We start from the raw sequence: 71,504 nt of genomic DNA, 5'->3' as shown, positions 1-71,504 counted from the left end.
TGCAGAGCTACATAGTGTGACAATGAGGTGCCTGGAGATGGTTGCCTGTCATAGTTTCATTTGTTTTATTTTTCTTTTAACAGTTAGAAGTTTTGTTTTCTACACCACAAAATCTTCTAAAACTTCAGAAATATAAGGAGGCTTAAGTAAGGTTCAGCTCCCTCCAACCCCAGCTAGATAGATGCTGGAATTAAGGGTGCTGCTATACCCCCTGGCTTGAAGTAGTTTCCATTATATACAGGGTTTATAGTTTGGTTCAATCGCTCTCAGCACCCCCACTATAAAAACTGTTCTATCACCCCTGACAGCCAGTGACTGAAAGCAGGGTGTTGAGGGACCACAGCTGGGAGGTAATGCCCCATACATTCCAGGAGGAGGAGGAGAGGTGGGGGGAAGAGTGTATGGAACACCCCCCGCTTCCCTTGACAGTGAAACTGAATGGTTCACATGGCATATAAAGTGATCTCTGAGCTGTTCTGAAATGGAAATGGCAATGAGAACAGACATTGAATCAACCCAAAGATGAATATATGCCCCCACCCTAAAATGAAGGACAAACCCTCACAGCAATCTCTCTCAAGAGAACATTAAAGAACTGAGCCTCAACTACGTTCCAGAGACCAGCACAGTAGCTGCAGTACTGCCTGAAGATCCAGATGGAAAAGTAGCCAGAGCAGAGCCTCAATTCTGCAAAGATATACATGTGCTTAACTTTATGCACTGTGAATAGGCTCTGTTTCATTGGGACTGCTTGTATGTAAAGTTAAGTGTGGGCAAGTCTTTGCAGGAATTGATCCTAGGATATGCATCGGCCTGCTATAGATTGGGGAGTAAATTTTATAACCTCCTTTGCAGTTTCCTCTCCTTGCATGTGGAAACTGTCTGTCCTGGTTCACAGTTAATGTAGCATTGCCATATGCAAGCATTGAAAGACATGAGACTAATACTTCTCAGTTCTTATTTTCTTACTGGCTTTTGAGTTGTCAGGTTCCAAAGTTTTTCTCTGAAGCCATGGGGGTTAGAAATTTTTTAAAAATTAAAGCTTTTAAAAAATTACTTAGTCACATGACTCCAAGAGCTAGCTCATCAAGACAAATATCACTAGGCTTGCAAAAAAATAAAAAAGAGCAAGCATGAGCAACACTTTTTTTTTATATGGCAGTAAGTGGTTATCATGCCCCAAACTACCTTCTACACATACTTCAGGATTTAGCTCTAGTTGCTTAAATAGCTGAACAAGTTGACCACAGTCTTCTAAGCCCTTAAGACAATGATAACTGCTCTTTCGGTGATAAATGTGCAAACTCAACATTTCATCCTGTTTTGTGGATGGAACTCCTGTTATCAGTTTAATTCTATATAGACGGGGGCAGGCATGTGGAATTGGAAGGCATAAGTGTTTCTTTTAGTTCTTGTTTGCAGGAAACTAAAATGGTAGTTTAAATGGTAAAATAAAAGTGGGAAACACATTGATACATGTCATGGGATGCTAAATAATCCATGTTCTCTCATGTTGTAGAAACAACTGTCTGTATATTGTGTGCATGAGAATGTAGAAAATATGCTTTTATTAAGTGTGCATTTTCTGAACTACTGTGGTAAGATTCATTGTAAGTCACAGAAAAGCTTAGGAACTGCGCTATACAGATCCAGAAGCTCTTAACTGCACTGCTGTGTGAGATCACAGTACAGACGCTATAGCTGCTTTTTCTTCTAACCACAACCTCTTAATTTAAATGGGAGACTACAGCTGCTTCTTTGCTACATTAACTTCTCAGAGAGAAGTGGGTAAGCCCTTTGAAATTCACACTTCTTAATATTTGATGCCTCTTGGATCATTTTCATGCTACATTGTTGATCCAGCCAGCTGTTCCAGGTAATGATTTCCTCAGTATAGTTCCTGTTTCTAATCAGAGCTTGAACACCAACACATCTTGTTTTCTTCTGAGTCTTAAGCTTTACTTGACCTTTTACTATTCCTGCTTGCTTCTGTCAAGCCATAGTGTGAGTAATATAGGTCAAAAAAGGTGGAGTATCATTGACCTGGCTTCAATCTCTCCTTTCAATCAGATTCCAAAGACTTAGGAAAAGTACCTACTGTTCTTCCTTGAGTACGATGTGTTGAATGTCACTGAGTACAAACCTTTCCCTTTTCTTTGTATTAACATCTACATGTTAGGTAAGTGTGAGATGCCACCAATATGCTGCTCTAATGTTCCAGTAGCACCAATGGGCTCCTGACACCTTATCTTAAATCTCCCTTTCATCAGCCATAGACAACGCTTTCACACAGGTCCTAGTGCCTGAAAAAATGCTCAGGACCTGAAAAACAACTGGTTCAAGTAAGCGTAGGAAATAGGGAAGTTTATGCTAATAGGATTAGGAAAACAATTGAGAGAAGCTAGATGAGACACTCTATTGAGAACATTAGTCATTAAGATAATGTGATGCCTTCGGCTACTTCTTGATAGGTAGGCACTTCAAATATCAAGAAATACCTTCTTTCATGTCTGATGTGCCAGGGAATTATATTGCTTAGTATTAAAGACCAAACTACTGTGATTGGTCACCTCAGCATGGGACTATAAGTCTTTACCAAAAGCTTGCGATTAAGGTCATAAAAACTCCAGATGGTGAAAAAGGCAGCAGGCTGTTTCCTAAGGCACTTACTGAAACTTCCTGGGTTTGTTTTTGGCCCTCATCCAATACCAAAAGAAAAGGGAAGGATGAATTGGAATCAGGATCCTGATACTTGCAGTCCCCAGGGACAATAGAGAAATGCCAAGGGTCAGGTCAGCCTGACTGGCTGGGTAGGCAGGCCAATGAGAGAGTGAGGAGCCTGGGGGCCTGCCCTTCATGGAGCCTGGAGCAGCCTGAGCCGCAGTAGGACGTAGCTAAGGAGAGAGCAGCAGCCTGAGCTGAGCTGGAGGCCACAAGCCATCTTGCCAGTGAGTGTCTAAACCAAAGAGGGCACTTTTCCATGTTATGCAAATGCTAGTGGCTCAGTATGGGCTGGTCAAGGAAGATGTATGATGCTTCTATCTGTAAGAACATAGGATTTTTTCCAAAGGCTGCTAGCAGGGATATTTTTCCCTGACTCCCACGTGCCCATAGTGATTCTGAGGGACTCCGTCTACTCCTTGCTCCTTTGTCTCTTGAAATTCTATGCTGACTCAAGGAAAGATTCAAATACCAGCTCAGCAGGTGCAGGATGACTGTTGAATGTGCTTTTGGTAGATTTAAAGCTCAGTGGTGATATTTAATGGCTAGATTTGATCTCACTGAGGCAAACATTCCTATCTTTATTGCTGCATGTTCTGTATTACATAGGATTTCTGAGGCAAAGGGGAAAAGGCTTCCAGGAGGGGAGAGGTGGACTGGCTCTTTGCTGAATTTGAACAGGCAAACAGGGCTATTAAAAGAGCCAATGATGGAGTTATATGGCTGAGGAGGCTATAAAGTGTCATTTTAAGAGTCAGCCATAGCAGTGTTGTGTAATACTTTTCTGAACTAATGTGCCTTTGTGCGCACAGACCTTGAATATGGTCATTGTACGGTCAAGGGTTATTGATGCCCCTTATTAATGTTGTGATGTGGCATTTATGCTTGGTACAAAAAATATACTTTGAATTTCAAAAACAACTTTAGTGAATATAAACAGCAAACAAAGCTCAAGTGCAAATACAGAAGCACTGTAAGAGGCTGACCCAAACATAAAAAAAGTAAACAATTAACATATTTGCATATTAAAAACATATTACAATGTTTCATTTGTGTTAAAAATAAGTAGTACACTGTAGTGTAAGTCATGGTTGTCCTTATTTTCCCTTAGCACAGAGGGGTTAGAGGAAAGGGTTCCTGTCATGCTGCAACCTGTGATGCTGGGGGTACAGGAAGCAGCAAATGGAGTTTTCCATGAATCGGAAAGGCTGCTATGTATGGAGTCTTGGGGGAGTTGACAAAATAATTTTCTGCAACATCTGTTTGTTGCTTGAGCAAAGAGATGTCCTGGTAAAATTACTGAAGTACCTCTCTGTCCCTTTATCATTCCTTCAGTAACCACTCTGTCCATTCCTGGTTCTTCCCCCTACTCTTGGCCCTTTGACTCCTCCAGTTCCTGAGCTCTTGATCAGCACCTGTACGGGACTGGAGGATCTCACAGAACATATCTTTCCTGATCCGCTTCTTTCTTTAGCTGATCAAGGTTAAATGTTCAGCAGGCGTAAAAGGGGCGTCTCTTAAGGCCACTATGCCAGAGGCTGCTGATTAAAACAAACAGATACAGAATTAGATTTACAGTCACAACAAAGTAAAATGTCTAAAAACTCCCTTACACTATTCCTAAAAAGACCTTCAATAAGCGATGCTATTTTTCATTTTAGCTTCAGAGCCCCTTGTTACATACATTTGCAGCTCAAGCAATGGTGAGAGTGGACTAGTGGGAGTGGTGGAGGACAGGTGCGTGAAAGGTTTAGACATTGGGTGCCACTCTGTGTCAGTAATGGGAAAATGGAGTGAATATGGAGAATACTTTCATAGGCAGTGGTGATTTTGATTGGTATCTCACTCCCAGAGGCCACAGCTGCCACAGACAGCGCGAAGCCGCCTGGGCCTGTATGCTGCTAGCCTGTTGAAATATTGTCTGCAAAATTCATCACAGAATGGTGTGGGAATGTCTCTGCCTTGTTTCTTTCCTTCTGATAGTCATCCTTCAGAATATTTGGGAGAGGGCTATAAAGTATCTCCATGAAAGTTTTGTCAAGTTTGTTCAAGAGGATGCAAGGAGCACCCCTGTTGAGATAAGCAAAATGCTTTGCATAGCCACGTGGCTAGCTTAACAAGAAGAAGCGGATGCCACCTCTACCCAACCCCAGGACAGTGATCTGATGCTGCAGACTGTGTAACTTGGACTGCCATATTATTTTAAAATTTTCTAACATTTTACAAGTTATCTATATTATGGGTGGGATGGGTACCATTTTAATAAAAAGAAGAGTAGGTGGGAGGGAAGGGAGATTTTGGGCAACAAAAAAGTTTTTAAAAAAATTGCTTATAAGGAATATTATATCTCTACACTTAACTGAGTTCCCTTCCCTGTCATCATCAAGCCCATTAGTGCTCACCCAACAAGACTGTCCTGATGCCAGTTGAGCGTCGAACAACACCTGGCCCGCTAAATGGTTTGTGTCCCTTTCTTTATCCTCCCCTATTCCCTCCTCAAGTCCTCATTGTGCACGTCAGAGGTTTCTGCACCTGGATCTCGCAAAGTGTCCAAAATCACATTCTGGGTGATGGTAGATCCTCACCAAGTATGGCATCTAGGAACAAAGAATACAGGTTGCATTTACAGGAGAGGGGGACTATCCTGGGAAGCAGACACACTGAAAAAGATGTGTGGGTCACAGTGGATAATCAGGTGAACATAAGCACCCACTGCAACGCTGTGGCTAAAGGCCTAGTGCAAGCCTGGGATGTATAAGCAGTGGAATTTCAAATAGGAAGGCTACGTTACTTCTGTGTTTGACAGGGTTGTGACTGCTAATGGCATACTGTGTTCAGTTCTGGTGTTAATTCAAGAAAACTGTTGATATCTCAGAGAGATTTCAGAGAAGAGCCAGGAGAATGGTTAAGGATTGGAAAGCAGGACTTATAGTGATTTAAGGAGCTCAATTTATTTAGCTTATCAAAGAGAAGACAAAGGTGTGATTTGATCAGTCTATAGTACCTACATGGGGAACAGAAATTTGACAATAGAGGGATCTGCAATCCAGTATACAAAGGTAACAAGATCCAATTGAGTTGAAGCTAGACAATTCATACCAAAATAACGTGCAATTTTTAAGGGAGTGTAATTAACCAGTAGAATAAAATAGCAAATGTTGTTGATACTCCATCACTGGAAACTTTAAAAGCAAGACTCAGGGTATGGCTACACTTGAAATTGCGGCAGCGCTTTGAAGTGTGAGTGTAGTCGGAGCGCCAGCACTGGGAGAGAGCTCGTAACCACATCCTCTACGGGTGTAGCTTGCAGCGCTGGGAGCTGTGCTCCCAGCGCTGCAGCACTGATTACACTGAGGCTTTACAGCGCTGTATCTTGCAGTGCTCAGGGGGGTGTTTTTTCACACCCCTGAGTGCGAAAGTTGCAGCGCTGTAAAGTGCCAGTGTAGCCATACCCTAAATGTTTCTTTAAAAGATGTGCTCTAGTTCAGTGGTGCCCAACCTCATTACATAGGAGGACCATATAAATCTAAGCACAGCCTTGTGTGAACCAAACAGATTCCACTAACTGTAGTAAGATTGTCACATATATTGATATAGGTATATAGATATATATTGCCACAGGATTCTCTGCTGCTTTTACAGATCCAGACTAAGACGGCTACCCCTCTGATACTTGACACCAGGCAAGGCACTGCATTTAGCCGTATGGAGTGGAAATCAAATTTCCACTACATGCATCTGACTAAGTGGGTATTCACCCACGAAAGCTCATGCTCCAAAACGTCTGTTAGTCTATAAGGTGCCACAGGATTCTCTGCTGCTTATATTGATTTATAGTTTAAGTTGAGTTTTTGTATTTATTTAGTTTCTATGTACAGTATTGTCTTTTTACATACCTCTGTAAACTAAAATGATGTAAATGTGACAACAAAGCCCTAATGGATCAGTTGTTAGTATATGGTGTTGAAGCAGGCTGCGGGCCTTAAGAAATGCTTTGGTGGGCTGTGTACAGCCTGCAGGTTCCAGGTTGGGCAGCCCTGCTCTAGTTCAACTGCAGCTATTGATCTTGAAGCAGGAATTAATTCAAGGAAGTATGTTCTTATGGTGTGTATTATTCAGGTCAGACTAGATGATCACAATGGTCTCTGCAGGCCTTAAAAATCCAAGAATTCATGACATGAGATTATTATACTTAACAAGGAAGATGAAACCACCAAGGTCCATAGTGAGATTTTCAGAAGCTGGAGTACTCTCAGCAATAAGTATTTGTACATGAGTAAGAGGGGCGGAGCCTCAGCCTGACCAACTTCCAATCTTACCACAGAACTCTTCTACAAAAACAAATCTTACAATATCAGAAACAAATGGATACTAAAAGGGAAAGGTGACTTAAAATCAAGTATAAGTGGATAAATCCAAGCCTAAATGGAGCAGGGTCCAGCAGGGATTTAACTCGATGCTAACTGATAATTCTTTTCCCCCCTAGACATTATAGTAGTGGCTATAATATAAATACTTTGCATGAATAGACAGGAACAGGTTCATCACCCTTTAAAGCAAGTTAGCGTGAATAGCAACACATTATTGTTCCTACAACAGCCAACTCTATTAATCAAGAATAGAATTTAAAATGATTATAAGCTGTTGGGGGCAGTCTCTGCATCTTTGCTATGTGTTTGGACAGCACTTAGCCTAAGGGCCTTGATCCATGACTGGCCATTAGGCACTGTGTGACAAACAATACTTGCCTAGCAGGGGCGACTCTAAACATTTTGCCACCCCAAGCACGGTGTCATGCTGCTGGGGTCGCTCTGCCGGTCACTGGTTCCCGTGGACCCCCCGCAGGCTTGCCTGCGGGAGGTCCACCGAAGCTGCGGGACCAGCGCACCCTCTGCAGGCATGCTGCTGAAGGCACCCTGCCTGCTGCCGTCCTGATGACTGGCAGAGCGCCCCCTGCAGCATGCCACCCCAAGCACGCACTTGGCGTGCTGGGGCCGGGAGCAGCCCCTGTTGCCTAGTGTTCTTTCATTTAAAGAATGTGTTACTTTACATTAGGGAGACTTTTTAATGGATTATTTTTTGCTATAATTACTACTATTAAATTGTTAAGAGCTGGACTTTAAGACTGCCATCTTGCAAAGGCCTACACATTTAAAGCTAAAGGAACCGGGCTGTATCTACCCTATGAGGATTGGTACAAAGGCTGAGAGTGGGGTACTTGCTGCTCTTGTACTGTGTGTGCAGGTCGGGGAGGTGTCCTCTTCCCTCTGCAGCCATCCCCAGCACCAAGCTGAAATACCGAGGCTGGACAAATGGGGCAGGATCTGGCCTTTTAAAATTGGGAAAAGTTGACCCCTTGTATTTAAAAGCTGTCAGTTGGACAGTGGCTCCTACCTCTGACTTTTCGCTAGCAAACAAAGTCAGTGTGACTGCCTGAGGTGTTTTTCAATCTTTTGTATCTTTCCATCCTTACTTTATGTTAAGGAGAAATCAACTGCTTGAGGCTAGGATGTACTAACAATCCTTTGAGAACCCCCTGAGTGACCACTCTAATCACAAATCACCCCAAACATTCACCTGCTCAGTTAAATTAGGTTATTCTCCTTTTAAAATCAGGCACTGAGGCTCTGGGCATTTCTCGATTTGAGCCCTCACTAACCCCTGACTTTACAGATTTTTGTCACATACTCAGCCCTGCCTGCACAGGCTCGAGCTTGGCTGCGGCCACCACTATCAACCCCAGTGCTGGGGCTGCCAACTAAACGTCCCCTCCAAGCCCGCAGTCCGGGGCGGAGAGGGGTTCAGGGGCGGGCAGGTGCGCACTCCGGGCTGTAATACAGGCAGTACAACTCCCGCCCGGGCTCAGCCTTTATTATGCCCTGGCAGCCCTGCGGTTCCGCTCAGCAGGCGGGCACCACAGCGCAGAGGGAGCCCGGCGGCCCTACCCAGCCCAAGGGTGCAGCGTCCTGCCCCTGCCCCGCGGTCTGGTCTGTCTCAGGCGGGAAACCTCGCCTGCCTGACCCCAGTGCAAAGCAGGGGCGGGGCGGCGCGGCCCGGTCTGGCGTCAGAGGTCACGCGATGCCCGTATGGAGCGCTCCTATATAAGCGGCGCGCGCCCCGCCCCCCGTCTCTGCTGTGAGTGACTTCGTCGCAGCTGCTGTTCTTGGCGCCGCTCCTGACTCACCGCTGTTCGCTGGGCCGCGCTGCCCCGCCCGGGAATAAGTCGGTCAGGAGGCCCCTGCAGCCATGGTGAGCGGGGGGAGGGGTTACTGGCGGTGCCAGCAGGGCCGGGGAAGAGCGCGTAGCGCTGCCGCGCGGCTGCTAATCCTCTGCCAGGCCGCGACCTGCCGCGTGCTCCCTGCCTGTCGGCCGAGCGCCGCTGGGCGGTGGCTCCCGGCCTCGTTGTCGTTTGTTACATGGGGGCCTTTCTCCTCTACCTGGTGCTGAGCTCGACAGAGGCGCTGGGCTGGGGAGAGCCAGCGGCAGCGATCGCCTGTGCTGACGGGGAAGCGGGGGGGCACTGGCTGGCGGCGACGGAGCGGCTGGGGCACTTTACAGTTGGGGGGTTCGGGGACAGTTCTAGGCCGCAACCCTCAAATGTCCTGCTCCTGCCGGCTTTGGCCAATAGCAGGATGGGCAGACAGCAAATGTGAAAAATCAGGACTGGGATAGGGGGGTAATAGGAGCCTATATAAGAAAAGGACAAAAGTCGGGCCATCTGGTCACCTTAGCCAATAGACACCCCCGCGCTGGGGAAACGGCCGCCTTCAAACAAGCTGTGTGTGTGCTGCACGCTGAGCTTCACCAGCTTAGCCCCTTGCTGCAAAACGCTGCCAGTTCCAAGTGTGCCTGTGCGTGAGCGGGGGGTTGGATTCTTGGAAAATCATGAAAACAGCTTTCTGTGGTTTGTATCTTCTGTTTCCCCTGTAGTTTTACCTGCTTTAGAAAGTCAGTGAATCAAACTGAAATGGCTCTTACAAATTAAATTGGTGGGTTCTTTGTGGTGTACCTCTGCTGTCTCTAGAAACCTCTTTCATTAGCTGTTAAGCTTTATCATCAATGGGATTGCAATACAGTGTTATTTGCAAAATAAATACAAGTACTTTTATTTATTAAAAAATCCTAGTATATATTACCATCAAAAGCTAGGGTGCCTGCTAGTTATATGAAAATACAGTAGCAGCAATAAAATACTTGTATATTGTTGACCTAAATCAGTCAATACAGGGATTGTCTTTCTGATCGCTCTGATAAGTAGCACATTGCAGAAGTTATACATTAGATTGTTCTTTCTTAAGTATTGTTACTTAATTATTCACTTTTTCCACCACAAGAAGTCAGAGCAGGTATACTAGTGTTGCTGTCATTTCCCAAATGAATTTAATGTTCAGTGTCTGGTAGATGCACAGCTATAATTTGTTGACCACGGATCTTTGTTCTTTTATCATCTGGCTGGATTATGCCAATGATACAGGCATTATTTTTTTTTTGAATATTTGCTCTGAAACAAACACTGGTTAAACTCTTACAGACTTGTATGTCACTCTGTGCTTAAAGAGACCAGGTGGGTGAGGTAATAGGGTGAGGTAATATGTTTATTGGACCAACTTCTGTTGGTGAGAGAGACAAGCCCTCATGCTGAAGAGCTCTTCAGGTCTGGGAAAGGTACTCAGAGCTATCTGTTTGATCTTGTATTTAGTTGGAACACTGAGTACCCTTCCCACACCCAAGGAAGAGCTCTGTATAACTCAAAACCTTGTCCGTCTTCCCCCAACCTTGTCCTTCTACTATCCTGGGAGTGACACCACTACAACAACACTACAAACTAAGGCAGGGATGGCAGCCTGAGAGAGAGTCAGAATTTACCAGTGTGTATTGCCAAAGAGCCACAGTAACATGTCAGCAACCCCTGATCAGCACCTAACCTTGCATCCCTGTGCCACCTGCCAGCCACAATCAGCTGTTTTGTGGTGTGCAGGAGGCTTGGGGGGAGGAGGAAGAGGAGGAGTAGCAAGGGCACAGCAGGGGAAGAGGTGTAGTGGGGCTAGGGCCTGGGGCAGAGTCAGGGGTTGAGCAGTGAGCATGCTGAAGCACATTGGAAAGTTGGCACTGGTAGCTCCAGCCTCGGAGTTGAGCGGCATGTGGCTCTGGAGCCACAGGTTGGCCACCCCTGTACTAAGGCCTGGTCTACATTACAGATTTAGGTCAACATAAAGTAGCTTACTCTGTGTCTACACTAAAATATAGCTAAATATAACTATATAATATAGTTATATTGATGTAACTCTGCCACTACTTCCACTTAATAACTCCACCTCTGTGAGAGGCATAGCCCTTAAGTTGTAGTTAGGTTGATAAAGCCTCAGTGTAGACGATGTGTTGCTTACATAGACCTGCTACCTTTCAGAAACCATCCCGCAATGTCCCACACTGCCAGTTAAATTGGTGCAAGTGCTTCTGGTGAGGACATGCACAGCTGACACAAGGAGCATAGTGTATACGTGTAGAACTGATTCAGTTTCAGGCAAGTCTCATCTTAAGCACATTTAACATGCATGAATTCAGCTTTGCGCAGTTGGCAGAAACAAAAAAAAGAGAAAAATAACAAATTAATATTGTACCTGTAGTGCGGGTGATTCCGCCTGCCATTACACTCAATGTAACTTTGACTTTACGTGCTGACAGTGGAACGTAACCCCGGGGTAAGATGAGGCTCGCCTGTACTGCAGTAGCTCTATGTCCAAATAACTTGCATTAACTTAATTTTGTAGTGTAGACTTGCCCAATATGGTTAAAGGGGCGCTTCTGATGTTTTCCAAGGTGGATAATTGTTGGAGTAACTGTACAAAATGCCATCTCTGAAACTAGATTCTTGTCCTTTCCTGTTCTTCCTCCTTTTTCCCCTCATTCAGAATCATACCTACATCTTTTTTATATGGACTCTAATAAAAGTTATAAAAACTTGCTATGTCTGTTTTCAATTTTAGTGAAGGTAGAATGCTTTAAGGAGCATATGTGCAATACTGACCAATTTAGCTATAATTTCTAATATTCATAATGTTAATGTTTCAGGCATTTAAAGATAGTGGCAAAGCACCTGTGGAACAGGAAGTAGCAATTCACCGAATTAGAATTACCTTGACAAGTCGCAATGTAAAGTCCCTTGAGAAGGGTAAGTAATACTTTTTTAGAGTTGCTTATGATCTGAAGTCTCAAATGTTGAAAAACATAACTTGTCAATTAGAGAAGTTGCCAGCTGAAGTTATTAGCTGGTAAGTTGTCAATTGTGTTTAAAATTCTTTACCACAGCCATTGACCTACTCTGCCAGTGACCTAAACCAAACCAAGGAATAAACTTGTTATGTTCACCTGCTTTAAACACTTACTTTATCCATACTAGCCAAACTGTTTAACTATTAACTCTCTTGAACAAAGTTTTATCTGTGTTGTGAACAGTTCTAAAATAGCTATGCCTGGTCCATGATCTCAAAGCTAAATGTGTTTAAACTATGTTAGTTTAACTAGCTCAAGAGTTAAGAGTTTAATCTAACACTCTAAATGCCATTGTGGACAGGCCTAAAAAGTAAAATTGCAAGTGAACTTGCTAATTCTGGGATGAGCAGTTGATTCCATATATAGTTGGCTATGAGGAGAAATTGTAAACTGAATTACTATGATTGTTACTTACGCTATTCTGAGCCAACATTTTATGTGAAGTGGAGTATCTAGTTCAATTAAAAAAAAAAACTTTTTTCTAAATAGTTGTGTATTCTTTTACAGTCTGTGCTGATTTGATCAGAGGTGCCAAGGAAAAGAATCTAAAAGTGAAGGGGCCTGTTCGCATGCCTACTAAGGTACTTACGGTTTAGGAGGCAGGAAAACCATGATTAATTCTGCATAATTTTATTTGTAAATTACAAATAGTAAAATTGAGAAGGACTGTGATCTGATTTAAACAGGATTTAAAACATTTAAATTCTAATCAGTTAATGGATTAGGAGCTGGCATAAGCATGACTAAATTGTTAAATACAGAAGAGGATTTTGACCTTCCTACTTGCATTTTGACTTAAGACTCCTTGGACAGCTATGAAAAGGGGGTGAGGGTGGCCATCAATATATAAGTAGAGTTAATTTTTGATTGTGTATGCGGTTTAAAAAAAAATACTGCAAGCAATATTTTAATTACATTAGAGCTATAGAAAGTTTTTTTTTGATTCTAATCAAAACCTCTGCATCAATCTGTCTTCCACTATTGGTTAGTGTTCCACTTTCTGTTAACAGACTCTGCGAATCACTACTAGGAAAACACCTTGTGGTGAAGGTTCTAAGACCTGGGATCGTTTCCAGATGCGTATCCACAAGCGTCTCATTGACTTACACAGTCCCTCTGAGATTGTTAAGCAGATCACTTCTATCAGTATTGAACCAGGTGTAGAAGTTGAAGTTACTATTGCTGATGCCTAAACGCCTGTCATCTACTTTAATAAAAGTTGATTTGTAATTTTTTTACTGTTGCTTTGTGTTTTGTGAAATAGAATCTTGATTAGAATCATGACTAGAAACTTTCATGAATAAAGAACCGAAACAAAATGGCATAACAGTCAAGACTCCAAGCCTGAGTAGAGGTGAAGGTTACATTATTTTCTTTTACCATTGATTTATAACTGCTTTAATGTATTTTGAAGAAGGGAGTGCAGTGTGATGTGATGTTTCAAACTAAAATAAGAATTTTTCCTAGCAAATTTTATTTGCCTGAAACAGTCTGGTTTAACAGTGGACTGCAAAGGCTCAAATCCCCTTTAGTTTGCTTCTTTATGATGTATAAAGGAAGGCTAAACTTTATTATTTTTTTAAATCATGCCTGTTAAGGAAGACCAAGAGGTCCTGGGAATACTTATTGTGAGACTTTATCTGAAGCAGTGAGTATATTGAATATCTAACAAACACCTTTAATCTCAAATGTGAATTCAGCATTGAAGTTAAATAGCCTGTTAAAAGCTTTTAAACAGCTGACTTAGGCCTTGGCTACACTCACACTTTACAGCACTGCAAGTCTCGCGCTCAGAGGTGTGAAAAAACACCCCCCTGAGTGCTGCAAGATACAGCGCTGTAAAGCGTCAGTGTAAACAAGGTGGCAGCGCTGGGAGCACGGCTCTCAGTGCTGCACGCTACACCCGTAAAGGATGTGGTTTACATGCAGCGCTGGGAGAACTCTCTTCCAGTGCTGCCGCTCTGACCACACTCACACTTCAAAGTGTAGCCATACCCTTAAACTCTTTCCCTCCCAAGTGTAACTTTCTCTTGTGATATTTCACCAGTCTTGGGGCTTGTCTTCACATACAGTGGTGCAACTGGACCAATGCAGCTGCACCGCTGTAGTGCTTTACTGAAGATGATACTATGCCGATGGGAGAGCTCCCATTTGCATAGTTAGCTGCTTCCTCTTGGGTAGGTGGGTTATGTCAAAGAGAGAGCTCTCCCATGGACATAGCACTGTCTGTACAGGGGTTAGGTTGGTGTAATTAGGTCACTTGTGATGTGTGGATTTTTGACACCTGTGAGCGACTTAGTTACACTGATAGAGGTCTGTAGCATAGACCTAGCCTAAGTCTTCCGCGTTAGATAGAACTTGAATTCCTAGTGTAGTTAAGGGGGAAAATTCAGGAACGGCCTCCCCCCCCCTTTTTGTATATAAAGCAATTAAAGGGCATGGGTCCAATTTTTGGTTTGTATATCCTTTAAGGGCCTTCAAAGATCTTCCAGTAATCTTCAAGAGAAGGAAGGACCTGATATTTCAAATGTTAGGTTCATGGTTATTACAACGAACTGTAAAAGGGTAAAAACAAAGCTTTAATTGCAAAACTGAAGTCAAGCTTGACAAATCTGTAATACTTGATTCAATCCCCTGTACAATTCAGTTAAGGACTGAAAGAAATGCTTGGCAATTTCACTTCTTGCAGATATGTTCATGTCACCACTCTAGTGTATTTTTGAGGGCCTGTTGCTCTGTGAAGTCAAAACAAATGCCTGTTCCTGCAGGATGCTTGGAGAATAGATGGGGCTTCACCTAGTATCTTCAAACTTCAATTCTTTTCTGATACACACTATTTCTATGTGAAATACTATATACTCAATCAGCCTAATGTTAGAAAAATATTTAGAAATGTTATCAAGGTAGAGGTGTACGTGAAAACTTACATTCCCTTCTGTTTCCTCTTCTCCAGACTAAACAAACCCAACTTTTTAAATCTTACCTCATAGATCATGTTTTCTAGACCTTTAATAATTTTTGTTTTTCTTCTCTGGACTTTCTCTAATTTGTCCACATCATTCCTGAAATGTGGCACCCAGAACTGGACACAATACTCCAGTTGAGGCCTAATCAGCACAGAGTAGAGCGGAAGAATTACTCTCATGTTTTGTTTACAATACTCCTGCTAATACATCCCAGACTGATGTTTGCTTTTTTGGCAACAGCATTACAGTGTTGGCTCATATTTAGTGTGTGATCCATTATGACCCCCAGATCCCTTTTGGCAGCCTCGTACTGAGCCCACTAACTACTACTGTAACTTCCAGAAAGGTATCCAGGCTTGATAGGAAGCCATCAAGAGATCTAGAAATCCACCACTTACCTTAATTGTTCAAATATTTTCTTTATCCTTAGAAATTAAGCACAAAATTTTAATCAGAATTTGTCTGGTTTCAGCTGCCTGTCACTGGTTCTTGTTATACTTTTCTCTGCTAGATTAAAGAGCCCTTTAGTGCCTGTTATTTTCTCCCCCTGAAAGTGCTTACATGCTACACTCAGGTCCTCTCTCAGGTATTTTTTTATAAGCTAAACAGGTTGAGCTTTTTAAATCTCACAATAAGGCACTCTTTCCTCAAATACTTTTTGTGCCTTTTATGCAGCTTCAGTGTGTGGTGTTTTTTGTTTGTTCATTTTTCAATGGAGGTGCTTTTCCACTGTGATTTTTAAATTCTTTTCAGAGTCACTGATTTCCAGGATACAATCCTCCATTCTGTAGATATGGCTTACATTCCTTGCAGATATATAACTGCATATGGCTGTGTTAAAACAGATTTTGTTTAAATAGGTCCAGCTTACCAAGCAATCCAGAATGACCTGTATGGTTACCTTATCACTTACCACTCTACCAATCTGTCATTTGCAAATTGTCAGCCATGATATATTTACTAGCAGACTACTGATGAAAGTTAACCTGCTTACTCTGAGGCTCTGCTTACTACTTAACAGTGTTTTCAGTGTAGATCAGGGCACATCTACATTACAAAATTAAATCAACTAAAGTTAGGTTGACCTACAGCCACTGCAGTAATTGAAGTGGCTCTGTGTCCACATTGTGCTCCTATCAGTAGTGCTTAGCCTCATCAGGAGCGCTTGCCCCAACTTAAGTGGGGCATTATGGGGCACTGGCTGGCAGGGCTCAGGCTGCCAAAGGCAGCAACAGGCAATGTAAGCAACATAATGTCTACACGGACACTGCACTGACCTAACTACACCTACTTAAGCCTCTCAGAGCGGTGGGTTGGCATAGCAGGGGGAGTTAAATTGGCAGGAAGAACACTAGCGTAGATGCTTAGGTCAATGTAAGCTGCCTTACATCAACCTGTAGCCCAGGCCCCGGAGTCAATGACAGACCCAGGAACAATCTGGGTATGTCTTTGTTACCTGCTGGAATGGTAGGCAGCAATCAATGCAGCGGAGGTCGATTTATTGCATCACCGGGATAAATCGACCCCCGTGCGTGATCCTGTCGACTCCTGTACTCTTTTGGTGAGAGGTGCAGGCAGAGTCAACAGGAGAGGGGCAGCAGTGGACTCACCACAGTAAGTTGATCTAAGTACCTCAACTTCAGCTACTGTTGTTCAAGTAGCTGAAGTTGTGTAACTTAGATCTACCTCCTCTCCCCAGTGTAGACCAGGCCAAAGAGTGGTAATCTCAATCTATAGTCCTGCATTTTAACAGTTACTCACCCTAATATTCCTGCAACCACAATATTGCCACTAGCTTTAGACCGTGATAAAAATGCAGGCTCAGCCAGACTTTGAAAAAAATGGCTGGGAAGCTCCACTGTTAGGGCTTCTCCACCTCACGTTTCCTTTACGAAGGGTTGGCTTGTGCGCCACTGCCCCCTGCTGGACATCCAGCCTGCTCGCCACGTGGGTCGGTGAGCGACAGGACTCCGGCCCGCTTCGGCATTGCCCAGCAGTCGCTTCGCAGGCGCCTTTGATGACCTCCCACGCGTGAGCTCTGTGTCGGGCTCAGGTCAAGTCACAGCTGCCGCTGGGCCCGTGCTGGTAGCCCCGCTAGCGAGGCCTGCCGAGGCGCGTGGAGACAAATATTCCAGGCCAGAAGCGGTCCCTGGCGGGGGTGACTCCATGGCTGGGGAAACGGCCGGGTGCTGCCGCCGCCCATGCGGTGCCCATGTGAACGCAGGGCTCAGCCCCCAGGGCTGGCCGAACAGCGGATCCATCGGTACCAGGCAGGCCCTGGAGGGACCTTAGCGACGGGTACCTAATGCCCTGCCCCCCAGACGTTCCCCCCGAGCTCAGGCCGGTACAATTGTCCCGTCAACCCTGGAAAGAGGAACCGGTAACTGGAAGCCCAGTGCGGGGGCGTCCAGGTGCTTAGAGCCATCCCCGTCCCCAACCGTCACAACGGGCTTCTCGCTGGCAGGTGTAAGACGAACCACCCCTCGGGCGGCAACATTGGCGGGACCCCCCCCGCACGCGCCTCCTATTGCGCGCCGGGCCGGGCCCGCGGCCAATCAGGGGAGACGCTGGCATCGCTGCCCTGCCCTGCCCCGCTGGGAGGCGGCACCAGCGCCTTGCCGGCCCGCGCGCGCTAAAAAAAGGCGGCGGGTGGGGGCAAGCAGAGAGTGCGGTGGTTAGAGCGCGTGAGGAGGTGGAGCGGGCGGGGCTGGAAAGCCCGCGAGCTGCGCGCGACGCCAGCCTTGCGTAATCTGCCTCTCCCTAGGTGGCGTGTGGGAGGGGTTGGAATCACCCCCCCCACACACACACACACACTCTGAGAGCGGGCGCACGTCCCCTCCCCCGCGCAGGGAACCGGGCTCGGGAGCTCCCTGGCTGCTGGTGCTTGCAGGTGTTCCGCATCTCTGAGTCCCCAGCTGGCAGCCCCGCTACTCTCCCGGGGCGGCTGAGGGAGAAGCTAGTAGCGCCTCACGCGTCTCCAGCCTATGATGAGGCAGACCCTGGCCGGGCGCCGCTCCCTCCGCTCACCTAGGCTCGGTGTCCAGCTGCTCTCCCTCTGTCACAGGCAGCTCTGGGTGCAGTTCCTGGCTCTGCCACTGAGTGACTGGACCCTTGGGGAGGGCATTGCCTCTGCTTCGCTTCTGTTAGTGGGGGCAGAGCGGGCTCTGAAGAGATTTATGACTCCGTTCATTAGGGCCAAACTCTGCCCCTTGCATCCTTGTGCCACGTGTTCTCCAGCTGCAGTCGGTGGGAGCCCTGCATAAGGGTAGGAGTGCGGGCAGAGTTGAGCTCACTGAGTTTGATCTTGTTAGGGTGCTGAGCACCCTCACTTTGTGAGTCACCAACATTTTGAGAGCTCCTCTTGACAGCTGCGAAGGAAAGAGAATGGTAGAAGTGCTAACTATCACCTTCAGATGTACCTATTTACAGGACTGCCCATGTTGCTGGTCTGGTACTGTAGATAGTAAATGGTTTGGATTTCCTGCAGACTCTTTATGCTATCTGCAGTTTTAAAAATGTGCTTCTTATGTTGCAGAGCATTTTTAAAGGGTGAATAACTACAAGTTTTCTGGGGGTCATGTCTTTAGATCTCCCTCCTTCCTCACCCTCTCCCCCTTCAGGAGGTGTGTGTGTACATATACATCTTTTTTAAATTTAAAAACCTTGCTTGTTTCTTGCATACTCTCCACTATTTGCATGTGAGAGCATGTGTGTTTTGTTTCTTATTCCTCTCAGTGTGAACAGGATAAGAGAATGGACTATGAGGAGGGAAGCTGTGCATCCTCAGCAGTATGTGATGTGTTGGGCTTCACCTGTTATGAGGACTTAATGGGTAAAACCTCACCCATGGAGTCGTCAGTGATACCTAATGCTGATGAACAGCAGCAGGAGGTGGGGGTGTGTTTGTAATCATTTTTTTTCTAATGATGCCTTTGCATTTAAGTAGCAACAACTCAATAACAAGTTTATCTCTGTATTTGAACTCCCTCCCTTTTTCCAAGTCTGTTTCCTTTTCCCTTTACTTAGAAACAGATCATGTCCTGCAGCAAATTAACATTTTAACTGGTACTTACAACATTTGTCTTAAGCATTTGAGGAACTAAAGGATTGCAGTATAGTGCAGAAGTACACATGCAAGTTTGCACAGCACCCATCTGGAGTATGCCCAGTTCAAACTATCTCACTCTTATCATGAGTCCCAAACGGTTATATGCTCTTGCACTTGGCCTGCAAGCCTTTTAACTTTGTAATATAACTATTGCATTATGCCGAGATCTGGCCTTGGAATTTGCTTCTACTGGTCATGCTATCCTACAGCAGCAGGTTTACTGCTTCGGTGCCTTTTGGTCAGCACTCTGTCGGTTCTGCCTTTTTGGCAGAGTGGTGATGAAAGGAGTAGTCTGAAGAGTTGTGGTAATGAAAGGTGCTAAATGGACAGGTTAGCAGATGGGGAAACTCTAGTGTACCTCTTCTGTTCACATAGCTGAGTGGGAAGGGAAGGCTCGTAGAGATCCCTCTGTCTAATACAGAACAGTGGGGAGACCCAGTTGGGTGGGGTTTTTTTTCCTTTTAGTATCTAGAAGGGGAGATCCTGGATTTTCCAGCAGCCAAGAAGGCTTCCTCCATGAACATTTCTGAAGGGATGATAAAGGGTTTGTGGCTTGGCGATAGGGGCAAGATGTTTTTTGTTTGTTGAGCCCCAGTAGTGTGCCTTGCACTGTATAAAACTAGACTACAAACTTTCCATTTATTATATGAGCAACACAACTTAGGTACAATGTGTGGAGTGACCAGAAGGTGGAAGCAGTGCAGTTTTTTGTGTAAAATAAATATATAATGTGCTGTTGATGGATGAACCTTGAGCTGGCTGCGTGAAATAAACTTTTAAAGAATTTGAATGAAAAGAGGTGGGTAGTTTTAGCGCAGTAGGCGTTCTAGGCATAAGGGACAGTTTGGAGAAGACCTGAAGATGAATGGAAGGATATTAGTACCAAAGTCACAGTAATGTGGCTGGCATGAGATGGAATGGTGAGGTGTGGGGAAAAACATTAGAGATGTTAAGCAGGTAAAAACAAAAACTCTGGAATCCTGAGTCTTTGGCCTATAGATGTAACTATATATATTTTTCAAATGAGCAGATATATCAACCTTTGAAAGTCTACTTGAGAGTCAGACCCTTCTCTAAAGGAGAGCTTGAAAGCAATGAATCTCAGGTTAGTTGTTGTCCATTAATGACTTATTATTTTTTTGTCCTCCGTGGAAAACACTTGTTTCATCTCAAGAATTCTAAAATAGAAAAAGCTTCTGTGAGTTTTCAGTTTCTAAATTCTGTAACCTAGATGTCACTTCTGAGGCATTCTAAACTTTAATGATGAGGAAAAGTGCTAATTCTATCTCGTAGAAATATGTGACTTATCAGCAGTCTTTACTGTCTCACTCATTCCCACAATACAGTTTTGGTAAATGTGGAATGCCAAACCAGAACAAGATCAGCATATTAAATTTTGTCCAATAAACTGTTCTGAATGTGGCTACTGTATGAAGTCTGACTCTTAATCTCAGAGATTTTTCAGTTAAAGTAAAATATGTGACAGGTAACTTAAAGTTGAACACAGAGAAAATAAATATCTGCTGTGCACTGGTAAAACTTGTCCAGGCAATAGGAAAACAATAGATGGTAATATTCCATGCGTTGTGTGTCGTGCAAGGTAATTAATTCTGCTACATCAGTCACAGTCATGTGCTCTTGCCACTAGAACTGGGTGAAATTCTCCATACAAATGTATTGTTTGCCAAAAAATGCAGTTTGGGGTTGACTGAAACTATTTTGACAAACTTGTCAAATAATTTTGGACCCCCAAAAAGATGTTCTGGTCTAGATGCATGTGGTTACTTAGGCCCTGCCACCCCTCCCTTTTTGTACCAGTGGTTAGGGCACTTTGCTGAGAGGTGGGAGATCCATGTTCAAGTTCCAGCTCCAATGAATATTGATTTATTTATACAAAGTGGAACAGCTTCAACAAGAGAGATTAAGAGCCAAAGCAAAATAGCCAGTAGCCTTCTGGTTAGGGCCCTCAGCGGGGAAATTGATTTCAAGTCCCTGCTCCAGATTAGAGATTTGAATTTGGTACTCCCACATCCTAGCTGCATGCTGTAACACCTAGGCTACTGGGTATATGAGCACTACCATTTCCACCTAATCTTTTAAAGTAAGTTAGGTTAGGTTAAACAAAACATTCATTCAACCTGAAATGAAATTTTTATTGACTTCCAATTTACCAAGAATTTAAAAAAAATTGCTTTCAATTTGAGTTGAACCTAGTCTTTCAGAGCTGCCAGTTAATAGAAAAATAATCTGCTCAGCTCTAACTACCACAGTTATCAAATGGATTATCTTATGGTCTGATAATACTGAAGAGGCAGAAGTTTAAATCATGTAAACTCTACAAGTTTCCTTTCCTAGGTTATAAATAACATCATTCAAACTGAAACTCTTCAAATCCAGTTTATGCTCTGTTTAGGCAGTTCATAGTTTACATTTTGTCCAGAAACAAAATATGGAGAAAACTAGTCAGTTTCTAATCCATCTTGTTTACAGGTTCTCTTGCATGAGTACAATACTGAAGAGCTTGGGTTGCAAACTCTACAGGTGTTTGGAGTGTGTGTTGTGAATAAACAGGAGCGGCTCGATGGTTTTTGCTGCCTTAGGCGGCAGTGCTCCTCCTCTGAGCTTAGGCAGCAGGGGTCCTTCTGCTCCGCATCTTCGGGGTACTTTGGCAGCAGGTCCTGGAGCGAGTGAAGGACCCGCTGCCGAAGACTCGGAGCAGAAGGACACCCCCCTTCCCCTCCCCGCTACCGAATTTCCGCTGAGGGTGGCAAAATGCTGCTCCCCAAATCCTGCCACCCTAGGCGACTTCCTAGGGTTGCCTAGTGGAAGCGCCAGCCCTGCAAATAGGAGTGGGTGGAGGGGATCCTGGCAACATTTTTAATGGTCTTGGGTATTGTAAAAGGTAAGCTTTTACAAAGCCCATGTTTTGGTTCAAATCTTATATTATTGTCCCTTTAAAGTTGTAATGTATCTCTTAAATATTTTAAAACCTATTTTTTACAATGTTAAGCTCTGGTAGACAAAGATGTGTAGTTCTGGAAAGCTATTTTAGAAAGAACAACTTCTATGTCTTTGCTTTAGGACTGTGTAATTATTGAAAATCCAGAAACAGTAACTCTACAGGCACCCAAAGAATCCTTTACCATGAAGAACAGAGAAAAGGGGATTGGACAGTCTGTACACCAGTTCACCTTCACTAAGGTAGGCTAACTTTCATGCTATGATCTTTAATAGGAAAGCAATTTTACTCTATAGGAAACCAAAGTTGTGGCTTGTTTTTCCAGTTTTAGTTCTAGTGAAAGTGTTTCGGTTTGTATAATTTGTTAACTATGACCTTTCACATTTGAATTACTTGTGGTATCTTCTCAGCTGCCTTTGAAACAAAACACAATGTATAGGATTCATATTCACTGTTAATTCATCAGGAAGGCTATATTTTCATGCAAATGCTTCTCTTGTCTAATTAAGAAATTGATGCAGTAATCGTATTGCTTTCTTTGATTAAATGGTGTTTACAAAAGCTGCTTACAGGCAATTTTATATGAAAAAACATAGCACAAGAAAATAGTGTGACCACATACATTTTTGTGGTTTCACTATCCTTCTAGATCGTAATTGGATGTATAGGTATTGTAAGAATGTGTTACTTAAAACTGGCATCTAGAAAGGTGTATTTCCATTTGAGAGTATGGAAGCTTTATGGCTTATCCCTTTCAAACCTTAAGCCTAGCTTTTCTTTACTTGACACATGAATGCAAAATCCAGTAAGGACTACAGGAGCTTCTGTTCTCCCAGTATCAAGAGAAAGTGGTTTGCATAACTTATTAAATAGCTTCATATTTAAGACTTGGTCTTTCTCTGAGTAAATTTTGACTTGTAGATTCACATTTCCATATGGCTCCCTCCTATTCCTCTATACTTGTATTGGCCTTCTTCCAGGATACTTGGCATGTGATGAGCTCAGGCTATTCTTAGTTCTTGCCAGGTGAATGGTGGTCAGAAATAAATGCAGGCTTGCATTTTTCTCAGTAGCTGGAATTAAACATGCATGACCTGGAGCTAAACAGAAACTTGTGATCAGTTATAGGGGATCCAGACAATGAAGCTGGTATTGTTAGTTCAACTTTCTCTGTACAACTAATTTACCTTATTACTCAACAGTGAATGGTAAAAACAAAAGTTCTTTAGACCATTTAGTAATCCATGTTTCAGCTGCTCCAGATATCATTTGAAAACTCTTGTGTTTTGTTTGTTTTTTTTTGGTTAGGTCTTTGGTCCAGAAACTACTCAAAGTGACTTTTTTGAAGGCACAATGAAAGAGATAGTAAAAGCTTACATTGATGGAGCAAATGGACTGGTGTTTACCTATGGGGTTACTAATGCAGGCAAAACATTCACTATTCAAGGTAACAAAAGCAAATGTTACAACTTTCATAAAATCCAATTAACACTTTTAGTGAGACTAGCTATGTATAATACACTTACTTTTCTTCACAGGTTCTCCAAAAGATGGTGGTATTTTGCCTCGTTCTCTTGATATGATCTTTCACCACATAAGAGGAAGACAGTATCTGAAGATGAACTTGAAACCATACTTAAGCAATGATGTAAAGAAGCTAGATGTGACACAGGTTAAACAAGAGGAAATTATAAAAGCTGCTGTTCTTGCTTCTCTGAAAGAGGTCAGTAACCAAATACTTCCTTGTTACCTAAGCTAACATCTAAATCTTCCCCTTAATTAAAAAGCTGCTTAATACTTTCTTACAAGGCTCTGCTGCTGTAGTGAATTCCATTTCCAGATTTGTGCAGGCTCCGTAGTGTCAATTAAGATAGGAAGACTTCAAAGAATAAGAGCAGCAGGTCATACATGCAGTATAGGTTAAACTTTTTAATGAGAACTTTATGGAAACTAAGTCCTCTACAGACAGGGGAAACAGAAGTGAAAAATATTCAAACATTAGTTTGAAACCTGCTAATGTTATACTGTTGAGGGTCATCTCCAGTTTATTGTGTAATGGTTCTCAAGATAACATCAATAGAACCTTGATCTCCTTCATCTTAGATGAGTGTCTAGCTGTAACATCCCTTGAATAAAAAGTAGTGTACAGATTTGGTTTCTGCTCTCAAAATGTATGTGAAGTTGAAATTAGGCTATCAAAATGATTCAGTTCCAGCATGACTAAGGTTTTATGTAAAGAATAGAAATGTTTTCTGGTTTTAAAAAATAAATAAAATCAAAAGTATCCTAATCCCAATGAAATTTCAGTGCAGAGTCGAAGCTCTCAAGTTGGTGCATTTCAGAGCTTTCACCCTAAGGTCCTCTTTGATATATGTTGATAATGCTATCAGTCTGAAACTCAAAATGTGTACTTGCTCTGACATTTTAAAAATTTATTATGCTCAGCCCAATGTCTCTTGTGCCAAAATATACCTGAATGACTGAGATTAGTGAGGTGGTTTAGTGGGTTATTTTTTCTCCCAACGGTCCTTTCCATTGTCTCCAATAGCCATGCCAGCTTTTGAAGCAGTCCAGTTATCTGTCAGACACTTACTCCTCAACAAATGAGAACAGAAATTATTTTAGCAGCTCATTCAAACCCTGCAAATCCAAGCTTGATGGCTCAATCTTTAATAAAATGTTAAATATGGATCAGAGAACATCAAATGAAAAAATGTGAAAGATGTAGGAGAAAAGGTCAGTGAGAAAAAGGTGTCAAAGTAGTACTAAATCATTAGTGGGAGTCTTGTACTACTAAAAATAGAGATAATCAAAACTTTTTCCAGGAAGGATTAGTAGACAAATTTTTATTCCTGAGAGCATTCTGGATTTAAAAAAATTCTGTGCACAATATTTTAACATTCCGCAAATTTTATTTGTCAAATAAATGTGGAGGCTCCAGCATGGCATTGGGGAGCGCAGGCTACCGGCTGAACAGGGGTGGGAGATCACTGTGCAGCTTTTCCCCCTTTCCCACCGGGACATGGACTCAGCGGTGAGGCTGCACCCAATTCTGTCACAGTGCAAGGACTAGGCCTGCCCTAGAAACACTCCAAGGCCCTCCCCCCTCCATGCCAGGTGCACCAGGTATGGGCGGGCGGGCAGGCTCAGCAAGGCAGGATCCAACTGTGGAGGGGCTTAGTGTGTGGGTGGTGGTGGTGCTGGGGAATCCAGGTGTGGGTTAAGAGTTCTGGCAGGGCAATCTGGATGTGGGAGACTCAGTGGGGGATCTGGGTGTGGAGGGGATCTGGATGCACCAGGGGCTTGTTGTGAGTTTTTGGGTGCAGTGGTAATGGGACTCTACAGGGGGGTCCAGGTGAAGGCAGTTAGGGCTCAGCAGAGGGGGGTTGTCCAGATGCTGGGGGAATGGGTCTCAATTGGGTAAGGATCTAGGTGCAACTGTTTGGGGCTCGGTGGGGTGGGGATCTGGGTGCGAATGGCTCGTCGAGGTGGTCCAGGTGGAGGAGGAAACATACTGTTAGGGAAGGTTGCATGACTGCTGTTGTGACTTCCCTTTGCTTCCCTGTCAGTCATTTTTCTGTGGGGGAACTTAAATTCTGCATGTGTGCAGTGGTGGAGAATTACACCAGGAGTAAAAAAATTAAGTACTTAACCATTCCTTTTCTAGAGAGTGTGATTTGAAAGGCTTTTGTTTGTTCCTTAAACTTGACCAGCCTCCTGTACCTTATTCTGAAGAGAGAGTCTGTACTGCCCAAACTTTCCGTCAGTTAAACTGTTGTCTGCTTCATTTATCTCTACTTGAATGGCTGTAGTGATTTGGATGCTATGGGATTATGAACATCAGTCCTCCTCTTTATGGAAAAGGAAGGGTAAGAGCTTAATCGTGTATTAGCAGATACGCTCAACTGTAGAACAGAACTAATGACCCAGATTCAACTACCATCTCTATGCTGACAGTTCACCGATCTTCTTCCACTCTGCACCAGACCAGTCCAAACTAAAATGTCAGCATATCCGTTATCTTCTGATGAACACCGAGCCGTCGGCTGAAGCACAGAAAAACTAAAACAGAGTTCTTAATCTTTTTCCCAAGTTTTCCCTCCCTCTCCCAGCTCTTTTTGTTAGTCACTATGGACAACACCCCCATCCTACCTGTCACTCAGTCTTGTAATCTGGTTATCTTCTATGATTCAGACCTCTTGAATATATCCTGGATGTGAGGACCTGAAGTCTTGCAGATTCTTTCTGTATAACAACATCTCTAAGATACAGCCTTTCTTTTACATCCACCCAGCTAAAACTGTTGTCCAGGCTGGCCTCTCACATCTTAATTACAGCAACATCCTTTCCTCTGGCCTTGAGTAGGGCAAAATTGCATTTGTCCTATTTGTTCAGAATGCTGCTGCAAAGATCATTATCCCAGTTTATTGCTTCGATTGTTTCCTCTCTGTATTGTCAAATGTAAGTTGCTGTCTTCACTTTCAAGGCCCTTCATGGACTATCCCCCACTGTGTCTATTAGTCATTCACTATCAAGATGTTGACCTGTGTCTCTGATTGCCCACCTGTTAGATTTTCAATCATGACTGGCATGGGCCAAAGAAGTACCTTTGTGTTTTCTCCAATGCTGATCCTCAAGATTGGGAGGAGCTCCTCATAAACATTTGCAAAACTACACTATCCTACAAACCCCTCTTTAAATCTCTTCTTTGCCATGATGCCAGCAAAAAATTAACTGCAGTTAGGCCACTGGTACCACTTCCTGTCAGACAAGAAGTATTGTCTTACTGCTTCCTTGTGCTCTTCCCTCCTGCATAGGCGCTGACACTTACACAGAGGAAAAAAAAATGATGGGTGCTAAGCACCCACCAGCAGCCAGCTCCCTCCTTTCCCCAGCGCCTCCCCCTGCCAGCAGCCCCTCAAATCAGCGCCTTTCCTTCCCTCCCAGCAACTCCTGCCCACTGTGGATCAACTGTTCCATGGTGTACAGGAGGTGCTGAGAGGAAGAGAGACTGAAGGGGAGAAATGGGGAGTGATCTTGGAGAAGGGGGTGGAATGGGGTCTGGGGGGGGATGGGAGCTTGGGAGAAGGGGCAGAGGCAGGTGGAGCAGGGGTGGAGGTTTTGGGGAAGGAGTGGAGTGGGGGTGGGGCCTCGGGCAGAGCTGGGGGGGTCAAGCACCCCCTCTGCATATTAGAAAGCTAGTGCCTCTGCCTCCCCCATCTATCTGTGATCTCTTGTCTTATACTTAGCCCCTTCTCCAAAGATCGATCGATCTAGCTATGTATCATCTATTTAATCTTGTATTTATACTGCTGCTATCATAGTGGAGTCCTAGTTGATGACTAGGATTCCTAGGCACTATGGTAATCTAAACAATGACTCCACTCTGAATTCTTGTCATAAGGCTTTCAAGCAATCTGGTGTTAGCAAAACTGAAACTTACAAAAGAAATAGGAAGGAAAACAAGCTATTATAGTGTTACAATGCCAAAGCTGCCATAACACATTCAAGAGAGCTCATAAAGGAATTCACTACAGGTCTTGATGAGGATGTCTTTTATGAATAGCAGATAAATGGTAACCTGACAACTTGCGTCTATCTTATATTTTAGTGCATACAGCAAAACCTTGTGAACTTCCCTCTGAATTGCGAAGGCTTCATTCCTTCTGTTACTATGGAGTTTTAGTGGTGTCCTATGGGAAGGTTGCTCTTCATGATGAGAATATTATTATGCAAACAAGTGTGTGCAGGGCAGAGGAAGAGAGATGCTAGAATATATTACTTTGGAAAAATCTGAACAAGCTGTGGGACTTTAATGACACCAGGGCCAGCTTTTTGTTTTTTGAAGCCAAATTTGAAGCCAAAATATGGGGTAATTTTGAAATCTACATTTGACAAACCCCTTCTGTATTGATCAGTGGTTTTCAAACTTCTTTTTGGGTGACCCAGTAGAAGAAAATTGTTGATGCCTATGACCCAGTGGAGCTGGGGATGAGGAGTTTGGGCTGTGGGAGGGACTCAGGGCTGGGGTAGGGCTCTGGGGTGGGGCTGGGGATGAGGGGTTCGGGGTGCAGGAAGGGACTCTGGGTTTGGGGGGGCCCATGGCTGGGGCAGGGGATTGGGGTGCAGGGTTGGGGAGTGGGCTTACCTTGCGTGGCTCCCAGTCAGTGGTGCAGCGGGGGTGCTAAGACAGGCTTCCTGCCTGTCCTGGCACTGCAGACCACACTGTGCCCCAGAAGCAGCCAGTAGCAGGTTTGGCTCCTAGACAGAGGTGCGCAAGCAACGCCGCATGGCTGTTGCCTGCAGGCACTGCCCTCTTCCCTCCCCCTTCCCCCCCCCCCGGCTCCCATTGGCCAGTTTCTTGCCAATGGGAGTGTGGACTCAGTGCTTGGGATGGGGGCAGTGTGTGGAGCCCCACGCTACTCCCCGATTTCCCCCTCCTCAGTCTAGGAGCTGGACCTGCTGCTGGTCACTTCTGGGATGCAGTGTTAAATAGGTAGGGACTACTCTGCCTTAGCCAGGCAGCATTGCTGACAGGACTTTTAACAAAGCGGTCGCCCGTGCTGACCAGAGCTGCTGCATCCCAGTGCCTTACATTTTGCGACCCAGTACTGGGTCGTGACCTGCAGTTTGAAAACCACTGATATTGATCAAGTTCTGGGAACATCTCAAATCTGTAATATCGCTATGTTCAGAGCAGGTATATTCCAGGCACTTGTCCTGTTCATTGAATTAAAGGCAGAAGGGACCACTAGATTATCATTCTAGTCTATTACTGGTGAAACTTTTTTTTTCTGAACTCCTTGAAAACTCCTTGTAGTTCAGTCATAGGTTGACATGTATATCTGAATGGTCCCGTACTATCCCATCTCTAACTACTTTATTATGAAGAGTATTACTTCTCTGTGTCTACAGTCTTGTACTTACAAAAATTCCTTTCAGGTAGGTTTTTTAACCTAACCATTTTTTTAAACGAGTGGACATCTTTACTGTTTTAGTAAATTTTCACTTTGTTTACTGGTTTACTATTGAAAGTTCACTGTTTACATTTTGTTAGATGAAACACCTCTGACTTCCCAATAGTGACAAATTATATTCTTTGTGTGAGAAATCAGAATCTGAAGTTCTGTTCTGTTACTTTTGAACATGTAGAGGAAGCTTACATATTTTAACAGCAATTAGTCTACATATACTTACCTGTCTATTTCCCATCTATGTGAAATATTAACTGAAGAATGATAACTGCAGCAGGGTCAAAATAGAGGAATGATGAAATATACTTGTGGGAGGAGAAGGAGATGCCTGGAGCTCCATTCAGGATGCTGAAGATCACGTTATTGGCATGGGGGAGCAGGTGGGGACAATATTTAAGAAAAGAGACTGTGGCAATCTGATGCTAGCCTCATTACTATTGCTGCTGTTGCAAATGTAAAACTTCCACTAAAAATAGTGGCTGCCAGCTAGGGGCCAAGAAACGATTACTATGAATATAAATTTTTGCTTAACAAAAGAGTTCTATTCTGATTTTGCTTCATGGCTACAGTTTTCTTAGTTGCAAAAACTACAATTATGATCTTTCTGAATTGTTTTTGTTGCTTGTAATTTAAATAATCTCTTTCAAAAACTAGTATTGGTGAAGACAAGCCCAGCATAACATCATCACTGCACTGTTTCTTCAACTGTTAATTGGCTATAACAACTTTTTTATTTTCTCAAGGACACGGAAGATACTTTGAAATCTACAATTCAGAGTGAGTCGTTATGTATCTTGGAATCTGTGTCTTCTAGCAGCTGTACTTCAGCAAGTCTGCCTTCTGACCCGCTAGGTAAAGTATACTTGAATTCATGTGGTGAAAATGAAGGTGTCTGCTGGAATCATTTTAAGAATGGAGGGGAGTGGAAGCAGAGAATCTTGTAATTGGCAGCCAATAGAAAATTTTCTTCAAAAATTCTAAGCTTTGGAGATTTAACTCACTTTCAGAGTGTGAAATATAGAAGAGATATGAGAAATTTAAAATCCTCTTGGATATCTTTGCCACATTTAAGTAGTGGCTTAGTTTGCTAGGCAAAAAGGTTTGGTCAGAACTTGTGGTTAGAAACATCAAATTGGTGGCTGGCATAAGAGGAGAAAATAGGAAAACCAGGAAGTATTTGCGAAAAAATTGGGAGAAGTAACAAAGCTAAATTTTGTGTACAAAATTATGTATAATAGGGACTTCCTGCTGTTTGAATTTCAGAGGCTGCTGAACAATTTCAGACTTGCCGATAAGGTGCTTGAATAAATTTTTTTTTTTTTTTTGTTATGGTTAACAGTGGAGGACTCTGTTTTACTTGACGCCGATGGGACTAAGCATCAGAGAACACAGTCTTCGGTGTGGGTTTCCTTCTGTGAAATTTATAATGAGTATGTATATGACCTTATGGATGTATTGGCTATATCAAAAAATCAAAAACGCAAAGTTCTAAAAATCTGTGAGGATCAAGGGGGAAACTCTTATATAAAAGGTAACGACATTACTTTTGTGACATTGGTTGTCCTGTACAAATATTAATGACTTGATATATTTGTAAACAAGTCTATTTCTGCAGACTTAAAGTGGATCAACGTTCAGAGCACTGAAGAGGCTTGCAAAATACTAAAAATAGGAAACAAGAACCGAAGCTTGGCTTGCACTAGAATGAACCAGCACTCAAGTAGAAGGTTTGCTGCCTGTAACTATAGATATGTCCTTGTACTTTACAGATTTGTTGAAAAAATTAAATTGAACACTACTTAGACTAATGCAGAACAAAGCAATCTGCTTTCTTAGCAGAACTTCATGCATGGAACAGTTACACTGGTGCTCCAGAGAATACACTAACTTCAGTTAATTTATGAGTGTAATTCACGACCTGTACACACCAAAACGAATTCCTTCAGGAATTATGATTGACTGTTGGAGTGCCTTTCTGCCAAACTACTTAGCAGAGATTAACTGGGGTGCTCAGACTGTGCAGGAGAAATTGGGAGCAGAACATTCTTAACTCTGAAATTTTGCTTCCCTCTTTGGTTTGACAGCCAGAGTATAACTGTCAGAGCACTAATGCCTGGTTATTTCAGAGGTATTTAGTTGATTTAGGATTTTCTTGTGATATTAAAATGTTGTTGTTAATGCACCAGGAAAACCTTACAGGCTATTGGGTAAACTGAACAATAACTAAATGATACATGTGCTAGAAACCAGGATGAATTATCAGACTGACAGATTCCTCCTCTCCTTCTACTCCCTCTGTTTTCAGGGAGTTGTTCCGAACACAGGGTAAGATCTAGTTCCTGTCTGAAGTCCTTGTGTTCAGGGATCCAAAAATGAATCTATCATGGATCAGTAGATTTCTTTATGCCACTTAAGCCAAACAGTCTGTGTGAATCCCGAAAACCATTTTTTTTCCCATCTGGAGCATCTAATTAAAATTTCACCCTTGACTCCCATACTTCAAGTAACCTCTATTTATCTCTTTGGTTTTTTAATGGTATTATCAAATACTGTATCAATTTTTATTGGCTGTTCAAATTAATGCATTACAAATATTCTCCTTAAGTGTCAGACAAAATAAAAAAAATTCTTGTACGTATTAACTCCACTCAACTTGTGGGTTTTTTGTTTTTTAAAAACACGGTAAAGTTGAACATAATTTTAGTTGGAAGTCAGATTGTTGACAATGAAAACTTGTTTGTTTCTCCTAGTCACAGCATATTTTCTATCAGACTACTAAGACTAAGTGATGAGGCTGAGCCTCGTATTCTTGGAGTTTCAGAGTAAGTGTCTTACTTCTCAGTTCTACAGTAAAATTAATTATTATGGGGGAGCCAGTGGTGAAACCTATGTCTAAGTTGCCTAACACTCTGAATTATAAGTTGTTCTCGGACCTTTGAGTATTTCAAAGCCATGTTTGCAGCAGACCTTTTAAAACTTGGTAAGGGGAAAGAGTCTTGAGGCCAGAAATCTGCCTTTATTGGTCCCACTGAATTCCATTAAGATATGGTTGGGAGAAACTTATGAAAATTGCTACTTTCCATCTGTAGCTTGCATTCCTCAAGGAAACTTTTTTGGTAGCCTATTGAAATAACTGAACATGAATATTCTAATCTAAGAGTGTTCCCAAGCCATTCCCAATGCAACAATGGAATGTACTGCTCTGGGAACCCCAGGTAGCAATAACCTCTCTGGGAGTGGGGAGAGCAAGACAGGCTTCCCCTGACAACCCCTTCCTTGGGGGCACCATGTGGGGAAGTTGCTCCACATCTTCTGTGGGGGGAGCTAGGCTTGGCTGTGTTTCCCCCCCAACTCAGTACATGACCCCATCAAGCCTCACCTAAAAGTAACTGCCTTTTTGCTGCTGTCATAATATAGTGAGTCTCACACCTCAATTGTACTACATTGCAGAAGGTTCAGAGTTCAGACTCTACCAGTGATGCATGATCTCAGGCAGATGGGTGTTATCTTGTTTTTACTGCTTTATGTATTTACTTTTAAACAGCCTAGGAAACTACATTGTTAAAAGAATGCTTAGGTGGCAGAGTCAAGCTCTTGGAAGTTGGGGAATGTCAGGTTGCCTTGGCAACCCTAATTCAGCCTGTTTGTGATCATTATGTATTATGCACATACTAACCTTTTTCCCCCCAGGACTCCTTCCTGCAGTGCACAGAATGGACAGTGCTCAGGGACTGAATCAGGGTTGTGTAGTGAAAGAAGATGTCTATAGGATCCCTTTCCCCCCTTCTACTAGAAGTTGGTAGGAGTGAAAAGAACAAAATAGAGAACTTCAGGAAGATGAAAGGATGGTGATTTAAGACAGGTGAATGCCAGACAGGAGAGCCCTGTTATCCCAGCTTGTGCCATAGCTCATGTGTGTTACTGAGGAAGTCTTTTAAGACAAAATTTTGTTAAGTGCCACTAATCATGTTCCTCTTTTTCTGGGTGTCTCTTTGAGCCACCTGGGGTCTGAATAGGCAGAAGTGCTTAGCACTCACACCTTCAACTGAAGTTAACAGGAGCTGTGGGTACCCAGGCAGTAAGGCAGCGTGATCTGGAGGCATGAATATAGAGTTGAATCATGATCAGATTTCAAATCATGACTCTGCCAGTGAGTCAGTTTCTTATTTTCCTAAGTGGGGAAGATAACAAATTCATCTCCACTGAGATAAGCACACTAACATTTGTGAGGCACTCTGATATTATGCCTGCCCTATGAGGTGATATTTGCCTGTCCACTTTGGTTAGTCTACAGTAAATAAGGTAAGATCGACTGAATGATATGAACTGCCTCAGTCCCTGAGCAGCACCAGTCTTGTGTATTGAATGATGTAGGATCTTGTGGAAATGGTATGTGATCATATAATTAAACATATACATGCAAAGGGCTAAAATCTGCATAGGCGTAGGTTATGGACAATCTACATTTAAACATATCACAATTTTTGAGTACTTGACTTTGCAACCTAAATGTCCTCATCATGCGTTTTTTTAATGTAGTTATTTATCCTGGCACAAATATTTCTCTAAGGGTATGGCTACACTTGAAATTTAGGGGCAGCGCTTTGAAGTGTGAGTGTGGTCGGAGCGCCAGCGCTGGGAGAGAGCTCTCCCAGCGCTGCAGGTAAACCACATCCTCTGTGGGTGTAGCTTGCAGCGCTGGGAGCTGTGCTCCCAGCATTGCGGCACTGATTACACTGAGGCTTTACAGTGCTGTATCTTGCAGCGCTCAGGGGGGTTGTTTTTTCACACCCCTGAGCGCGAAAGTTGCAGCGCTGTAAAGTGCCAGTGTAGCCATACCCTAAGTATTCTGGTGGGCCCTGTGGGGGCAATCCAATGGCTTAATGCAAACTTTGACAGAAGTTGCATTATATGCTAAGTGTTTACACTTGGCTGTATAAGTCAGCCTCTGGGGAAATCCTGTCCTCTGCCCAGATGTTGGAAGCTGCAGAAAGAAACAAACTACTCTGCATCCAAAAGTATCAATCTGTATTGTATTACTAATGCTCTGCATTAGTATTTTCAGTACTGTGAGAATTGCAAGGAGTTGAGTAGGATCAAAGTACTTTCCCCTAGAGGAGAAACACACTATGGAAAGTGCTTCAGCAATTCAGTTGGTAGCATTCATTTGGGTTCAGGTGGTTGTGGAATAGTCCCACACCAAGATTTGGGTTCCTATGAATGCTGGCTCTAATGAATTAGAGGAGTGTTGTATTGTTCTCTGAATGCACTAGTTTCTGTTAGTTAAGACAACGTCCTAGCCCTCATTTAAAAAAAATAACTAACTCTCCATGGAAAATGGAAATACTAATGACAGTATTTAAGCTATTGCATTGTGTTTAACTATAACTGTATTATGAGTAAGATTGTATTTTAGTCATGGGTATTTTAGTAAAAGTCATGGGCAGTAAATAAAAATTCACAGCCTGTGACCTGTCCATAAGTTGTACTATATACTCCTGACTAAATCTTGAGTGTGAGGGCAGCCTGGGGGAGCATGCCCTGGGTGGAGTGTGGTCTGGGACCCCTGTTAGTGGGGGTTGGTGGGGCTGACAGGCTTCCTGTGTGGTTCCTTAGAAGCAATGACATCCCCCCAGGCTCCCTCAGCTCCTAGCTCCATGCACTGACCACGTCCCAACTATGGCCAATGGGAGCTGCAGGGATGATACCTGCAGGCAGAGGCAGTGTGCAGAGTTAGGAGCTGAGGGAGGGACATGTCACCACTTCCAGGGAGCCTCCCAAGGTAAGCGTTTCCCAGAGTCCTCACCCCGTGCCAGGCCGCAACCCCCAGCCCTGAGCTCCCTCCCACCCACTCCCAAACTCCTGCTGCTGCGGGGGAAGGGGGCAGTGGCCCGAGACTGCCCCAGCAGTGGCTGGTGCGGCTGGCCTAGGGGTTGCCCGAGCTCCTCAGGCGGCCCCCAGGTGAGCTGCATTGACTGCTGCAGAAGTCAGAGATCCCAGAAAGTCACGGAATTCATGACAGCCATGACAAACTCAGCCTTAATTATGAGTATCTGATGCCCTACTCTGGACGTGGTATTGAAAGGAAGGCTTTTGTACAAAACCATGTTTCTTACCTTCTGTTTGCAAAAGCCACTGAAGAATCAAACGTTAGAAAGAAGGTACTCTGTAGTCCACACCTTTAAATGTGTGTCCAAAAATGTTAAGAGTTAGTGATTCTTATAGCACCAACATATGTGAAAGTAAAGAATATTTAAAAATTGTATTTAACTTGTATAATATTTACTGTTGATTAATTCTTTCATTTAGAATGTCTCTCTGTGACTTGGCTGGGTCTGAACGGTGCAATAAGACACAAACTTTTGGAGACAGACTAAAAGAAGCCGGGAATATTAATAATTCTCTTTTTATTCTTGGGAAATGCATTGCTGCACTGAAGCAGAAGCAGAATCCTAAGTAAGTGAGAAGACTTAAAACAATAACCTTGAGTTTTAGTTCAGCTAAAAGACTAATCATGCAGTGCACCGCTTTGGGTAGTGGTTCTGCAGCTTGCACAGTGGTTCACTTAACATGTACATTTAGTAATATGTTTGTTGCAAACATCACTATAATAACGCAATAGTTTTTCCACAGGAAAAGTAGAAGAATTAAATTTGTATGTGGGAGTATGGTGGAAGAGACATGAAACTGCAAAATGAGTGACTTTTCTATACTACGAGCAACCAGTATCTCTCATAAGTGCAGATTTTTCTCAATCTATGCAAGTAGACTCACCTGGGAGTTCAGAAATAGACTGTACTCAGTATGAGATTTCTTCAAGTATCTCCTTTTTGTGAGTGTATGAACTTGTCCAAAAATACAGATTTGTTGTCCATATTTTTTCTTGACTTTTTAAAATACTTTCTATAGATCTTTTCTTGGACAGCATTTGGGAATATGCTCAGCTTTGTTGGATAGGGACGTTACATTCAAACTTGAGTGTTCTTATGGAAAAGCACATATGTTTCCTCAAAGAGTGGATCTAGAAAAGCTATGTATATATTACAACTCACTCAGTTTCCTTAATGGAAATTGTACAATTTTCTCTTTTTTAAGTGTGAAACACAGCTATATTCCATTCAGAGAGAGTAAACTCACCCGCCTGTTTCAACCATTCTTCTGTGGTAAAGGCAAAGCTTGTATGATTGTCAACGTTAATCAGTGTGCCTCCACTCACAGTGAGACATTACATGTAATGAAATTTTCTGCTACAGCCAAACAGGTAAGTAGAAATCTACTTCTCCTTGAAGCATTCTTACACTTAACTTATGAAGTGTCTAGATTGACTGACTATATATTGACACTCCTGATCATATGGACTTCTTGATTTGAAGTGCAACTGGCTCGTCTCTTATGGGCTTTTAATATACCATACTACTTCCTACATATAAAGTGCTGTTGCTTGTTTGCAAAAAGTGTTTAATAGTCTTAACTTTGAAAAATGACAATTTCAAGAATCAGGTATGCAGAATTGCATTCCTGTATTAGTATGCACTAAACTAAGTACAGTTACCTAGTGTGACCAGACAGACTGTTGGCCATGTTATGCCCGCTGTGTACATGCAAATTAAACTGTAATCTCACATTGTGTGCATGCACAAGTTATGAATGTATAAATGAGTTGCACAAGCTGACCATTTGTCCCAAAGCTTTTTAACAGCAGATTCAAGAGATGAAATAAGAAGAGGCAATCTCTAGTATCTTACAACCAATAACCTAAACAAGATCTCTAGTGCTCAGATTTCTCTTGTTTAATGTTCATGACCTGGGTTTAACATCTATTTATTTCTTACTGGTCTTGCCTTTTGGTCAGTAGGGGTATGGAGTGGTTTGGAGGCAGTGTGCTCAACCCGTGAGGAGAATTCTGTTTAAACAGTCTTTACTTTCTTTGGGAGTGGCTGGCGTGCACGCTCTCTTCTCTGCTCCCCTCTCCTCCCCTCCTAGGTGGTTGCTAGTTCCTACCCTCCCTGCCTCATCAATTAATGCAGGATTTTGGGTGGTATTTGATCTTATCCTGCTCTACTCCCTTTCCTATTTCTTATTGACAGCTGCCCCACAGAATCAGTTGCTGGGCCGCTTCTTGCTGTTCACCTCCAGCTGCTCTCGTGAGGGAGCCTTTATTTCATGGAAGGAGAATTTTATTTCTAGTTTGAGGCTGTAAGCCCACTTTTAACTGTGAAACTCTATTACACTCTTAAACTCTTAGAGCTCCTAAGTCAGGGCTTCTGACAGTGCTCTCAATGTAGAGCTTTCCTTGTTTGAGTTCCCTCGTAGTACCTGCTTCTTATAGGGCTTGTCTGTAATAATCCCTGAGCTTCTCTGATCAAAGTCCCATGACTCAATTTTAATCTTGCCCATCAGGGTGGACACCTGAACCTCTCAGTTATGTCCCACATGAGGCAATAGCCACCTGAGGGAATTGCTCTTGGCCATTCAGGGCAAATGTGCCAAAAGTTAATTTTTGGAAATTTTTTCCAAATATCTGTTTAGATAACTAAATGTATCGTTTTCCGTATTTTGAGTTGCTCGTTTTATTAAATAAAAACTGAGGGACAACATCATTGTTTCTCTCTTAAAAGTATATGTATTTTAACAGATTCTTTGCGAGATGGAAGGTTTGTTAACATGGCTTTGATATTTATACCAGAAGGAGATGCCATTTCCCACACAGTGCATACAATTTTGACTATTTTTCAGGTTATTCAGACAATCCACCCCCAAACCTTTGGATATTTTGCTCCAAAACTGGTTGGGAAGGATGGCAAGCCTATAATACATTTTGATGCCAACATATCTGCTGAAGAGGTTCCTGATGAAGATATCGATACCTCCTCTGAAGAGGAAGTGGACATCACCATCATGACCCATGAGGTACAGTAACTCCTCACTAAAAGTCGTCCCGGTTAACATTTTCTCTAATTGATCAGCAACAAGACCATGCTCATTTAAAGTTGTGCAATACTCCCTTATGTTTGGTAGCCGCCTGCTTTGTCCACTGCTTATAGAAAGAGAAGCCAATTGGAGTGAGCTGGTGGGGGCTTGGAACCAGGGTGGACTGTCAGCTCCCCACACCCCTACGTTTCCTGTGCGGCAGCCGCCCAGCAGGCTATCAATTGCTGGCAGTTGAGCTGTCCCTCCCCATCACTGCCATGTCCTGCTCCTGGGAGCCTCCTGCTTGCTATGCGGTGGGTGGGGGGAGGCAGAAGAAGGGGGTTAATGTCAGATGTCCCCCTTCACCCTGCTCTTGCCCCATGCTTGCCCCATCTCCATAGAGCAGGGGGGAACTCAATGGCGGGAGTTGCTGGCAGCAGCTGCTATCTCAACTTGCTGATCTTCTTAAAAAGGGAATGTACTTAGAGTGCAGTCAGCATACTTATAGGGGCAATGCATGTCTGTCTCTCACACACAGGATGTCTTTCGCTGCCATGCTGTCTCCCTACTGTCCATTTGTGCTGCCTTGTAGACTGTGATGCTACATTAACAACAATGTGTTAACCCTTGAGGGCTCAACTGTTCATCGCTTTAGCAATAAGGCATTCCCTGGGAAATATCCCACCCTCTGACTTCACCACCTCAACCAAGCTTCACAATCATCATTGCTGTGTACAGTATTAAATTGTTTAAAACTTACACACACTCTCTCTCTCTTTCTCTCTGAGCAAGATGTAAATATCAGTTTTCCCATTGACTTCAGTGGGAGCGGGCTCAAAATCATTTTCTTGGGCACATACTGAAGCTTCAGCAGAACTGAGGTATTTCAATAGGAAAACCAACATAGAAAGGTCCATGAGATGGGGTTTCATGTTCCATAGTGGACGGATAGAGATGACTTTTTTATGAACACCATTGCCTGGTAAATAACCTTTTTATTTGAATTGCATGTTACTCCTTTTAGCTTGGTTTCTGAAGTGAAGTATTTTAAATGCAGGACCTCTTGAAAACTACTGAGAACCTGAAGAAGATGCTAGTTGCAGAAAGGAAGAGTAAACTACTTCTTGAGGTGCAGATACGTAAAGAGATGGCAGAAGCCATGTTTCAACAACTGTTGGAAACGGAGGAAACCTGGAGGTAAGTGATGAGACCATCAAAACTATATAACATGATGGAATAGAATAGGAACATCTCCTGCATACACAATCTAGAGAGGAAGCTAATAATGGCTGGCCAACTCTAAAGTTCTTCTATTGTTCCCACAAGCAAAAGACTAGAAAATGTCTCAGTGATCAGATTACTGTTGCATGCTTCCCAAAAAACAACCCCCAAAATAACCAAACCAGTGGTAATGACCTATGCATGCAACACTGAATTTATTCTATGGTTAACCTGAAATTACTGGAGGATATATCATTCTGACTTTCCCCTACGTGAGAATCTACCAGACAAGGTAAGACTGATGGGTCTAATCACATACGCTCAGTATCTCCTGAGGATGCTCTCCTAGATTGCTGTAAAATACAAACTGCTACATTAGTGGCAGAACACCTTTGTAAGCACACTATTTTGTGTGGCGTTTTGCCAGCTCCACAAACCATTACTGGCTTCTTGGTGGCTAAAATACTATGACTGCACACAGAATATAGAGCTGGTTCTGAGCAGTGGTCATGGTAACTCCAGGGATTGGTTCAATAATTTGGGAATCTGCAAAGTTGATAGGTATTTCAAATGCGATTGCATGTGACATATGGTGTGAGCTCTCTGATGTACAATGAGTGATTGCTTTCAGATAGTTATGAAAAATAGTCTCGCCCTGTTCAGCTCTTCTCAGACCTCCTCTTTCCTGCCAACCATTCACCATTCTTCTCTTTTTGCCATCCCCCTGTGTGTGGTGTTATGTCAGGTAGTACATGCAGTTGGATGGCAAGACAAGTCTGCTTAGTTCTCTCATCGTCTCTCTGCTATTCATTTTTATTCAGCTTCCGCTTCTGTTCCACTAAAGTACAGTTATCTGACACTTGAGGCTAGCCATGATAGACCATGACCTCTCTGGCAGATGACTAAACAGAGAGAAATCAAGCCTGCACTGAGGTTGTAGGCATCTGCATGCTACTAAGAAACCTGAAATTACCTGTAGCATTTTTGCATCTTTCCTTGGGATAGTTTCCCATAGTTTTTCCAGGGGAGTTCTAAACAAAAATTGCAAAAATCACTGAGATTGTGTACCTCACCTCTGTATTTATGATTGGTGCCAAGATGAGCCTAATAGGAATGCCACAGAAATGTATTCTACTGTAGTGTAGTAAGAGGAGTGATTTTGGTTAGACAAGTCTTACAGTAGTGTTAATGTGTCAGGTCTGTCACTGCCTATTGATGGAAACTTGCTGGGTTCCCTCTTTTCTGCCCCCCCCCCCAAAAGAAAAGGCTGGGATAGCCCATCTAAGGCTTGGTTTAAACTTAAATTTATCAATGTAGTTATGTTTGGAGTGTGAGGATGGTAGGCTAATCTACACAGTTAAACCAGCAAAACCTTCCTGATGTAGATGGAGTTTATACTGGCATAGAAGTGCTTATACCAGTATAGCTTATGTTGGCTCCTCAAACTGCACTTATATGCCAAAATAAGACCTAAATTGCAGATGAGTTCAAGTTTAAAAGTGGATCAAATTCATGGGAGTTCAATCTCAAATGGGTTTGAGCCTAGATATTAAGGAGAGGAGGGATGGCCCAGTATTTAGAGTGCTAGCTCAGATTGGGAGCCACAGGTTTGATTGCCTTCTCCTCCACTAGCTTTCTGTGTGACCTTAGGTTTACTGTGCTTCAGTTCTGCAACTGCACAATGGGGGATAATAGCACTTCCAGCCTCTGTGGTGGTGTGAGTATAAATCCACTAAAGATTGCAGTATTTGAGAGCCTCACCATAACGGGGACCATATAAATACCTCCGAGTCTTTTTCAGTGTTGCCAGTTGGTATACTGTGACTGCATCAGCTGAATGATAGATCAAAGCAGTGGCATATAACATGTTTTTAGCTTTCCTGGACTGGCAAATCTGTTGCCAAACCAAAGTAGAAAACCAGGCCAATCAAACTTGACTGATGTTCAGCATTAAATATGCACATAACACTTGCTGTTGCATATACAGTTGTCCCACAAACTTGCATTATTGCACCATTGTAAGTAGCTCAGAAAAAGTCCTTGCTAGCATAAGTATCTTGACAGTAAAGGAGCCAGAAACAACAATTTTTGGCTTCTCTGAATTTCTGTTACTTAACTTACGATGTTCTAGTACTATAGATTAACTAGACTTAATTGTTTTTCTGATACTGAAAAGTAGAATTTGACAAGTTGAACTAATGGACTAAGTGAAATGACTGCAAGCTTAAAAAGTAGAACTTAGAGTACTGTACATTTCTGCTGCTAGTCTCCCACTTAACCTCTTGATTTTTATTTACTTTGAATCTTTGTCCAAATCTTTCTAGGTTTCACATGTAGTTTTGAAATATTAACACTTTTTAACTCTTGTAAAATTGTATAAATGTAGCACTTAAGCTAACTTGATTGATTTATCATTCTCAGTAAACGCTTGGAAGATATGAGAGAAAGTTATGAGGAAAAATTGGAGAATAAATTTGAAATGTATAAGGAAGCTATAAAGAAACATGCATATATGTGTGCAATGGAACAAATTGAAGACCACTATGTTCCAATAGAAGAGTTCGTAGTTGAACAAGAGAAAGTTGAGGTAGACTTCATTTGATTTTTTTTTTTTTTTTTTAATTGCAGTGTAGTGTCCTTTCAATTGTCAGCTTATGTAAAATTGCCTTTCCTTAAAGGTATCCTCCACAAATTCTCCCTCCAAAATTTGTAAACTAAGCCACCAAAATAACTTTTGAGGTAGTTCAACTCATTTATGCTGTGAATACATGGTCATATTGTGCTATAGGGTGTCACAGGCTCCTTCTGACACTGTTTCTATGCTAATAGCTTCTCTGGGAACTCTGGCTGTGGGTATGTCTAAACTGCAATAAAAAACCTGCAGCTTGCCCATGTTGGCAGACTTGGACTGCTGAACTATAAAACTGCAGTGTAGACATTCTGGCTGGAGCTTGGGCTTTGGGACCCTCCAGCCTGAGCCTGAATGTCTGCACTACAGTTTTCTAGCCCGGCAGCCCAGGCCCAACAAGCCTGAGTTAGTTGACACAGACCAGCTGTGGGTGTACTATTACCGTGGAGACACATTCAGCGTGGCTAACACCAATGAGCTATGTGTGTGGAAACATTACTTGCACACTCCACCCAGACATCAGTTTTGTGTGTATGCGTTAACTGGAGGGAATGTGGATTTGATCAAAGCTGTGTCAGGAGGAAAGACCTAGAGTGACTGGAGGAGGAAGTTAGCAACTCAAAGGATTGCCGTTATGAGAATGATGGCATAGAAGCCAGGAGGTAAGATCGGATCCCACGACTTGCAAGGAGGTGTCTAGAGGGTGGGAGCAAGACTTCAGTCTTTGAGGGGGAGTTTCTGTGGAGGAAAAGCAGAGTGGAGACATGATGAGAGAGGGATAGCCCTCGTAACAGCTCTTAATTCCAAAGGTTCAGAGGGAAGCAATTGATGGTCAGGAGACTGGTAGCTTTGTGGTGAGAAATCAACATATTTAATAAAACCCAAAAGGCTCTTGAGTCTATACTCAGAGTCTAGACTCTTGAATCTTTTAGTAGCTGTATCCTACACTAAATTACATAATCTTCAAGTAGATGCAGATGTGTATTCCACTTAAGTGTGTACACATCTGGCATGCCAGAGCTTTTGCCTAGCAATACCTGTAGAAAGGTAGTGCTCGTGCTCTGGCTCCTTTCCTGGCTTTGAGAGGCACTTCCCTACCCCAACACAGTTCCTTCTCACCACCTGTGGTTGAAGTCTCACAATCTCGCACCTATTTTATTGTAATAAGTATTAATTGATAATTTTAGTGTTTCCCAGTGATGCCCTCACTGGGGTTTAAACACTGTCCTTAAGTGTAGAGGGGTGATCCTCAGTAGCAATCCCCACACATCAGTGGTCCCCAACCTTTTTGTCTGGCAGGTGCCAGACGAAGGAGGGTGACGGTGGTCGAGCATCCGCCGAAATGCCACAGACTTTCGGCAGCATTTCAGCAGCAACGCCTCTCAGATGTTGCTTGTCGGCGGCAAGTGGCGTCGTCGAGGCATTGCCACTGAATTTCAGTGGCATTTCGGCAGATGCTCGACCGTTGGCCAGGACGCAAGCGCCTTTAGACCACTGCCACACACATTGCTTGCTTTCTTTTGGTGAGGCACACCTTTGGAGCGCTATTGAATTTGTATATTGTTTCAGAAGTGGACTCAGGTGGTGTGCGACCTTTGCCTCAAGGAGCACCTGCTTGAATAGGCCATGTGGCATGATCTGGTACCAAGGCCCCCCCTTGGGCTCAGAGCTCTGCTGCCACTCATTCTGGGGCAGGCGCCTTGCCAAAGAGACAGAGGAGCTGTTCTGTCATTGGTGCTGAGGAAGAGGTCTTGGGACCACTCCAAGTCGTGGGGCGACTCCTTTGCTGCCCCTTGAAAAAGTGCAGACCAGCACAGGGTCCGTTCTGGCAGGCAGGATAGCATCTGACTCTTCCCTGGTACCAGGTGGGAAATGCAGGAACCCAATATAATTGATTCTGGCTCCTGTGTTAAGGCATCTGTTGAATCTGGTACTAACAAGGGAGATGTTGGTACCAGTTTCGTCCATGATGTTGGTGTACCAGGCCGTCACATGCCACCTCTGCCTTTTGGTCCTGATCTCACTGTAGGTCTGAGACCTTGCCCAGAGTTGCACCACCTCCAATGTGTAGTGAGTCACTGAACCTCTGTCTGTGGCCCCTGCATCTAGATGCTCTCCTTGCTGTGGTGAGCATGGAGCTGGTACTGGAATTGGTGCGAGGGACCTCAGCACTAGCACTCTCTTCAGCCCTGCCATGTTCAGCTCTGCAAGTTCTCTCATGGCAGCTCTCACCACCTGTGTCATTTTGGTGCATTCGGATGCTCGGATACCACTGTTTCCATCAGAACCAATACTCTCTGTGGCACCAGCATGCTCTGTACTGCCTTCATCAGGGGCCCAGATTCCCACCTTGTTCTGGGCGACGGATGTCTTGGACCAACGTTTGGCTCCCTTGGTGTCACTCTGCCCACATTGCTGAGATCCCAGTGCTCTGATTCAGAGTCAGTTGTTATCCTCCCGCTCTGCATCAGCCAGTGAACTCCAGGGGATGCCAGTGGACCAGTGTGGCTCCCAGGTTGGCAGGTGCCTCATGGCCAGGACGGAGGTCCCTGGCCACCAATACTCTATAGCCCAGTGGTCCCCAACTTTTTCGTCTGGCGGGTGCCAGACGAAGGACCATGGCAGCGGTTGAGCATCTGCCGAAATGCCACCGAATTTCTGCAGCATTTCGGCGGCGATGCCTCTCGATGACGTCGCTTGTTGGTGGCAAGCGGAGTCCATCAAGAGGCATCTCCACCAAAATGCCACGGAAACGGCGGCATTTTGGCGGATGCTCAACCGCTGGCCAGGATGCAGGCGTGGCGCCCGCGGGCACCGCATTGGGGGCCCCTGCCCTATCCCTATCAGTGGCCGGACGATGGTATGCTTCCTCATTTGTCCTCTCCTTCTATTCCAGAGAACTTTAAGGCGTACCAAGACCTTTACACCATGTAACCACACCCCTGGGCATCCAGGCGGCATTCCTCCAAGAGAACACACACAAACTGGTGAACATTTTATAGCCCAGCATCCCAAGGAGAGTGGTCCTCCTGATCAGTGACATGCTCCTTGAGCACACTAGAACCCTGTGGAGTATACTGGCCTAAGTACTGCTGGTGGCAAAATGCGTGGAAAAGTGCTACTTTGTTCCCATGCAGGGATTTGAGGGGTTCTTTTTCCATCTGGCCCCAAATTTCCTTGTAACACCAGTAAATGACAGGGCCTGGCCAGGAAATTTCAAGTCTACTCTCAAGGACAGACTCATAGATTTTCCTGTCCAAAAGATCCAGCCACTCAACCTTATCGCCCTGGCAGATGAGGATTGCAAATCAATGAGCTTTGTTGGTCCAATATGACTTCCTCAATTAGTCAGTCATGGCTAAAGTTGAGGACCGATTGCCAGAGGCCTCGCTTGATGAGTTCTGAGTATTTGTTGTGGAAGGCTGCTTGCTGGCCAAAACATTCCTATAGCCCGCCCTTGATGTTACGAGCACCTTGGGCAGGGTTATGACCTTGGCAGTAACTGAGGAAGGCTTTCTGGCTGCAGAAATTTGGAATCACTCTGGATATCCACTAAGCCATCAAGGACTTGCCCTTTGACTGCAAAGACTTGTTCTCGGACAAGACTGATGACACTTTGCTCTCCTTCAGGAATTTCAGGGCTGCCTTGAGGTCCTTGGAAGTGAACAGATCATCCATGCAAAGATACCATTATGGGACTCAGCAGCAGCAACAATGTCACCTGCTGCATTCCTTTGCACAATCTTTTCTCCTGAAACAGGACTATCCTAGAATGGGGCTAGATCCCACAGGAGGAAGCAGTTGTGCTTGAGGTTCAGGCAGTTCACATGCCCTCCCTCAGCGCACACCAAGCACCCGTTTTGACTCCTTTGACCAGAGCACTGGTCCACTTTAATAATGCTTCGGACTGTATTACCTCTGACAGCTGTGTCCTAGATACTGTTGAATGGGGCTATGCAATCCTGTTCCTCTCCATGTCCCCCTTTGACTCTTCTTTCTTGTCCCTGTTCAGGAACCCCTCTCACGAGACACTGCTCATCAAGCAGGTCAGCTCTTTGAAGTTGGGAGTGATAGAGGTTCCACAAGAACACTGGAGCTGCGTGTTTTTACTCCTGGTACTTCCTTATACTGAAATTCAAAGGCGGGATGAGACGCATTCTTGACCTCTGTGGCCACAACAAATTCGTTAAGTACTTGAGATTCTGCATGGTCACTCTATCGGCTATCCTCCCGCACTGTCTCAAAATGACTTGTTTGCTGCTCTGGACTTTGAGGACACTGTACATTCTGCTGAGCCTCAGGAAGTTTCTACATTGTGGTAGGAGACGGCCACTTTCAGTTTATGGTCTTCCCATTCGGCCTCTCTTCTGCCCCCTGAGTTTTCACCAAATGCATGGCAATGATCGTGGCATATCTTAAGAGGAAGGGAATCCACATCTTCTGATAGCTTGATGATTGGTTGCTGAAAGCTGGCTCCAGAGAGATGGTTCTTACCCACATTAACATCGCGTTTAGTTTGCAGTGTTTTAAAATGAATCCCAGATGGTCGAGCAAAGTCAACCTTGACGTCTACTCAAAAAATAGAGTTAATTGGGGCCTCTGAGATTACACAAGGTCAAAGGTATTCCTGCCAACCAACTGCTTCCAGGCATTTCTGCAGGCCTGCCTCAATTTGCCATCTCAGCCATTTATGATAGTCAGCCTGTGTCCAAGCCTGTTGGGCCACATGTCCCCTTGAACATAGCGTGCCAAGTTGCATTATCACCCTCTTCATATGTGGCTCAGGATGGTTTACTGTCCTTCCCCGCATTCTCTGGACACATTGGTTTCTCTTCCTCCACTACTTCTGGATTCCTGGCACTCCATGGGAGTCCCCACACAATGTGTGTGCAGAAGTCCCTTTCACTCAGCTCTCTTCGACAAAGTCAGTGGTTACTGACGCTTCCCATCTGGGTTGGGGGATGCATCTAGATTCACTGAGGGTGCAGCCTCACTCCATATCTGCATGTTGAACTTTGGGCCATCCACAATGCATGTCATGCCTTCTGGGACCACGTCAGACATTTGATGGTTCACACGTTCATAAGAACGGCTGCACAGGGTCAGACCAAAGGTCCACCTAGCCTAGTATCTGCCTACCGACAGTGGCCAATGCCAGGTGCCCCAGAGGGAGTGAACCTAACAAGTAATAATCAAGTGATCTCTCTCTCTCTCTCCTGCCATCCATCTCCACCCTCTGACAAACAGAGGCTAGGAACACCATTCCTTACCCATCCTGGCTAATAGCCATTAATTGACTTAACCGCCATGATTTTATCCAGTTCTCTTTTAAACGCTGTTATAGTCCTAGCCTTCACAACCTCTTCAGGTAAGGAGTTCCACAAGTTGACTGTGCTGTGTGAAAAAGAACTTCCTTTTATTTGTGTTAAACCTACTGCCCATTAATTTCATATGATGACCCCTAGTTCTTATATTACGGGAATAAGTAAATAACTTTTCCTTATCTACTTTCTCCGCATCACTCATGATTTTATATACTTCTATCATATCCCCCCTTAGTCTCCTCTTTTCCAAGCTGAAAAGTCCTAGCCTCTTTAATCTGTCCTGATATGGGACCCTCTCCAAACCCCTAATCGCTTTAGTTGCCCTTCTCTGAACCTTTTCTAGTGCCAGTATATCTTTTTTTTGAGATGAGGCGACCACATCTGTACACAGTATTCAAGATGTGGGCGTACCATCAATTTATATAAGGGCAATAATATATTCTCCGTCTTATTCTCTATCCTCCTTTTTAATGATTCCTAACATCCTGTTTGCTTTTTTGACCGTCTCTGCACGCTGCATGGACGTCTTCAGAGAACTATCCATGATGACTCCAAGATCTTTTTCCTGATTTGTTGTAGCTAAATAAGCCCCCATCGTATTGTATGTAGAGTTGGGGTTATTTTTTCCAATGTGCATTTGTCATGGTACAATTCCCCACTCTGAACCTTAGCATCCAAAAGATGGGGTACCAGCATGAATTCCTCTAAGCTCAGTTACCAGCTTAGAACCTCTAGCGCTGCCACCACCAGGAATTCCAGTGCCTGGTACACTCTGGTCCCCCCCAAAACCTTGCCCGGGGAACCCCAAGACCCAGACCCTCTGGATCTTAACACAAGAAAAGTAAACCCTTTCCCCCACCGTTGCCTCTCCAGATTCCTCCTGGATACCCTGGAAGACACTGGGATTCAAAACTCCTTGAATCTTAAACAAGAGGAAAATTCACCTTCCTCCCCTTCTTCCCCTCAGATCTTCTGAGAGAGACAGTAATGAACAGAGAGATTAGCCTTTCTCTCCCCTTCCTCTTCTCCCCACCCATCCCTGGTGGATCCAGACCGTCCCTGGGTCCTCACAGAAAGAAGAAACAATCAGTTCTTAACAGAAACTTTTAATTAAAGAGAGAAAAACAGTAAAAATATCTTTGTAAATAAAATGGAATAGGTACAGAGTTTTCAGCTAAGGCACTGGAATACCCTCCCACCTAAGTATCAAGTACAAATTAAATCCTTCCGGCCAAATCCAATTTGCAAATAAGAAAACAACATAAGCTTAACTCGCTTATCTTCTAGTATCACTATTGACTTATAAGAGCTTATCAGGGAGTTGGAGAGAAACTGGTTGCACGTCTGGTCCCTCTGAGCCCCGAGATGAACAACAACCAAATTCTAACAGCACACCCGAACTTCCCTCCCTCAGATTTGAAAGTATCCTGTCCCTGATTGGTTCTCCGTCAGGTGACAGCCAGGCCTACTGACTCGTGAACATATATCAAAGAGATATAAAGTACCGGTGCCACCAAACTTTCTTATCTGTTTTGACAAGCATACTTTACATTTTCCACATTAAATTTCATTGGCCATTTTGTTACCGCAAGTCACTTAAGTTTTGTGAGATCTTTTGAAATTCTCAGTCTGCTTGGTCTAACTATCTTGACAGTTTAGTAATGCATCGAAACTTGCCAGCTCACTTTACCCCTTTCTCCAGATCATTATGAATAAATGAATACGGATGGTCCTAGGACGACTCCTTGGGGGACACCACTTGTTACCCCCTCTCCATTCTGAATTATCATATATCCTACCTTTGTTCCCTGTCTTTAAACCAGTTCTCATCCCATGAAAGGACTTCCTCTACCCATGACAACTTAATTTACTAAGAGCCTTTTGTGAGACCTTGTAAGGCTTTCTGGAAATCTAAGTACTACTAATCCACTGGATCCCTTGTCTCCCATGTTGTTGACCCCTAAAGCCTAATAGATTAGTAGACACGAGTTCCTTGCAGAAAACATGTTGACTTTGCCCACATTTTATGTTCTTCTAATGTGTCGGACATTTTATCTTTAGTATGTTTCGAACTAATTGCCTGGTACCGACATTAAGACTTACTGGTCTGTAATTGCCAGGATCACCTCTAGAGCCCTTTTTAAATATTGGCGTTACATTAGCTATCTTCCAGTCATTGGGTACAGAAGCCCATTTAAAGGACAGGTTACAAACCCTAGTTAATAGTTCCGCAACTTCACATTTGAGTTCTTTCAGAACTCTTGGGTGAATGCCATCTGGTCCGGGTGACTTTGTTTAAGTGTTAAGTTTATCAATTCCAAAACCACCTCTAGTGACACTTCAATCTGTGACAGTTTCTCAGATTTGTCACCTACAAAAACTGGCTCAGGTTTGGGAATCTCTCTAACATCCTCAGCCATGAAGACTGAAGCAAAGAATTCGTTTAGTTTCTCCGCAGTGACTTTATCGTCTTTAAGCGCTCCTTTTCTATCTCTGTCATCGAGGGGCCCCACTGGTTGTTTAGTGGCTTCATCTTTTTATTACCTTTGAGTTTTTGGCTAGCCATTCTTCATACTCCTCTTGGGCTTTTCTTATTACATTTTTACACTTTATTTGGCAGTGTTTAGGATTTAACTTCCACTTTTTGGAGGAAGTCTCTTCCTCTCACTGCTTCTTTTACATGGTTGTTAAACCACCGTGGCTCTTTTTTAGTTTTTACTGTGTTTCTTAATTTGGGATATACATTTAAGTTGGGCCTCTATTATGGTGTCTTTAAAAAGAGTCCATGCGGCTTGCAGGGATTTCACTTTAGTCACTGTACCTTTTTAATTTCTGTTTAACTCCTTCATTTTTGCATAGTTTCCCTTTTTGAAATTAAATGCCACAGTGTTGGTCTATTGATGTTCTTCCCACCACAGGGATGTTAAATGTTGTTATATTCTTCTTCGAGTGCTTGCTCATATCGATACCAATTAGGTGTGCGCGTGCCGCGTGCATACTCGTCGGAAGATTTTTACCCTAGCAACACTCGGTGGGTTGGCTGGGCACCCACTGGAGTGGTGCTGCTATGGCGGTGGATATATACCCCCTGCCGACTCAACGGCCCTTCAGTTAAGAAGGATCTTACCACCCATGTAGGTCATTGGAACAGTGGAGCATGGCTTAGCTGATCTCCACCTCCCTAGCTACTCATAGTTCTTTTATTAATTCTCATGTATATAGTTATAAATTCTATAGTTATAGTTTTTATTCATTCTTTATTATAGTTAGTGTATATAGTGAGAGGAGTTTGGGGATTAGCCCCTTCCCCGCACGTGGTACCAGGGCCCATGCCCGGTTCACTGGGCTTCAAACCGTGCTCGATCTGCCACAGGCCGATTCCAACGGGAGATCCCCACGACTCTTGCCTTAAGTGCCTCAGGGAATCCCACGTCTCCGATAAGTGCTGCATCTGTAAGGCCTTTAAGCCCAGGATGAAGAAGGAGTGGGACTTTCGTCTGAAACAGCTCCTAATGGAGGCAGCTCTTACTACTCTGCCCTCGGCACCAAGCGCTGGACAGTCCGCATCAGGCAGAAGCGTCTTTGGCTCTGGATCAAGCTGGTACCGCTAAGGCCCCTCGGCACCAACCATCGCCGGCATCGTCGTCTGCTTGGCACCGTTCCGTCTCTCCATGGGTTAAGAAGCATAAGGCTCCTGCGGCTTCCGTGCCACCCGCACCACAGTTGGAGCACCCACCTAAGCAGGACCTCCTGGCACTGAACCTGCCGTGGCACCGACAGCTTCGGCACCGTCTATTCCGGTCCCGCAGGGGCTGTTGAGTCCGGTGCCTGAAAGCTCCCTGGTGCACACCGTGGTTGAGCTCACAATTCCCTCCACACCGGAGACCTTTTCTATGGCGAGGGAGCTGATCGCGCTGATGGAGTCCGCGCTGCCTCAACCCCCGGCACGCCAGTGAGGGTCATTCAATCAATAGGCAAGCCTGCCCTGCTAAGGCCATCCTCTGTCAGCACTGTCGAGAGGCACCTATCACGGTCTCACCGGCGTGCTCTAGGTCCCGACGCCGCTCGCAGTCCCGGCACCACTCTCCATCTCGGTACCAGTCGCACTCGCGGCACCGATCAGTGTCACATTTGCCAGCCCGATACTTTTTGGCACTGATCCAGCTCTAGGTACTATTCCCAGCACCGCGCCTCTAGCAGCCGCTCTGGACGTCGAGCCTCCAGATCCCGGTCAACCTCCCGGCACCGCTCCGGTCACAGGTCCCGGTCTCGTTCCCAGTACCAGTATGGCACCTGGTACCTCTCTCTGGTGCCACACAGGGAGAGGTCATTTAGAGACGGAGACCCTTCCCAGGGTTTTTCAGCTCCTCCTTGGCCATCTCGTCACACATCTGTCTCATCTCACGCGGACAGTGCTTCCTATGCACAGGACCGTGACTCAGATGTGCCTGGCCGCGTCTTCCAGGAGACCCAGGAACAGGGACCCCATCAGTGATCATTCTGGACATCTTGGGCATACCATCAAGCCCAAGGTGCGCCTCCAGTGCTATCCCGCTCCGCACCATGGGAACACCAGGTGCCGGAGGCAACGGTCAGCTGCCCCCCTTCTGCAGGTACAGAGGAGGCTCTCGTTCATCCGGCAGTGTCGAAGTGCCACCTGAGACTGATGTTACTCAAGAACAGAAGCCCACGCAGGACCTTCTTGTCCCTGGCCTTTCCTCTTCCTCCTCTCCAGATGAAGCAGTAGCGGGGACAGCCTCCTCAGGCCCTCCTCCAATTGACCTGCAGGCCCATCAGGACCTCCTGAGGCGAGTGGCCCTGAATATGAATCTTCAGGTGGAGGAGGTCCTGGAGATAGAGGACCTGGTGGTAGATATTCTATCAGCTGACACCCCCACAAGAGTGGCGTTGCCGTTTATCCGTACGATACAAGCAAACGCCGATACCATCTGGCAGTCTCCAGCATCTATTAGGCCTACGGCCAGGGGAGTTGAGCAGAAGTACATGGTACCCTCTAAGGGTATGAGTACCTGTACGTGCACCCTGCTCCCTTGTCGTGCAATCAATCAATGAAAGGGAACACCATGGCCAGCAAGCTCCTGCTCCAAAATCAAAGGAGGCTAGGCGCATGGACTTATTGGGCCGCAAGATATACTCTACTGGGGATCTCCAACTCAGGGTGGCAAACCAGCAAGCCCTGCTCAGGCGATACAATTATGACACCTGGACAGCAGTTGAGAAATTCAAGGAGTTCATTCCCCAAGACTCCAGCCCAGAGTTTGCTGCCCTTTTGGAGGAAGGGAAGAAGGTGGCAAGAACTTCTCTCCAGGCCTCCCTGGACGCAGCTGACTTCGCAGCCGGGACTCTGGCTTCAGGTGTTGCCATTAGGCGGATATCATGGCTTCAGGTGTCAGGCCTTCCACCTGAGTTACAAACCACCATACAAGACCTGCCATTTGATGGTCAAGGCCTAGTCTCTGAAAAGACTGACCCCAGGCTGCAGAGCTTAAGGACAACAGGGTCATCATGCGCTCTCTCGGGATTCACATCCCGGTGACTCAGCGCAGGTCCTTCCGTCTGCAGCCTTACCGCCCTTATCCCCCGCCTAGACCAAGACAGGACTTCGGCAGAGGGCACCACCGAGGCAATCGTAGACGGCCGTCTGGACCCCAAGGGGGCCAGAATCAGAGTCCATCCAAACCGCCTACGGGGCCAAAGCCAAACTTTTTAAGGTGTGCCCGAGGACGTCGTACCAGTTCCTTTCCAGGATCCTTTCCCTCCTTTTTCCTCCCTGCATGGTCCCAGCTAACTTCAGATCATTGGGTCCTATGCATGGTGAAACTTGGGTACCACTTCCAGTTTATTTCGCCCCCCCGCCTTCCACCCCTCATCCTCGTCCCTCTTCAGGGACTCCTCTCATGAGCAATTCCTCGTACAAAAGGTGTGGATGGAAGTACCAGAAGTACCATAGAGGAAGTACCAGAAGATAGAAAGGGGGAAGGAGTTCTACTCCCTCTATTTCCTAATTCCCAAGGCGAAGGGAGGTCTCAGACCTATCCTAGACCTGCGAGAACTCAACAAATTCATGATAAAGTTGAAGTTCCGCATGGTATCCCTGGGGACCATCATCCCATCCTTGGATCCCGGAGACTGGTATGCCGCCCTCGACATGAAGGACATGTGTTTTCACATCGCCATTTGTCCTCCACACAGGCGGTACCTCCGGTTTGTAGCCAACCGTCAGCATTTCCAGTTTACCGTCCTACCGTTTGGCCTCTCGGTGCTGTAAAGAGTATTCACAAAGTGCATGGCTGTAGTCGCCGCCTCCCTCCGCTGCTGCTGGATACACGTCTTTCCGTATCTGGACGATTGGATCATCCAAGAGACCTCAGACACAAGTCACCCATCACGTAGGCATCGTCAAGGACCTATTCGTATGTCTAGGCCTGATGATCAATACAGAGAAATCCACTCTGGTTCCCACACAGAAGATAGACTTCATTGGGGCCATCCTGGACTCCAGTCTCGCCAGATCCTGCTTACCACCGACTTGGTTTCAGGCGATGGTAACAATTATCCAAAGCCTACAGAACTTCCCAACGACTTCGGCTTGCACTTGTCTCAGTCTCTTGGGTCACAAGGCTGCCTGCACGTTCGTGACCAAACATGCCAGGCTACATCTCCGTCCCCTCCAATCTTGGCTCAACTCGGTGTACCACCCGGGCAGAGACGCCATAGACATGATAGTCACCATTCCCCCGAGCATCCTAGGCTCCCTCGACTGGTGGGTGACGCCTTCCCTGGTGTGTGCAGGGATGCCGCTCCATCTGCCCCCGCCTTCTATGTTCCTGACGACGGACGTGTCATCTCTCGGCTGGGGTGCTCACCTCGGACATCTTTGCACTCAAGGCCTTTGGTCATCTCAGGAGCCGGCCTTGCACATCAATGTCCAAGAGCTGAGAGCAGTCTGCCTAGCGTGCCGGGCGTTTCAACAGCACTTACAAGGCCATTGTGTCTCAGTGTTAACAGACAACACAACGGCCATGTATTACATAAACAAGCAGGGAGGGACACGGTCCTCCCCCCTTTGTCAGGAGGCCATCCAAATCTGGGTCTTTTTGTATAGCCCACTCGATAGACCTGGTAGCATCCTTTTGTCCCAGGGGTTCGGAACACTCTGGTGGATCGACTCAGCAGATCCTTCCTGTCTCATGAGTGGTCGATTCGTCCAGGCGTTATTTATTCTGTTTTCCAGAAGTGGGGATTTCCCCGCATGGACCTCTTCGCTTCCCGTGAGAACAGGAAATGCCAGATATTCTGCTCCTTCCAAGGCCTCTCCCAGGGCTCGATCTCGAAAGCTTTCCTGATGCCATGGACGAGCCAACTGCTTTATGCCTTCCCACCATTCCCACTGGTTCACAGGGTCCTGCTAAAGCTCTGCAGGGACGGAGCTCGCTTGATCGTGATCGCTTCACCGTGGCCCAGGCAACTCTGGTACACCATGTTGCTCGACCTCTTGATAGACGACCCAATTACCCTGCCTCTTCACCCAGACCTCAGGACCACGGCAGACTTCACCACCAGGCCTACAGTCCCTTCACCTCATGGCATGGCTGCTGCGTGGTTAAGCCAGTCAGTTTCATTGCTTTGCCTCAGTACAGCAAGTACTCCTGGGTAGCAGGAAACCTTCCACTCAGTCAACGTATCTGGCCAAGTGGAAGCGTTTCTCCTGCTGGTGCGAAACGCAGAATGTCGATCCCCACCATCTTGGACTACCTCTGGTATCTCCAAACAGCAGGGCCTAGCGGTATCATCATTGAGGATACACTTGGCGGCCATCTCTACCTTCCACCCAGGGGAGAGTGGCCACTCCGTGTTCTCGCACCCTATGGTTTCTAGGTTCCTCAAGAGCTTGGAGCGCCTATACCCCCAAGTACGATGCCCCGCCCTAACCTGGGACCTCAACCTGGTTCTAACCAGACTCATGTCTGCCCCATTCGAGCTGTTAGCAACCTGCTCGCTACTATACCTGTCCTGGAAGACAGCTTTCCTCGTAGCCATTACATCAGCCAGTCGAGTCTCCAAGCTTTGGGCTCTCACAGTGGACCCACTGTATACTGTGTTTCACAAGGACAAGGTGCAGTTGCGACCACACCTGGTGTTCCTCCCTAAAGTGGTATCCGCCTTTCATGTCAACCAGGATATCTTCCTTCCGGTCTTCTTCCCGAAGCCACACTCATCACGACGGGAGCAACAATTGGACTCCCTAGACATCTGTAGGGCGCTCGCATTTTATATCGAGCGGACAAAACCCTTTCGTAAATCGCCCCAACTCTTTGTCGCTGTGGCAGACCGAATGAAGGGCCTACCTGTTTCCTCACAAAGGATCTCATCTTGGGTGATCGCATGCATCCGTACTTGTTATGACTTGGCTCATGTTCCCTCGAGCCACCTCAAAGCACATTCTACCAGGGCTCAGGCTTCATCTGCCGCCTTCCTGGCTTATGTACCCATTCAGGAGATATGTCGCGCAGCTACCTGGTCCTCGGTCCACACTTTTGCCTCTCTTTATGCTCTGGTTCAACAATCCAGAGATGATGCAGCCTTTGGCTCAGCAGTTTTGCATTCTGCAACATCTCACTCCAACCCCACCACCTAGTTAAGGCTTGGGAATCACCTAATTGGAATCGATATGAGCAAGCACTCGAAGAAGAAAAGACGGTTACCTTTGTAACTGTTGTTCTTCGAGATGTGTTGCTCATATCCATTTCAAACCCACCCTCCTTCGACTCTGTCGGAGTAGCCAGCAAGAAGGAACTGAAGGGCCTTTGGGTCGGCAGGGGTGTATATCCAGCGCCATGACGACGCCACTCTAGGGGGCGACCTGCTGACCCACCAGAGTTGCTAGGGTAAAAATCTTCCGACGAGCATGCACACAGTGCGCGCACGCCTAATTGGAATGGATTTGAGCAACACATGTCGAAGAACAACAGTTACGAAGGTGAGTATCCGTCTTTTATGGTCACTATTTCCAAGCGGTCCTGTTTATTATTACCTCTTGGACCAGCTCCTGCGCTCCACTCAGGACTAAATCTAGAGTTGCCTCTCCCCTTGTGGGTTGCCATACCAGCTGCTCCAAGAAGCAGTCCTTTAAAGTATCGAGAAATTTTGTTTCTGCATTTCACCCTGAGGTGACATGTTCCCAGTCAATATGGGGATAATTGAAATCCTGCACTATTATTGAGTCCTTAATTTTGATAGCCTCTCTAATTTCCCTTTAGCATTTCATCATCACTATCACTCATGACAAGACTACTGCAGTGTGCTATGTGAACAAGCAAGACTAAGTGCTTTCCAGGTTACTCTGTCTGAAAGCGATCAACCTGTGGCAATTTTGCGTCAAAGAAGTCATTGCTCCAGCAGCAATCCGTTTGCTGGAGGTGCAAAATTCTCTCATGGACCATCTCAGTAGAGGGTTGGTGGGTTTTTTTCTTTCTTCCCTGAGCCACGAGTGGTTTGAGGGAGACTGTTCTCTGGGTCATTCTCATGATTGACCAGTTTGCGATGAGGGAAAACAAAGGTGTCACCAGTTCTGTTCCCGGGGTGGGCCTTAGTCCAGGCTCTGCCTCCAGTGTCTTTCACAGCAGCTGGCATTCAGCTGTTCTGTATACCTTCTTTCTCACCGACCCAAATTCTGATAATTCTGCAGGCATCCTTAAGCTCTGAATGTGGATCGGGTCAAGTTCATCCTCATTGCTCCAGTGTGGCAGGTACAATGTCGGGTCTCAGACCTCCTTGCTCTGTTGGCTCAGCCTCCCATACTGTTTCTCTCCATCCTGACCTGCTCACTCAGGACCATGGCTGCACCCTCAATCCTTCAGTCAGTTTCCTGCACCCTATGGCCTGGAGAATGAGGAGGAGGAGCAGTGCTCAGCAGCTGTCCAGCAAGTCCTACTCAGTTGGAAGCCCTCCACTAGGGCAGCCTACTTAGCCAAAAGGCAAAGATTCTCAGTATGGTCCTTGACCTTCAGGCTTCCATCCAGAATACCTTAGAATACCTGCCACATCTTCAGAAATCAGGCCTTGTGTTCAATTTGCTGAGAGTGCATTTGGCAGTGATATCAGGATTCCATTCTCTGATTTTCAAGGGAAATCAGAAATCTTGTCACTGTGGCTTTGGAAAAAACTGAAGAGGCTTCTCTGCTTACATTCTCGGCTCTGAGAACTGGTTCGCTTTCTGGACCTAAACATTGTTCTAGCAGCTCTGTATAGCCCTCTGTTTGAGCCTCTTGCGCCCTATCCGCTGCCCCTCCTGTCAGCCATTATTTTGGTAAGAAAGGTCTATGAGTTGCAGGACCGCATGGCCGAGCCAGCTTACACTATTTTCCAAGGACAAGATAATGTTGCGACCTCATCAAAAGTTTTTATCCAAGGTGCTTTCTGTTTCATCTAAATCAGGCAATCTACTTACCTGTGGGTTTTTCCCCCTAATCCATGCTCTTCCCCAGAAGAACAGCACCTCTATACTCTGGATGTCAGGCGAAGTCTATATAAAAGGCTAGATAGGACTAAAGAGTTTTTTTGTATTTCATCACACCAGTGCATGTCATATGTGAATCACAAAGGGACAAGCAGTCTCTTCATAGACTGTCTCTAGATTAGTAACATCCTATATCAAGGCTGCATGTGAGAGAGCTTCAGCTACACCTCAGCAGATATAGGCTCACTTTACAAGAGCGCAAGCCACATAGAGAGCATTTCTCAGTGGTGTTTCCATACGGGACATTTGCAGGCAGTCACCTGGTTGTCCATACATATGTTTACAGGCCATTATGCTATGACCACATCTTCCAGAGTGGATACAGGCATCGGCAGGGTGGTCCTGCGATCTCAATTGCTGTAGACTCTGAGCCCGGCCTCTAGATAGGGGTACTACTTGTGAGCCACCTAAGTGGAATATACATCTGCACCTACTCAAATAAGAAATTGTTACTTACTGTAATTGTGGTTCTTCTAGCTGTGATGCAGACATGTAGTCCACGACCCATGCTCTGGCCCCTCTGCATCAGTCTCCTGTCAGCGGCTTTTGGTGCAAAGGAAATGAGGAGGGTTAGGGTGAGGGGAGGGGTTACAGCCAAGAAGCAGGAGCATGAGCCCTCTACAGCAGTGGTTCTTAACCAGGGTATGAGGAGGTTTCAGGGGTCTTCCAAAATAGACCTGAGAGCAGGGCCAGTTCTAAACTCACTGGGATCCACAGCAGAAAGCTGAAGCCAGAGCCCAAGCAATTTAACTTCATGGGGCCCTCGGCAGTTGCGCTGCTTGCTACCCCATAATGACGCCCATGGCTCTTAATCTACTGGATTTGCAGAAAAGCAGTTGTGGCATAGGTGGGCTGTAGAGTTTCTATAGTAGGGGTGTGGGGGGGGGGTGCTCAGAGAAAAAGGGTGAGAACCCCTACTCTACAGGTATTGCTAGGCAAAAGTCCCCAGCTCTGGTGTGCTGAGCATGCACATTCCTAAGTGGAATACACATCTGCCTTGGCAAGAGAGTGGCACAAATTTCTAGAGAAGACTCAATAAGATTAACTTTAAAAGTAAACTATCATTTGGCAACTGTTTCCAGTGTTCAATATGGTCAACATTTACAGTAGTAAACTTGGTTAAAGACGAACCTTTTAGTCAAAGGTGTATATTCTCTTTACACAAATATCAGTGTATCTGACGAAGTGGGTATTCACCCACGAAAGCTCATGCTCCAAAACGTCTGTTAGTCTGTAAGGTGCCACCGGACTCTTTGCTGCTTTTACAAATATCAGCGTGCATTTCTTTGTTCAGGATAGAGATAGGAAAATATTAGAGTTGCAACAAAAATTTGGAGAGCGGTCAGATGGATTGTTGGCTTCAGAAATCCCAAATTCAGCTGCGTTGACTGCAGAAGACAAAGTGAAATCAGGTAAGCATCTGATATTCTTCCAGTATGTTCTTGTTGTCGAGTATAAACCTAGCTTAACTCTCTTTGTCATATACAGATCTTAAATATAAGGAGATGCAGAGAACTTCAGAAGTATTGCAGAGACAGTGTGATGAGAAAGATGAGGTAAATTTCTCTATCTTGTCCTAGACGTGGATGAGTCGGGGATTGTTTTGGTGATTGAGTGCTCTAGCCTGTAAGGACCAGATCTTCAAGTGCTCAGCAATAGAACTCTCTCAACTGGGGAAAAGCTTTCAAGTGTTCCTACCCAATATGCTGAGTTTTCTTTGGTGCCTAAAATGGGAATTGGGCTCTCTTACAATCTGGCTTGAATGTCATTTTGTAGTAACTATTACATATGCTCTCTAATAGTCGAGATGCAGTAGAAACTAGAATCAGGAAAAAAAAATCTGGCCTAGGATCAGGGTACATCACAGATAATTATTGCCCCATATTTTAGAGATTGGGAACAGAGGCATAGATGAAGTAACTTGCCCAAGAAAGCTGGGTAACAGCCCAGATATTGAATTTCAGATCAGTGCCTTTAAAAACAGTCCTTTCTTTTTCTTTCTGGTATAGAGTGGTAATCCTATTAGTCTGTAGCCACAAAAACGATAGAGTCCAGTGGCACCTTAAAGACTAACAGATTTATTTACCCACGAAAGCTTATGCTCAAATAAATCTGTTAGTCTTTAAGGTGCCACCAGACTCCTCATTTCCCCCCCCCCCTTTTTTTTAAGCACTAAAGTCCCAGTGAAGTAGAACCAACTACTTGGTTAGTTGCCAAAGCTATTTTCTGGATGGAGTGCAGATCTGGAAATCAGACTTAAATTGCTTACTGCTGTAATATCCAGAGTGTGCATTAGGCTTATTGGTGTACATTTAAGCACGACCCCAAAGCAGAATTCCATCAACTGTTCATAATATGTACCCGTCGCTTACTAATTCACATCCTAGAGTAGCTTATTGCTGTGTGTGTGTGTGTGTGTAAGCACACTAGGGAAAGGAGAAATATCTCTTTAGCCAGCTTTAATAAACATACTCATATGGTAGAGAGATTTTCATTAATTTCTGCTGAAAACCAGACACTTCTTTTAGTTTTGTAAGAAACTTTCTATATTTTACTAGCTATAATTTTGAGTATATAATTTATTTAAAGTCCCTGGACTAGTCACTCATCTTCTTATCCCTAGTCTCCAGAATCTTAGGAGCAAGTTCTGGCCCTGAAGCCAATTTCAACTTTTTGGCCTGAAAACGAAACTTGCTTTCTAGTGCAAAAGCTTCATTTTGAGTTATTCAGCATTTCAAATTTAAAATGGCTAAAAGAGCAGCAAGCTATTGCTGGAATAGCAGCCTGAGACTTCAGGCAGTGGGGACAGTCTAAAGGAATTACTCATTCTCCTGGAAATCCCACTCTTCTAGCCTGCTTCACTTCTCTTATACATTCCTATTCAGTGGCTCAGCATAGTTTCCCCCTCCCACATTTGCCCATTTAACATAGTGAGCACAAGGATTTTTTTTATGTAAGTATTGATAACTTCAAAGCCTTGTGGAGAACTAGTTTAAGAGTGGGGCTTTTTTTGTAGTATTTAAGTATATATGTACACCTTTAAAACTTTCAAGGATTTCTTAAACTTGAATATTGTTTTGTGCAGCTTATAAAATCTTTGAAGCTTAAAATGCACAAATTAAATGAAACCTTACAAGAAGTGAATGAAGTCTGCAGAAAAACAACTGAGGAAAACAATAGACTGACACACGTGGTAATGCTAAAGGTTTGTCAAACAAGTATTGAAACTATCTTTAAATTAATTGTTAGTGCAGCTGATGGTTTTACAAGGCTATTTCTGAATAGGAGATAGCAATTTTATTTTTAGTTCTTGTTCCTTTTAGTGCTAGCATAAAGGTTGTCCTTCAGTTGGTAGCTTGCTGAATCTTTCTTATGGTCTTTAGGAGATGAATTGACCATACAGGACACTTCTTGTACTATGGTTTCAAATGTCAAACCCTGTGCTTATATTCTCTAAACTGGTAATGTATAAAAAGGTTTGTTTTTTGACTTGTATAGAAGGAGTAGATATGGAACACTAGAGGAGACTGTACTGTAAATCTGACTGCATTTGGAATGATTTTATAAAACGTTGGTTAGAAACTAGCAACTTTCAAATAAAAATAAAAGATGCAGTATTCAGAGAGCTCGTCTTGAATGCCCAAATATAATCCATTGTGGCTTGTTAGACCTCCGCAGAACACCTGTACACTGATGTTGATTACTGTGAAACACAAAAATATTAGCTTTAAGCAACAGTGCCTTTCCTATGGAAGAGACTAAATTAGATCTAACTAGGGCCTCTGGACTAGATCTTCAGTTAAGGCCCTATTTTAGCTCCAGTGACTCTCCCACTGACCATGAGGCTTAAACAGAGTAGAATATGTTCTTTGGATAGCAACTAAATTAATACTGCTACCTTTGAATTTGGCCGCTTGGTTTGGAAGGGACAGATAAAAACAATGCAAGATATTTCTAGGACTACTGAGCTTTTTGCTTTTAGTTCATGTGACCATTAAATTACACAATTTACGTACACTGGCCTTGAGCTTACAGCCCATTCATTTCACTGGAGTAGCTGAGCCCCTTCATTTTTTATTCTAGGGTTTGGATACATCAGTTCATATTTAAAAGGCTTTTGTTGCAACCATAAGAACCAGAAACAATTTTTTCTTAAGACTTTACATTCTTCAGAATGTGAATAGCTATGGTGGCTCAATCATCTGCCTCAAATGGGCAGGATGTATGACCATTTCAGAGCTTTAATTACTGAGCACAAAGCTTGTCAGACACTGGGAGACTTCCTTATCTGAAAGTTAATTTGGTGTACACAAAACAAGCAGAGGGTCTTCTTTCTACAGGATGATGTAAAGCACTTAAATGAAATATTGCAAGCTGCTCTGCCCATGCTTCATCATTGACCAATTCTGATGCCGTTGTGGTTCTCTGTGGTCAAATATCTGCTATGTAGGAATTGGACTGGGCCCAGTAATCCATTTCTTGGCCATTAAATAGCCAGTTTAGATAGTAACAACCTGGGTTGAACTTGAGGACTGATTTTATGCCACATGGAAAACACTTTGAAAACTACCTTCCCCTTTCTTACTACTTGAACACTTAAATAAAAACTGGAACTCCTCCTTGATGAGCTATGTCTTATTCCAGCCTGAAGTCAAACAGAATTGTGCTGTAATTGCTGTGGAGAGAATTCTGACTCTCGGTTTGAAACTGAAACAGGAGCAGATGAATACCTAAGGAGTAAAGATCCTGTGACCCTTACTTCTCCAATATTTTGAGTTTCTTGTCTTAATGGGTCAAGTATAGACATAAATTGGAAATTGAAGTTAATTAGCATACTAAATGTGGTATTCAGGCATCTTGATCTGTTTAGTGTCTGAGGTGGTATTGCATGTGTTTGTGACAATGTAATTTAATGTCTCAATACTGCCAAAACTTTTAAGTAAAATTTTGGCTAATGGCCTTTGCCCATTTTTCTTCAAATATAATTGCCTGTACAGTAGAGTAGGTAAAATGTTTCAGCCAAAACTTCCTTAGCAGAAAGTGAAGATTTGGCAACACTGAAACACTTTGTGAATTCATGGTATTTTTTGCCAAATTCATGGAAGGGGAAACAAAACTTTAAAAAAATCAGTCATTTTTGACACTTTTTTGAATGGGTGTTGGGGGGGGGGGGATCAGAATATTTATTTTCCTCCAGAGCTGTGTTAAAGCTTCCTTCAATTTTTTTTTTTTTAAAAAAAACCTTAAACACTAAATGCAAACAATGTTGTTTTGGGTAGGACAAAATATTTTGTCTGATAGTCAAATTGGTTGAAACTATAGTGAAGAACCAAATTATCAGACAGTGGAACACAATTTTTAAAGGGAAATCATGCCTCACAAAGCTATTAGAATTTTGAGGGGGTCACCAAACATGTGGCTATAATGTACTAAAACTTTCAGAATGCCTTTAGCAAGGTCCCTCACCAAAGGCTCTTAAGTGTACAGTAAGCTGTGCTCAGTTAGGAGAGAAGGTCCTCTCATGGATCAGTAATTCGTTAAAAGACCAGAAATAAATGGTCAGCTCTCAGAATAGAGAGGGGCAAATAGCATTGTCCCCCAGGGATCTGTACTGGGACTAGTGCTGTTCAACATATTCATAAATGATCTGGAAAAAAGGGTCAAATAGTGAGGTGACAATTTGCAAACTCTTAATTTGAAGACTCTTACCTTGAGTAATTTTATAAATTCAAAGACTGAAGAGTTGCAAAGGATCTCACTAGACTGGATGAGTGGGCAACAAAGTGGCAGATGAAATTCAGTGTTGATATGTGCATTACTTTCCATATAAAATGTAGAGTTGTGATATTAACAAATAACTTGGACCCCCACTCGGGAAAGATCTTGAAGTCATTGTGATTAGTTCTCTGAAAATATCCGCTCAATATGCAGTGGCAATCAAAAAAGCTAACAATTTTGGGAATCATTAGTAAAGGGTTGGATAGATAATACAAAAAATGTCAATGTCACTGTATAAATCCATGGTACACCTAAATCTTTCGTAGTGTGTGTAGTTTGGTACTCCCATCTCAAAAAAGGTCTATTAGAATTGGAAAAAGTACTGAGAAGAGCAACAAAAATTAAGGATATGGAACAGCTTCCATAGGAGGAGAGATTAAAAAGACTGGGACTTTTCAGCTTGGAAAAGACGACTAAGCAGGGATATGATAGTCGTCTATACAATCATGAATGGTGTAGAAAAGGTAAATAAGTTTCTTTCACATAACCACCAGTGGTCACCCAATGAAATGAAGAATAGGCAGTAGGTTGAAAACAAACAAGGAAGTACTTCTTCACATACCACACAGTCAACGTGTGGCACTCATTGCCAGGGGATGTTGTATAGGCCAAAACTATAAAGAGGTTCAAAAAGAACTAGATAAACTCATGGGGACAGGTCCCTCAATGGCCATTATCCAAGATGGTCAGGGATGTAATCTATGCTCTGGGCATTCTGAACCTCTGACTGCCAGAAGCTAGAAGTGGACAAGAAGAGGTGAATAATTCTATTGCCTGTTCTGTTCATTCTTTCCAAAGCCCCTGGCCAATCAGGATACTGGGTTGGATGGACCATTGGTCTGACCTATTATGGCTGATCTTAAGATTGCCAGCAAACCAAAAAAAATCAGTGTTTGTACAGTTCTACTATATAGCACACTGATCTCATTCTAAATATTACTTGGAGAAAATGAACAAAATAATAGTACCATCTGCTAGTGTTTACTTATCTAATGTGGTTTAACAATTCCATAGGAACAAGAAATGAGAAGTCTTCAGAACTGGGCTAAACGTGTCCTTGAGCTTGAAGCAACAGTGTCTCTTCTGCAAGAAGAACTAGATGAGAGAAAAAAGCACTTGTATTCAGAAGACCTTAAGGAGCAAAAACCCAAGAGAGGCTTGTTTGCTAATCTAAAATCTACAGTAGCAGGCACTTCTAAAACACCTGTTGGCAAAACCTTGGGGAAATCTGAAGACTCTCCAACCATGTCAAGAAAACAAGCTACTTTTGCACGTAAAGTAAAAGAGTAACTCTAATCCTTGATGCATTAATATGTCTGTATTGACAAGGCCCTTCAGCTGTAATTTAGAACTGATGTTAGCAACAGTTGGAATTTGGGTGAAGAAAAAAGGGTAGTATAGACACAGCCTTACCATCAATGTAACTGGGAAGATAAGCTATTAATAGGAATGATGACAACTTTCCTTCTGTCAAATGTCTTTTTTAGTAACTAAAGAAGACATGTAAACGTAAACATAAATTGGAATTCTTGTGTATTTGTCTGTGTGAGATGTGATCATCTGCTGTGGAAACACAGCAGGTATAGATTTCTACATTGCAGGAGAATAGGTGCCTTGTGTCAAGGTTAGCGGTACATTCCTGCCTTTTACTTTCCTTGTTTCTTTTTACACTTGCTTCCAGCACTCAAAATAGCATTTGCGCTAGACCAAACAGCTTGTTCACTTTCACTGTTTCATTAGCTAGTAGATATTGTTTGTAGAGGAGCTGGCTTCCTCACAGTTAATCTTCTGCTTAATTTGAATTGAACTAGTAATCTTATAGTTGATGTCAGTTTACTGTGGAATTAAAATGAGAGATTTAGTACTAAGATTTAATATAATCTAGTCAGATGATGGAGTGGCAAGGAGCCACTGTTCATTTTAAATGCTTCTGTAAATCCATAATTGTCTTGGTTTGGAAAGGAATGTCCATTTGAAAATCCCTCACTGAATTGTGTATGCAGTAGACTTCTTAAAATTTACTTATAATAAAGCTTGGGGTTTTTTCAAGTCAGTCAATTATTAGATAATTTAAGCTTTGTTGTTAAACAGTGATTAAGTCATGTGATACAACTTGATAATTTGAGCTGCAAGTCCCTGTGTGTCTTACCTTTTTGTTTCTATTGAAATATGATACCCTTGAAATCAAAGTTTAGGATCAAGAGGGCCAGTACCTCATCTTCTTAAAAGAGAAAACTTTTTGTCTAGAAATGTAGTGGGGTTAGGACTGCCTTGTGATTATAACCAGAAATAGTTGAGTTATTTTAGCCAGATGATAGGATAACTACTTCAGAAATAAGCGAGAGTCCTGTGGCACCTTATAGACTAACAGACACATTGGAGCATAAGCTTTCATGGGTGAATACCCACTTTGTCAGATGCATTTACTTCAGAAATGTGTGTCAGTCACCAGGTTGTAGGAGTTGAGCAATTGTCTTTGCATGGTTTAATGGTGGCTGATTTTGTTGTGCTATATTGTCAGCATTACACAGCTGTGTATAGGAACCCATGAGTCATGTAAGAGGGTTTTTGGCAAGTTCTCAGCTTTCAAGCAGTGCCACGTAGAAAACTAGAAATGATCAAAATGATATTTTGGTGTTGGTGATGTAAATAGTGTTGATTTTAGGATTTAGCCATACCCCCTAACTATGAATGTATTATCGGAGTTGCTAAATTATGCAGCAGGTGAGTTATGTAGGAATTAAGCAATACGTAACAATTAAGTCATGAAACAGGGTTTCAAGCAAGGGAAGTCGAACAGTTGGAGAGTTAGGTGAGTGGTGTGCATTTTTGTGGTCAGAGAAACCTGGGCTTGCAAAACATAGCAGCCCATATCTTTGGAGTACAAAGATTAGAAGTGTTGAAGTTTATACACCTCAGAAAACAAACCAAAAATCCACCTCCTGACTGAGGCCATATTTACAGGGACTACAGTGGCATAAATCCTATATCATAGAGGCAGCCTACAGTGACAGGTTTTTTTTATTTTTCATTGCTGTAAGAACTGTAAGTTTCATCTGCATGAAGTGCCGCCTGGTAGAGCTGATGGAAGAAAAGATCCAAGGGTTGGAGATGCAGGTGGAAACTCTGAGTTAGAAGGGGGTTCGAGCAGATGATGAAGTAAAAACATGAGGAGGCTGAAGGGAAAAGCTCAGACTTGCAGATGGAAGCAGAACCAAAGAATTCTGAGGGGAGACTGCTGGGTGAGGAAAGTGGACAGTGGAAGCATGTAACTAAGAGAACCAGGCAGAGGAAAAGATGGACCAGTGAAGGAGAAATTGAGCTCAGGAACAGGTTTGCAGAGTTGGAAAATGAAGAAGGGGCACAGCAGGTGGTCGTTGAAGGTGAGAGGGCAAGGAAGAAGAGAAGAGCAGCTAGTCCTATAGGAAGAGGAGAATCAATGGAGACAACACGCAGTTGAGCCACAGGAGGATACGGGATGGCTGTTGCGGAGGATTGGAAGGACAATAGCAGCGAGAGGGCATGCAGCAGCAGGGAAAAGCGGATAGACCGGAGAATGGCACGTCCCCAGGAAAAGGCAGGTCTACATGACTGGGGACTCCCTTACTGAGAAAAGGACAGGCTGTAACTAGAGCTGATCCGGAAGAACAGAAGGATGATGCTGTCTACTGGGTGCTAAGATTAACGGGATGTGACTGAGCCTGAAAGGATCCTACGGGAGTGGAAGAATCGCTGATCGTCTTCATGTGGGAATGAATGATACGGCTAGATGCTCGCTGCGAACGTACAAGGGAAGACTATGCAGACGGGGAGATGCTAGGAATGAGGCTCAGGTGATTTTCCAGTGGGATCTCCTGTTCCTAGAGAAGGGCAACAAGGTGGAAAAGATTTTGATGATTTCAGATGGCTTAGGCAGTGGTGCTATAGGACGGTTTGGGATGTATGGCACTGGGAAGCATTCATGACAGAAAACTGTTGTCTCGGGATGGACTTACTGAGTAAGCGAGGAAATAAGCCTTCTAGGATGGAAGCTGGCACATGATGAGAGCTTTAAACTAGGATTTGGGGAGATGGTTGGGAGATGTCAAGTAATTCCACACTGGATTAACCTGAGAGGGAAGAAAACCTAAGGACAAGGATACAGCATGGGTAGAAGAATGATAAAGAAGAGTAGTGTAGATACCAGTCTAATAGGTGCTACTGGGGTAAAATGTCTGTGCTATCAGTAAAGGAATGTCAGTGAAGCCAAGCAAAAATTAAGGTGTGTACGCTAATGTGAAGGGCCTAGTAACAAAATGGAGGAACTAGCGACTGTGCAGGAAGTGAACTGGAATTATAGGGAACAGAAACATGGTGGAATAGGAGTCATGACTGGAGTACAGGAGTGAAGGCGATGTGCTGTTTAGGGAGACAGAAATAAAGGCAAAGGTGGGTGGAGTAGCATTAGATACATGATGCGGTAAACTGTAAAGAAATAATGATGGAATGGTTAAGACGAACTTTTCTAGGCAATACATTGGGAAAGGAAGCACAGAGCCTCCCCTGGGATGTAACTTGGGGGTCTATCAGACACCAGGATCTGATTTGGATTGAAAGGACCTCTTTAATGTTTTTTAATGAAGTAAAAACCTAATGGGAAATTGTGTGATCATGGGAGACTTTAACTTCCCAATGTGCCTGGAGGACAAGTGCTAAGTATAATAATAGGGCTCAGATTTTTCACCAAGTAGTTGCTGAACCAACAAGAGGGGAAAACCCATTTTTTAGGTCTTAGTTTTGGTGAGATAGGAAGGACCTCATAGAAGAATGGTTGTAGGACAACCTTTGGATTTTTTCCGAGGTTTTTTCGGGGGGAAAATCTTCCATGAGCTAATTCAGTCAAACTAGATGGGAAAGGATAAACAAAATAGATCTGGGACTAGGGTTTTTATCAGAAGGCTAACTTTAAAGAATTAGGAAATCACTTGGAAAGTGGTTGGACGAAGAACTCTGTGGATAATAAAGGCAGAGGAGGCCTGGAATTACTTAAGTCAAAGTTGCAGAAACTAGCAGAAACCCTGCATTCCCACAGAAAGGAAAAAATTCCATAGGAGAGTTGTAGACCCAGCGGGAAATGAGCCAAGCAATCTAAGGTGATTAAGAAAGCAGAAAGCCAACAAGGAGTGGAATGGGAGGGATACAAGGAAAGCTACCTTATTGAGGTCAGAACAGTAGGGATAAAGTGGAGAGGCCAAAGCTATGTAAGTTGGACCTTGAGGGATTAAAACCACTAGTAAAGGTTCATAGCCATATACCAATAGAAGAAAACAGAAAAAAGTGGGACCACTAAACACCTGAGGATGGAGTGGAGTTAGGATAATCTAGGAACTGGCCCAATAGCTAAACCAATACTTTGCTCAGTCTTTAAGGAGGAGCTTAGGGATACATGCAGGATGACAAATGGAAACTAGGATATGGAGGTAGATATTTCCGCTCGAGGTAGCAAGCCAGATTGAACAGCTTAATGGGACAAAAATCGGGGGCCCAGATAATCTCATCCAGAATAATATTACAAGGAATTGGCACATGAAATTGCGAGCCCATTAGCAAGACTTTTTAATGAATCAGTAAACTCGGGTGTACTGTACGACTGGAGAATTGCTAACACTAGTTTCCTATTTTTTAAGAAAGGGGGGAAAAACGGGATCCGAGTAACTAGAGTATCAAGATTGGAAAAAATTTTTGAGAGAAAGTAAGTTAAGGACATGAGGTCAATGGTAATCTTCGGACAAAAGACAACATGGTTTAACAAAAGGTAGATTGTGCCAACCAACCTGATCTCCTTCTTTGAGAAGGTAACAGATTTTTTAGACAAAGGAACAGTGATCTAATTTACTCAATTTCAGTAAGGATTGTATGGTTCACATGGGAATATTAGTTAAATTGGAAAAGATGGGAATCAGTATGAAAATTGAAAGTGGATAAGAACTGGTTAAAGAAGGCAAGAGTCATCCTGAAGGTGGAACTGTCAGGCTGCGAAGGAGGTTACTGTGGAGGTTCCTCAGGATCATTTTGGGACCAATCTTATTTCCCACTTTTCTGTTGCAGATCAATTTAGCACATTAATCTTTTTATACAGTGTGTGATGAAAAAGGCTGGGAGGTATTGCGACCACAGAGAAGGACCGCGATATCATACAGAAAGATGGATGACCTGTAACTGGGAAGTAATAGTAAATAGGATGATTTACTAGTGAAAAGTGCAAGTCATGGCATTTAGGGATTAATAACAAATGTGGTTTATAAATTGGGGAACACATCAGTCTGGAGTCAAACAAGGAGAAGGAATTGGAGTTGGTTATCACGGATGACTAGCCGCATGTGATATGGCCGTAAAAAGCTAACTGCGGTTTTAGGATGCATCAGGTGCGGTATTCAGTAAAGATAAAGAGGTGTAGTACTGTTATAAAGCACTGCGTGAGACCTCATCGGAATACCGTGTGCCAGTTCTGGTCTCCCATTTTAGAAAGGATGAATTCAAACTGGGAAACAGGTACAGAGAAGGCTACTAGGATGATCGAGGAATTGAAACCCTGCTTATGAAGGAGATCAAAAGAGCTGGCTTGTTTAGCCTAACCAAAAGAAGCTGAGGGAAGATATTAATCCCTCTGATATATTTATAAAAGAGCAATCATAATAGGGGGAGAGAGGAATATTTAGCTTAGTACCAATTGTGGACACAAGAACAAATGGATATAACTGGACACTAGGAAGTTTAGATTGAAATTAGAATGGTTTAACACTTAGAGGAGTGAAGTTCTGGAACAGCTTCCAAGGGAGTATGGGGGCAAAGACAACTGGTTTCAAAGACTAAGCTTGATAAGCTTAATGAGGGGGTGTATGATGGGATCTTTGATTAGCAGTAAATATGACCATGTCTGTGATGGGATGTTGGTGGGGTGGGATCCTGAATTACTAAGAGAATTTTTCCTGAGTGCTGGCTGGTGAGTCTTGCACATGCCAGGGTTAAATGGATTGCCAGTATTGGGGTGGGAAGGAATTTTCCTCCCAGGGCAGATTGGCAAGGCCCTGGAGGTTTTTTTGCCTTCCTCTGCAGGATGGGTCACTTGCTGGAGGATTCTCTGCACCTTGAGGTCTTTTTAAACCGTGATTTGAGGACTTCAATAACTCAGACATAGGTTAGGAGTTTGTTACAGGAGTGGGTGAGATTCTGTGGCCTGCATTGTGCAGGAGGTCAGACTAGATGATCATAATGGTCCCTTCTGACCTTGAGTCTGAGAGCTCTACATTCCTTTGTGGCAATAGCTAGGGGGAGAGGCATTCTTTTGTCAATGTGGCTGCATCTACGCTGGGGCTAGGTTGGCATAGCTATGGTGGTCAAGGGTGTGGATCTTTCACACCCCTGAAGGCTGTGATTGTTGACCTGCATTTTAAAGCGTAAACCAGGCCTGAGTTATCACTAACATTGTGAACCACTAGATGGAGCAGCATTACTATTGCAACACTCAGACTATCATGTTCCTGTAATTCAAAGCCCTGGTCTTGAAATTTCCTCTTTCCTTTGTCAGTACCAAATACTCGTAACTGGTTAAGTGAGTCTTTGTCTGTTAAAACGCTCTCATCACTGTGTACTCAGGACTTCATATAAGTATGTAAATTCCATTAGGAATTGGGATTTTCTGATCTCAAAAGCACCAGGTTCTCTCCCAAAAGCCAATATCCAACAGGTTTATTTGTCCTGTCAAAACAGGTGTCCACTGGTTTAAAAATGGACTATCATAACCATGGCAAATTACAAAGAAACAGCCTTCTTACAGATTGATCCAGATGGTGTTCAATCTCTAGCTCAGTCCTTAAACTGAATATCCAGCCAGATCACCTTATGTCCATCACTGGCATTCAGGACAAGATCAGAAATGAGGATAATAAATGGAGGTTATCATTTTCAATACTTTGGTTTATTACAGTAATCTGGTAACAAATAGGAATCTTGATAAACCCCAGTCAATAGATTTAAGTTTAGACAAAGCTCAAGTCTGTTTCATTCTCCCCTCCCCCGCCAACATTACATAAAATATGGCTTAAGTTAAACCAAACATGCT

General features: G+C 43.9%; 2 protein-coding genes and 1 non-coding gene across 3 annotated transcripts; all 3 read left to right on the top strand.

Moving 5' to 3' along the window:
• The first annotated feature begins 8,834 nt into the window (after positions 1-8,834).
• Positions 8,835-13,229, top strand: RPS20 (ribosomal protein S20). The gene is made up of 4 exons (XM_032796901.2): positions 8,835-8,970; positions 11,794-11,893; positions 12,502-12,575; positions 13,005-13,229. Exons 1-4 carry the CDS (start codon positions 8,968-8,970, stop codon positions 13,185-13,187), a joined length of 360 nt encoding a protein of 119 aa, XP_032652792.1. The 5' UTR covers positions 8,835-8,967; the 3' UTR covers positions 13,188-13,229.
• Positions 12,362-12,426, top strand: LOC116834658 (small nucleolar RNA U54). Its single transcript, XR_004376009.1, has one exon. It is a non-coding gene; the product is annotated as a small nucleolar RNA U54 (small nucleolar RNA).
• A 5,484-nt stretch (positions 13,230-18,713) lies between the features above and the next one.
• Positions 18,714-65,448, top strand: LOC116834638 (kinesin-like protein KIF20A). The gene is made up of 18 exons (XM_075063036.1): positions 18,714-18,857; positions 20,099-20,173; positions 22,150-22,269; positions 23,336-23,474; positions 23,566-23,750; positions 29,745-29,853; positions 30,341-30,532; positions 30,617-30,728; positions 31,752-31,823; positions 35,311-35,457; positions 36,097-36,262; positions 37,738-37,911; positions 38,969-39,108; positions 41,554-41,719; positions 58,920-59,037; positions 59,114-59,181; positions 60,711-60,830; positions 64,418-65,448. Exons 1-18 carry the CDS (start codon positions 18,714-18,716, stop codon positions 64,691-64,693), a joined length of 2,523 nt encoding a protein of 840 aa, XP_074919137.1. The 3' UTR covers positions 64,694-65,448.
• The last annotated feature ends 6,056 nt before the right edge of the window (positions 65,449-71,504 follow it).

This window comes from Chelonoidis abingdonii, chromosome 2, assembly GCF_003597395.2.
Source record: "Chelonoidis abingdonii isolate Lonesome George chromosome 2, CheloAbing_2.0, whole genome shotgun sequence".
NCBI lineage: Eukaryota > Metazoa > Chordata > Testudines > Testudinidae > Chelonoidis > Chelonoidis abingdonii.
The sequence above is the reverse complement of the archived record's forward strand: the minus strand, read 5'-3'. Positions and strand labels throughout refer to the sequence as shown.

Coding starts and splice junctions, on each gene's coding strand:
- RPS20 (XM_032796901.2), top strand. Junction 11,894..12,501: donor TGTAAAGTCCCTTGAGAAGG/GTAAGTAATACT, acceptor ATTCTTTTACAG/TCTGTGCTGATTTGATCAGA. Junction 12,576..13,004: donor CTGTTCGCATGCCTACTAAG/GTACTTACGGTT, acceptor TTCTGTTAACAG/ACTCTGCGAATCACTACTAG.
- LOC116834638 (XM_075063036.1), top strand. CDS start 18,714: ATGGACTATGAGGAGGGAAGCTGTGCATCCTCAGCAGTATGTGATGTG. Junction 36,263..37,737: donor TTTCTGCTACAGCCAAACAG/GTAAGTAGAAAT, acceptor ACTATTTTTCAG/GTTATTCAGACAATCCACCC. Junction 41,720..58,919: donor TTGAACAAGAGAAAGTTGAG/GTAGACTTCATT, acceptor TTCTTTGTTCAG/GATAGAGATAGGAAAATATT.